This window comes from Apium graveolens, chromosome 2 (genome assembly GCF_009905375.1).
Source record: "Apium graveolens cultivar Ventura chromosome 2, ASM990537v1, whole genome shotgun sequence".
Lineage (NCBI taxonomy): Eukaryota > Viridiplantae > Streptophyta > Magnoliopsida > Apiales > Apiaceae > Apium > Apium graveolens.
Genome location: NC_133648.1, coordinates 9,350,534 through 9,421,792, shown reverse-complemented (window position 1 = coordinate 9,421,792; position 71,259 = coordinate 9,350,534). Strand labels below are relative to the sequence as shown.

Below are 71,259 nucleotides of genomic sequence, written 5' to 3'. Positions count from 1 at the left end.
AATCGATCGGTTGACAAAGTCAGCACATTTCTTGCCGATAAACGAAAGGTTTTCATTAGAGAAGTTGGTCAAATTGTATCTGGATGAGATCGTGATGCGTCATGGAGTTCCTGTATATATCGTGTCTGATAGAGTTCCAAGGTTTAATTCAAGATTTTGGCGATAATTCCATGATCATTTGGGAACAAAATTGAAAATGAGTACGGTATATCATCCGCAGACAGACGGACAAAGTGAAAGGATAATTCAGACGATTGAAGACATGTTGCGAACTTGTGCAATAGATTTCAAAGGAAATTGGGACGATCATTTGCCCTTAATTAAGTTTTCCTACAACAACAGTTATCACGCGAGTATTGGCATGCCGTCTTATGAAGGGTTGTATGGAAGAAAGTGTAGATCCCCTACTTATTGGGATGAAGTTGGTGAGCGCAAGTTAATTGGCCCAGAGCTAGTTCAGCAAACGAAGGAAAAGGTTGAAATGATTCGAAAGAGATTAATTGCAGCTCAAGATCGACAAGCAAAGTACGAAAATCAAGAACGGAAAGATGTGCAATTCGAAACTGGAGACAAAGTCTTGTTGAAGATATCTCCTTGGAAAGGTTTAACTCGCTTCGGAAAGAAAAGAAAGCTGAGCCCAAGGTACATTGGACCATTTGAAGTATTGCGACAAGTTGGGAAAGTGGCATATGAATTGGCGCTACCGCCGCAAATGCAACATCTGCACAATGTGTTTCATGTATCTCTCCTGAAGAAGTATAATGCTGATGTGAGCCATGTGATCGAGTTGGAACCCGTGGAAATCCAACCAGATTTGTCCTATTTGGAACAGCCAGTGCGAATTTTGGATCGAAAAGAAATGAAAGAAAAGTATCCCCATCTATTTGCTTAGATTAGATTCTGGGAACAGAATCCTTTTAAGGAGGGTAGATTGTGACGACTGAGAATTTTGCGTCGTAATTAAGTCAATAAAGTATGAGTTATGAGATGTGATTATAATTATATGACTAAGTGATGATTAATTGTCTTATCTGTATACTATAGTTTAGGAGCGTGAATAAAAACGTTCCAGTTTAAAGAGTCGGCTTAGAAGTTAAGCTATGGTGTCGGGCCGTCAGGTAGAACGGAACCCGTCCTAATATGGAATTAAAGAATATAAAATGTGAATTATGTGTGATTGAATGAAATGAATGTGTAAATAAAGTATTTTGTCCTAAGTGACGCGTTGATTGGTAAAAATAATGAGAAGCGTAATCGAAATGCTGAGCGTCGAGCCGTCAGGCTAAACGTGACCCGGTACGCGTAAAAGAGGATAAAGAATAAAGAGGGATAGATTCCATGATCAGATCTGAGTCGTTATGTGACTGTATATGTGTGATTGCTTGACTATGTGCATGACTATGTGTTCTGTGTCAATTTTGTGAATTTTAAAGGAATTACGTGATTAAAATAAAGGTTTAATTAACCTTCGCGCATTTTTATAAAATCATTCGAGTAAGATAAAAACATGGGATTTGTTCTGTTATCTTCGTAATGGTCCTAGGGACTTTTTAAAAATGATGAGTGAATTTAATTGTTGATCTTCGCATTTTTAAATTGATTTTATGTGCAAAATGTTATGATTAAAGCAAGTTTGTGAAATTCATATAAAATCAACCGTTCGCTCAAATTCTTATTATGAGTAATGGATAAAAAGCTAATTTCGAGGCCTACGTGTTAAAAATGTCATTTTCAATAACTCTTGACTTCCCGAGAGAGATATATTTTATATTTAGTCTTTGTTTTATTTTAGTAAAAAGATGGGACAAGTAAGAGTGAAAAAGGAATTAGAAGATTACCAAATTGCCCTTATTTTTGAGTGCTATATAACCTCACTCTCTTCTTTTTCTTTCTTCTTCTTGCTCCCGTGACTTCATTTTTCTCTCTTCTCTCTTTTCTCTCCTTCTCTCACTCGAACACTCTCTCTCTCTCTCTCTCTCTCTCTCTCTCTCTCGGCTTTCTTCAATCTCTCTCGATATACCTCCCTTTTCTTTGATCAAACTCACCAATCATCCCTAAATCTTCTTGCTAAACACTTATGTGTAGGTAGAAGTGTGTGCATGTGTGTATACCCACTTCCATGTCGATGTGTGTGTGTGTTGTGTGTGTTCGGTGTGTGTGTTCACCCGAGAACCACATGGTTCTTGTTATTGTTGTTGATGTCATCTTGTTTAAGCTGGATTCTTTGTAAACAAATGATAGAGAAGATTTGCATGTTAGTTTTAAAAGAAGATCAAGATATGCATGTCATCGATTTGTCCTTGAGATGTAAATTTGAGATTTTGCCAAATGGGAATTGAGTTAAAAAGGGATTAATTTGATGAATAAATGGATGCATGTTGTGATTTAGGTGAAATTCGAATTCTTGGATTGTGTTAAGAAATATAGTTGGTTTAATTGTTAAGAATGAAGTGTTTGATATAATGATGAGTTGAAATTGAATTGCATGCGAGCATGTATGTATGATTTGGTTCGAATTATTGTTGATAAAAAAGAGATGTTAGTTTAATTGTTGGATTATGCTATGATTAAGGATGCATGGTGTAATTTTGAGAAATTTGATTGTATATATATAATTATGGTTCGAATTTTGATGATTAAAAGAAAGGAGAATGAATCTTTAATGGTTTTGAATGAGTTATGTGTTTATGTGAATTAAAGTGAGTATTTGGTTGATTTTGTGTGATAAGGCCGAATAGGCCATAGGGATTAAAAGTCAAAAACTTGGTTTTTATGATCAAAAGGATGATTGAAGGTGTATAAGTGAATATCTATGAATTTGTTTGCTTGATTATAGTATGTGGTCCGAATTAAGGAACAAAAGAAAAAGGGAACTAAGTTGATTGATTTTAAAAGATATAAGTGATAGTTATGAACGTAAATGTTTGGTTGTGAATAAATCTTGTACTCGTACGAGTTATAATAGTGTGGTTTGAGAAATAGCTAAGAATAAGCAAGTGTGCTTCGATTATTAGGTATATAAGGATATAAAGTTACGAAAAAGAGATATGCTATGTGCTATGTGCTTATATGTATAAGCTATATTCGTATGCTCGAGTCAAAGATATAATCGAGTTATCGTATAGAGTGATCGTTCCGGGAACGAGAGTTGAGAATCTGATTAAGATTTTTGTTTTATTGTAGATTCGGAGCGTGAGGGCATTCAGACTAGGAAATGAAAGGATTTACTAGGTGGCAGTAGTTCAACCTTCAGGAAAGCAAATTCAGACAAGTAACTCTGATTACTTGTGTAAATGGTTATAAAGAGAATGTTGTTCATACCATGTAGAGTATTGAACTGTTTAAATATGAAACCCTTGTTTTATGAAACCCTGATATTGATTTGAAGTACCCTTGTCTTGATAACCTGTTATTGATAAGCCTGTTGATTTCACCCTTTGATAATCTGTCTTTTCTATTCAAGTTACCTATTAAGCCATGAATCATATTGAACCTTTTGATTATTCTTGTCACCCCTGCTTAATGATACCCTGTTTCTCTTGATCACCCTATTGATCCCTAAATCAATGTTGATCCTTCTAATTTAGCGCCTTGTTATCCTTGATACAGAATTCTTGTGAATTGTTCCTTGCGTATCTTTGAATCACTCCCTGAACTTTGTTTCCTTAAAAATCTGATTTAAGAATGAGTTTCGACTTGAAAAAGTCCGAATGATTTCAAATGCTTGGTAATGATAAAATGGATTTTAGAAAACCTATTTGTTTTTCCAACTCAAGGTTTTCCAAATGAATTCCTGATGGATTGGATTGGGACGTAAGAGGCTAGTGGGACTAGTCCAGTTATGGTAAGAGGCTAGCGGGGCTAGTCCAACTTAAGGCTGAAATTATGTCGATTGGTACCTTAAAGACCGGAATGGAGGTCGATATGGGCTGATCACCCGTATATAATGAAATGGAAAGATGAAGTGATCCAGTCAAGGGTTCTAAGTGATTTTTTAAAAAGGGAACTGAAACTTTTGTTCAGTAAATTGATTTTGAAAATGAAAATGGTTTATATTGCTTTGAAAAGAGTTGATTATGTCATTGTGGAGCCTAAAGCTCGAGAACCCTGATTCTTGAAATTGTTGATCATATGATTGATTCTATATCTTGAATTACTGTTGTTTTCCTCTATCGAAAGATCTATTTTGATCCTATAATGATTTGTGATGAATGGCGGCTTTCGTCCTGCTTTGAGCCTTGTTCCTTGAAAGCCCCATACTATTCTTCAGAAACCTTTCCTTAACCCAAAAAGATGGAAATCTGCCACCTAGGTTAAATAAAGTAGAATGCCATAGTTTGATAAAGCATATTATGATTTGATATTGTAGAACTGCTATATAGTTACTTGCTGAGTTTTATACTCATTTGTTTTGTCTTAATCTAACCATGGCAGTTAAGCAAGAAGATGGCCAGGCTTAGACGCACTGCTCGTAAGAGCGTACCTGGTGGTCTCTACCGTGTTGAGGGCTTCCGGTTGCCAGAGCAGGTAGTGGTATTTATGAGTGAGCTCGCGCCTAGAAAGAAGTGTATAAAGATACAATGGGTTATCTGTCGGTTCCCAGCCAGAATCGATATTGGTTATTTAATAATATTTTGGGCTTGTAAGTTATATTTTATGATTGGTAGTTGTAATCTTGTCTCATACTTTATCCTGTTGATCCTGTTAGTAGTTAATTGGGGTTTATGCATATTTAATTACTAGATTAGAGGTGTGTGAGTCCTCATTTCCTAACCCCGAGATTAAGGGCGTCACATTGGTGGTGTTCGAAAAGGATTCGTCATCATGTCTGCACCTTCTTGTCACGGCTTTATTGCAGTTCCTCGTGGATGGAAGCCTCTTTATAGGTTCTAAACCTTTTGTGATTCTAAGACCCGTTATGGGTTCATTATTCCCTTTTATGGGTTTTTCTCTCCTTGTGGGTTTGTTTCTTGCCGCATTTAGATGCATAATGTATTGTTGCATTTTCTTGATCATTGTTGCTATTATAGACATGATTTATGCCCTTTGTGGGTTTGATGCTCCTTAGTGAGTTTGTTGCCCTTTGTGGGTCTGTTCCCCTTTGTGTAGTTATTGCCTTCGGGAGTGAGTTGGTTATATGCTCCTACTAGTGATAGTTGCACATTATTGCTTTGTCATTTATTATTATTGTCTTCCCTGTTTCTTTCATCATGACTTGCAGTTACCTCCAAAGTTATCCAACCTAAATCTTTTCCATCTCTTATTGCAAAGATCTTTTATTCCAAGTGGTCAGGAAGAGTGAGCAAGAATTTGAGGTTAACTTCTTCATCTTCATAATACTTGTCATGAAACTGCAAATCATTTATCAGTTTGTTGAATCTCTCAAAGACCTCAATAATGCCTTCTTTGGTTTATCCATGAAACCCTCATACTGTGAAATCAGAATCCTTCTTTGGTTAGATCTCACCTCTTTTGTTCCTTCACACAAGATCTTTATCTTTTGCCATATTTTCTTAACTGACTCACAATTGATAATATTGTTGTACATTACATTATCAAGAGACTCAATTAATATGAGTTGTAAGCCACTGTCAAGTGCAACCTTTTCTTTCTCCAGTTCAGTGTAAGTAAAATGATCTTTAGGTGCAAAGTGTGCAGGAATGACCATGTCTCCGTCTGTTGACACAGGTTTTCTTTTCATAGGAATAAATGGTCAATGCCTAAGAATTTCAACATACACTGGATTGGCCATCCTAATGAACATCGTCATCTTCTTTTTTTATAGGGTGTAGTTTATCTTGTCAAAAATAGGAATCTTGATACTGTTGATTTTATGTGCACTTATACTTCCAATATCTTTATCTATTTACTTTCATATTTTGCTCTGATACCACTTGTTAGGTATGAAATACAACACAGGGGGTGAATGTGTTTTCTTGGTTTTTAATTAACTGTGAGAGTGTTTGGTCGTTTGGAACAAAACAGATGTATGAACTTGCAGTGATAAAATACTTAAATGTAGACACACAAGCATATTACCAAAAACTCACTTAATTTATATTAAATTAAATTTGTTTCGTTACAAATCTGTGTTCTCAAAGATAAGAATTCGGCGACAATTCTTGAGAGAGAATACAAGATATTTTCTAGATTTGTTTGTTACATCTAAACAAATGACCCGTGACATACTTTATAGATCAACATGCACGGGTTTACAAAACTTGCACTAAAATGGACTAACAGAGTTTCTAAAGCAATTTTGTACATTTTCATTTCCATTGTTAGTAAATCTATGCAGAATCTATTAGGTCTATGACCCTCCTTTGTCTAGTAAATATTGGCCCTTGATCTTGTATTCTTCAAGCTGCATTTGTAGGTTTTTCATTTCAGTGATATAATTGTTTGTTGACTGATAATATTGAATTTTCAAGTTGTCTATATTCTGAATTATGAAATAGTTTGTCGAGATCTTTTTTGTTCAGTAGAGATGTCACATATATATAAGTAAAATGACTTATCGATATCTTGAGTTCTCTACATGTGTTTTTGACTTGTCGAGGTCTCTAGTTCTCTACAAGTAGAATGACTTGTCGATATCTCCAGTTATCTACATAAGCTTTTGACTTATCTATATCTCTAGTTCTCTATATGAAGAATTGACTTATCGATATATCAGTTCTCTACATGAAGAATTGACTTGCCGATATCTCAGCTCTCTACATGAAGACTTGACTCGTCAATATCTTAATTCCCTACATGAAGAATTGACTTGTCAATATCTCAGTTCTCTACATGAATACTTGACTTGTCGCTATCTCGGTTTTCTACATGAAGAATTGACTTGTCGATATCTCGGTTCTTTACGTGAAGACTTGACTTGTCGATATCTCATGAGACTTCTCTATAAGTCATTTTATGACTTCTCGACATACTTTTTGATATCCCTTGATATGTGACTTATCGATATCTGACTTATAACATTTTTCCTAGAACAAACTTATTAAACTCCAAACTTCTATACTTTTATTTAAGGCATGATCATGATTGATCTTTTTCAAGAGTTTATTCCTTAGCTTGATGGTTGTTCACAGAAAAATCATTCAGTCTAATCTTTTTAACATTTTTACAGACTCAAAAAATACAATTACAGAATACAAAATTAGATTATCAAACAACTTATAGTTAGGGTTGTCAAGATGACTTAGTTTTGTTATGTACAGAAATGTCTTGCATAACAAATTTGATTTTAAGTTTTATTTTCGGTGAAGAACTTGCGGATTATAAAATTTGTACATCTGTTTGATAATTGTTATAGAAAATATTCTATGCATCTTTTTCCTTAATTGGTATTGAGTATACGTGTGATGGTATGTGATGGATATTATGTGTTGCGTCTATATTTCATTTTTGAAAATAAAATAATACATAACATTGAGCGCTCGTAGGGTAGTTATTTACAGTACTTTGCAACTCATTCTTTTAATATTCCAAGTTCGATGCAAGATCAAGTTGGATATCAGGTTCGAGGATCTTAAATTTAGAGTAAGTTGTGTTTTTTTATAACAGTTGTGTTGGTAAATGACTTTTGAATTTAAAAAAATTATAATTTAATTTTGGTTTGACTTAGAGTTAATAGTCCAAAAATTTGGATTATTGCAATATTTTTACTGAATAAATTAGATTATTCAACGTCGTGGTCACGGACCTAAGAGCATCCACAACGGAAGTAACCCACTTTCATTTTTAACGACCCCACTTAATGCCACCTAGTTAATAATGGGTTTTGCAAAAAAATGGTCAGCAACGTCCAATGCATTGAGCCCTTTTCCATGTTTTAGGGACACATTTATTAGATAGTGTATTAGTAAAACAGGTGAATAGCTAAATAATGTAAGAACATAAAATATAAAGAAATCAAGTTAGGACTACCCAATTCATACAGGGTATCTCCAGCGGAAAAACAAAGAATTTGATGAGTCCGATTCCATTTCACGTGTCTCTAGGCAGGAGTTGGGCTCCCGGTGTGGATGCTCTTAGGTAAGAGCAACTCGGAATACTTGTGACGTTATCAAACGTTATTAATAAATCAGATATGAATTGAATTGCTCTTAATTCATACCAAATTCACGTAATTTAATCAGATTTAAATCCGATGATAGATAAAAAATTTAGAACATGGTCTATATTCGTATCTATTAAGATCACCCATTATCGGTTCAAATTTTCGATCCTATTATATTAAAAAATAACTATTGTCAAATGTAAGATAAAATAGAATACATAGTCTTTCCACAAGCAAAGAATGTGTATACCATTCGAAAGAGTTTATATTTTTCTTCTCTACCTTCCCGGATCTGAAGTCAAATAATGCATGTGATAAAAAATTACATTACATATAAATAATCGTTAAAAGATGGTATCTAGTACTTATCATCGTAAATGTGATTTTATAAGAGGATTTGTGAACTGTCTGATTAATCGAGAAAGATAAATTTTTATATTAGCTTTCAAATAAGGCTGTATATCTGATTAATTGAGAAACATAAATTTTTATTTTACTTTTTGTAAATACCGGAAGAGACCCTCTTTAAATAACATGATGAAGAAAGTGTTAGTAAAGCAGAATCATTGAATTCAACTGAAAACAGTACTACCAAGAAAACACTTCACTTTCTTCAATTCATGTCATTTATTACACTCTCAACTTCCCCCTCTATTTTTCTATTCCCAACATACCCCTTCCTTCCTCCCTCCTCATTCCTCTGCAACTCTCATATAAAAAACCAAACACACAACTCATATATAAAAGCTTAAAGCCCTGATCTTTATGTTTTTCACACTTTACACTTGACTTGTTCCACATTTTCTTGGACTTAACAAAACCAAACAACAGTCTTTTCTACACTTCTTTATAAGCCAGAAACACATATGAAGTTTGTTTTGCTAGCACTTAAAAACTGAGCCTTTTGGGTCATTTTTATTATTTTTTAGCTCTTTTTCTCAAATGGGTAGTGTCTTTTTGTGCTTCATTTTGGTTGTAACATTGTTCTTTAAGCCATTGTTTTGTCAACAAGAACCCAATACAGATGGGTACTTTGTGTTTGATTTTTTTAGTAAAATGGGTGTGAAAACATCTAAAGATCACAACTTTTCCACTTCTGTGTGTTTCTGGAAAGGTGTTGTTTGTGATGATAATCAAGAAAATGTGTATAAGTTAACAGCTTCTGAGTTGGGCTTATTTGGTTCTATTCCTGAAAATACTATTGGGAAGCTTAAAAAGATTGAATCTTTGGATCTTAGCAATAATAAGATCACTGCTTTGCCTTCTGATTTTTGGAGCTTTGGTTCACTCAAGATTTTGAATCTTTCTTTCAATCAGATATCTGGGTATCTCCCAAACAATGTGGGTAATTTTGGTGGTCTTGAAAAATTGGACCTTTCTTTTAATAAATTTTCTGGGAATTTACCTGAAGCTGTTGGTTCTTTAGTTAGTTTGCAAGTTTTTAATGTTAATGACAATGGGTTTGAGTCCAGCATTCCACAGGGGATTGTAAAGTGTCAGTCTTTGATTTCAATGGATTTTTCGAGAAATCGGCTGAATGGTACTCTTCCTAATGGTTTTGCTGATGCATTTCCAATGCTAAAAGTCTTGAATTTGGCTGGGAATCAGATTCTTGGAGAAGGTTCTGATTTGTCAGGGATGGCATCTATCACTTTTGTCAACATTTCGAATAATCTTTTTCAGGGTTCTTTGGTTGATGTTTTTCAGGGGCCACTTGAGGTGATTGATTTGAGCAATAATCAATTGCAAGGTCATGTTTCTCAGGTAAATTTCAGTTCAAGCTTTAATTGGACTCATTTGGTTTATCTGGACTTATCTATGAATCAGCTTAGTGGAGTGTTTTTTGAAAATTTGAAAAATGCGCATAATCTTAAACATCTTAATCTTGCCTACAATAGATTCTCAAAACAGGAGTTTCTGCAAACTGATATTCTACCCAATATAGAGTATTTGAACTTGTCTGCGACTAATTTAATAGGCCACATTCCCAGTAATATCTTACGGTCGAGTAGTTTGAGAGCTCTTGATATTTCCCAAAACCATCTCAGTGGTAAGATTCCATATTTTAGTACCCAAAGTCTCCAAATGCTTGATGTTTCAAATAACAATTTGAGTGGAGAAATTCCTTTATCTATTATAAAGAAGCTTCGTTGGATGGAGAGATACAACTTTTCTTACAACAATTTAACCCTTTGTGCTTCTCAATTTTCTGCTGAAACCCTCCAATCAGCTTTCATTGGGTCACTTAACAGTTGTCCCATTGCCGCAAATCCAAGTCTTTTTAAAAGGAAAGTTCCAAGTCATAAAGGTCTCAAGCTTGCTCTTGTACTAGCACTATCAATGGTCTGTTTGTTAGCGGGCCTTCTGTTTTTGGCTTTTGGCTGCAGAAGAAAAACTAAGATGTGGACGGTGAAACAATCTTCTCACAAAGAAGATCTAAATCTCTCAGGCCCATTTTCATTCCAGACCGATTCCACCACTTGGGTAGCTGATGTTAAGCATGCAACATCAGTCGCAGTAGTGATATTTGAGAAGCCACTGTTAAATTTTACATTCGCAGACCTCTTGTCTGCAACTTCAAACTTTGACAGAGGTACATTGTTGGCTGATGGGAGGTTTGGACCTGTTTATAGAGGATTCTTACAGGGTGGGATTCATGTAGCTTTAAAAGTTTTAGTCCATGGATCCACCATGACAGACCATGAAGCTGCGAGAGAGCTCGAGTATCTTGGTAGAATCAAACACCCTAACCTTGTTCCATTGACTGGATACTGCTTGGCTGGGGAACAAAGGATTGCTATTTATGATTATATGGAGAATGGAAATTTGCAGAATTTCCTATATGATTTGCCACTTGGAGTTCCGACTACAGATGACTGGAGTACGGACACTTGGGATGAAGATGATAACCATGGGATTCAAAATGTTGGGCCTGCAGGTATGTTGCTAACATGGAGGTTTAGGCACAAAATTGCAGTTGGGACTGCAAGAGCACTGGCATTCCTCCACCATGGCTGCTCTCCTCCTATAATTCACAGAGATGTTAAAGCAAGTAGTGTTTATCTTGATTTCAACTTGGAACCAAGATTGTCTGATTTTGGATTAGCAAAGATTTTTGGAAATGGTCTGGAGGATGAGATTACTCTTGGGTCACCAGGATATGTACCACCAGAGTTTCTTCAATCAGAAACTGGCTCTTCAAAAACAGCAACACCAAAATCTGATGTTTATAGTTTTGGAATTGTTCTCTTTGAGCTAATTACTGGGAAAAAACCTGTTGAAGATGATTATCCAGATAAAGAAAAGAATTTGGTTACTTGGGTCAGAGGATTAGTAAAGAAAAACCAAGCTTCAAGAGTGATCGATCCAAAAATCCGTGAAACAGGGCTGGAATCTCAAATGGAGGAGGCTCTAAAAATTGGTTACCTATGCACGGCTGACATTCCTGCTAAGCGACCTAGTATGCAACAAGTTGTGGGACTCCTAAAGGATATCGAGCCTATTACAAATCATTGAAAAGACCACCGACCTCACTGTTCTTTGCATTTCTCATGGTACTCTGCTCTACATTTTTTTAGTATTAGGGTTTCCTTTCTTTATATGGCTTTGAGAATAGATTAGATTGTACAGTGATTTCTAGATCCTATTATGGCATGACCAATTTTCACTTCTGGTATGATGTTTTTGGTGGTAGAAACCTTACCCTACGCACGAATCTGATCATTGTTATTTCCAGTTGTAAGCCAGAATGCCAGAAAATGAGAAAATGAAACGATCTTGTTTGCACTCATTTACGTCATGTCAAGTAAGGAAGTTGAAAACTTCCATCAAATAGTAATTACATTTGATATTCTTCAAAGTCCATCTTTGTCAAATTAATTACACGCTATGTGTTCTAAGGCTGTAACTACAGTACAACAAGAATTCATACTTCTGTTTTAACTCTAAAGCTTATTCGAAAATTTTATATTATACATAATTAGCACTATAGCAGAAGCTAAGCATGCCCTGCAGATAAGCTTCTTGACACTAGCAAGACAAACACAACAAGCATATGAGACATAGGTGAAGATCTCTCTGCATATTCTTTGTGCTGATTGTGTTTGTCTTATATATCAGTATTCTTCTAGTGTAGACTTCGAATTGTACTTGTAGTGGGGTTACAGTGTTCCTGATATACTAGGCAGTCTTCAAAAACACACATACACTACTCTTTTGTTACTATGATCATTTTTTGTATCAAATATAATGCTCCTACTATCATTAACTATCATTACTACTATGTTTGGTGGACTTTTTTATAGTTGTCCTCATGACATGCCTGGGACCCAAACTTTGCATGCTGTTATCATCATTCCTCAAATTTGGAATTGCAGAGTAGATTCATGAAATTAATGATTTTTGTTTGTAAAGCAGTGAAAGCAAGGTAAACTTGCATGATGTTAATGTAAAATATACTCATATTGCATTTTAGAAAGCACAGTATAGGAGTTAAAGGTGGACTACAACAGTAGTATTGTATGACCACTATAATTAAAGAGGTGTGTTTGTTTCATTACTGTACTATTTGACATCCTTATTCATGTGTTGTATCTTCTGTTTCATGATTAACATGCTAATATTTTTAATACTGTGTGTATAAACACACACACACCCCATGTTATCATCCTGTGTATTATAGAACTTGTCAAGTTCATGTGACTATCCAACAAAGAAAAGGTGGAAACATGGTTGAGTTGAAAAATGGAATCATGATTACCCTGGGCAACATGGGTTGTTTGTGGCTGAAGTTATGTGTATTCTACATCTTTATAAATTTATCCTCCTAGAAAAGCATTTAAAAACTAGGTATAAATTTATCACATGTTGACTGAAATCACTAATGTGCACCAAGACAGGTGCACCCACCGCCCCCAGTTCATAAAAAATGAATGGATAATAATAATAATATATACGTGTTGCTACCCCGTTTCAAAATAGTAGTTCGGTATTAAAAAATAACGCATATATAAATTGGACATTTGTGAAATAAAGTTGATTTAGAAATATAAATTATAGAATTATCTTACAAAAGTTATATCGAAGATTGAAATGAACAACTATTTCGAAATAATTTCTTTTTTCTAAAGTGGACAACCATCGGGAAACAAAGAAACGTGGCTATTAAACTCATTATAGGGATGACCATCATTTTCCACAAGTGTGTAATACCAAAATTTCTTTTTGTTTAAAATTAGATCACTAATTGCACAAACATTTGTAAATTATCAAGTTTACTTGTTAAAAGCACCAACCAAATGTAGAGTTGAACCTAGATAAATAATACCTTAGAGCAAGGGTAGCAGCTCTCTTAAAATTGCTCTTAACTTCAAATAAAAGAAATATGACAAAAAATTGCACTCCAGCAGTGTCTTAGTGATTCCTTGGAGCAAGTCCAACCGTCTCTTAATAAATATCTTATAAATATTATAAAATATTAACTTTTAGTGATTTAAGACATAATTTTGAATTTCAACTCCAACAATGTTCCTTATCTTCAATCCTTATTATTATAATAATAATAAATTTGAATGAGATATGAAAGGAAGAGAGAGAAGAGAACTAAAAAGATGAAAGAGAAATCAATTTTTTATTGATAAAAATGATATAAGGGATGACTTGTGTTTCCTTAAAGATAAGATACGAGAGAAGTGTCTTGGTGATATAAGAAACCACTAAGACACTGTTGGAGTGCAATTTTATGTCATCTTCCTTATATTTGGATTTAAGAGCATATTTAAGGGAGCTGTTGGACTTGCTCTTATATCACTAAAACACCTCTCTCCTGCCTTATCTTTAGGGAACCACAAGTCATCCCTTATTTCATTTTTATCAATAAAAAATTGATTTCTCTCTCTTCTTTTTAGTTTTTTTCTTTCTCTTCCTTTCATATCTCATTCAAATTTATTATTATTATAATAATTAGGAATAAAGATAAGGATCATTGTTGGAATTTAAATTCAAAATCATGTCTTAAATCACTAAGAATTAATATTTTATAATATTTATAAGGAACCGATTAAAAGACTGTTGAACTTGCTCTTAGAACTAAAAAATTTATTCATTTATTGAGAAAACAAACTATCTTTATTATATTGGGATCACATACGATTATTCGTTTAGTCCGCTAAATTAGGTTGGGTTATTTGCAGAGAAGAATCCATTCTCCAACTGTCCAACATACTATATTTGAAGAAATTATTCGTTTAGTCAGCTAAAATATCCCAACGGCCCATTTTACAATACATCAAACTTCACTTCATAACACCAATCAGGAGAGGGCAACAATATTTAATCGCACACTCTACAAACATGACTAATACGGTTAAAGATTGTCACATTTTTACATACAATCTTTAATATGAAACAAGGGCTAATTTATGTATACCTAAACCTCGTGCTTTCTACTGAATAGAAATAGAGAATGGTGAACAAATTTGCTCACACAATTATGCTGTCCTTAGTGACAGGGCGGTTTCCGTAAATGTAAGAAGCAAATCCCCAGAAGGTTATGATCAAGGACAAAATCTTGAAACCACTCATGGGATCCTTTAACAATATCACAGCTGCGATACTCGTGAGAGGTACCCTTACTGCATTCAGCACGCCAGCTAAAACTGTAGAAGACAAGAAAAGCACTGAAGTTGCCCCTAAAACCCCCAACTGGAATGTAATGATACTCCAAATGATAACCATGTAGTATGCAGTTTTCCCACCCTTGAAAGTTTTTGCCTCTGAACTCATACCATGAAAGTCATTATTTAAAACGAGCCCTATTGTGGTGAAGAGAAAACCGAAAAAGGAAACCATAATTTGTTGCTCCAAAACAACATGAAAAGATACTCGACCGAGTAATGAGACGAAGACTCGTTCAGAAAGAGCAAATATGAGCCCGTGGAGAGCAGATCCCAGGATATCCCATATGTAACCCAAGATGTATTGCTTTTTGCTGACATTTCCATATATGTCTGAATCTGAGTCCAATGCGATGATGACCATAGCAGCAGTAATGACCACAAGTGCGTTCATTATTGAAGCATTAATTTTATTTTTCACTATAAAATACCCAAAAAGAGCAGAAAATACTAGAGATGTCGATGCCACAAGGGAAGCAGTTGATGCTGGCAGGTAAGCGTATGCATATGCATACATGAGATTATCGGCAGCACTCAAGAAACCCAAACCAACATAAGAAATAGTGAGTTTTAAGGTCAGAGGAGTAGCAGAGGTTCCAGAAAAGAGGTACATTGGAATTAAAAACAACACAGAAATAGGCCACCCTGCCACAGCAACCCATGAAATAATCCATTTGCTAGTGCCCCCGTTTGAAAAATAGAGACGAGAAAGGAGGCTAGAAGCAGGGAATGCCACAAGCATTGCTAGGCTGCTTAGAAGTAGAAGAATCCAATATGAAGTTGGCTTGCTTTTATATGCTTCTCTAGCCAGGGTTTTGTAGGCGGCAACCTTGTCCCACAATTTTTTTGGTGGATCTGAATCCACTGTTGACATGCACTCCTCCATGTATGCCCCTGATATGAAGAAAGGACCATCAAAGAACAGTCAAACCAATAATACTACATGCAGAATTTTGTCGCGGTTTCAGTTTTCACAGTTCTAATTCAGTGTAACCCAAACCAAACTGAACATATCCGACATGTCTCAGAAATAAAGTTTGGAGACGATAAGATGTACAGAGGCCTTAACCTTACTCCTAAAGTCCTAGAAGTAGATATAAGGTTTTCATTAGGGATTCACTTTTAAAATATATTTATATAATAGTAAGAAAAAGAACAGAAAAATGTAAGCTATATATGCTTAAGCACACAGTAACACAAAACAAAAAGGTAATGCTGTGACAACTCACAGTACTAAGTATTCTTCTATGACAAACAGGTTCCTAACTATTTGACAACTAGTGGCTTAGATTTCGTAAATTCTTCATAAACCTCCCAGAATAGGAACACCAAAGAAATAAGAGTCTTATATGAGAACTTTTCAAAGTTATCTACTTATAACTGTGAAATTTATGCTACATAGTCCAAGCATACATCCTTGACCAACTACTCAGTAGCAGTATGCGATACATTCATCGTCACTGGTCATATTTATTTTTATAATACTTTTCCTTTTCCTTCCTCACTTTTATGTAATTGTGCAAAGCTAGTTCAAGAAATTAGTTTACAGCAAGGAGACTTCGATAAAAGGCAAGAAGCACAAGATGGTATGTAATTGTGAAGATCGTCCGTTCCAATACACTTGAGTGGCATCAATACAATTGTTGAAGGAAACATGTTTAGCTCAGATGACAACTTAAAGTAACATTGCGCAAAGTTCCGTGAATATATGGTTTACACCTATGCTACTCGGACTCCTCATTTTACCCTTAAGTACCCGTGTCGCCTGGTCGGACACTCAACACCCGGACAAGGGCTCTCGGACTTGGACACTTATTTTCGGTCAAAAACATGTACATTTGTTAAAATGTTATTGAGTCTGATAATTAGACACATATCCATTTTGTATTATTCTCACCGAGTCCCAGTAACATAGATTAATACTGACTATTCAAACTGCTGGGAAACTACTTGTCTAATTCTTTCATCGATTATCAAGTAGTTATCATCGCAAGAAACTTATGTATTGCAATTAAATGTTACAAAAAGGTACCTCAACCCATAAAGAATTAGCTACATTGAACTGGTTTAGAACATTTCAGCCATGCTAAAGAAGAAACTACTTATTTCACTACCGAATTGAAAACACTAGGCTCACACATTCCCCTCAGCAATTAAATCCATCATTAAATCAGCATAATTCAAGAACTCTCATACAATCAATACCTTAACTAAATCAGTGATGACTCCAATACATAAGATAATATCATCCCAAAACACAACACTTAATAATTCATACAATTCACAAATTGTAAACAACTCTCATTTATTCAAATTACACACACATAGTAACAAAATTATCTCCAAAAAGAATGTTATTTATCAAAAAAAAAATATCTCCATGAAACAAACACATGTACAAAATATAAACTGTACATAATAAATACATAGTATCATCTTAGTTCATTCACTACACTATTCATTCAGATCATACAGTAAAAACAAATATGAAATTTAAAGAACTGTGTGTGTATTAGTGTGTGTGATTAACAGATAAAAAAACCCAGTGGGCAAGATGATATAAAGAAGAGAAATAGAGAAGAAAATCAAGAATCGAGTGATACCTGTTTGAAGCAACGGCTGAGTCATGAAATGGGGATTGCAGATATTACACAAGTGTTTGAATCGTGTACAAGACAACAGGTGAGTTATAAGTACTTTTACATAGGAGTAATTGCTTAGATGTGTGTTTGTTCTCGAACAATGTGCGGAGGAGAAGCGGACACACAATAAGACGGCTTGTCAGCCAGAAATACCTTAACAATCTTGTTGTTATATAGCATAGGTTGTGTTTGGTATTGATGTTGCATAGCATAGGGTGTGTTTGGTATTGATGTTGCAGACACAACTGCAGCTTTTTCCTGAAAAGGTTAAAAAACTGTTTGGTAAAATTTAAAAGCTGTTAAAAGCTATGTTAGAGAAAGCAAGTCCCCATGTTTTTAGAAAAAACTGATTTTCAGCAATTGCGGGAAGCAGATGTTGATTTCACCATCAAATCTTACCAAAAGCATCATTATTTTTAATTTTTTGCATCAAAACATATACGAATCAAAAAATTACCAAACAGTCATCTGATTTTACAACATCACTTTTTCCAGCAGCACTTTTTGTAACAGCACAACAATTTTTAACAGCAATCCTAAACAGAGCCATAATCTTGTTAAGTACCCTTGATAATTACTCTTTTGTCTCGGAAAATGTTTTTTATAGAGAATACACACTTTTAATTATTAATATATCTTTTATTATAATTCAGGCCAAGCAAATTTCTAAAATAAGTTTGAATTCCATTTTCTTATTAATATTAAATATAAAAAATTTATTGTATCAAAATACTCATGAATATGAATTCAACAAAACCACTCATGGCTATATTTAATTTTATAGATTAAACATAAATTAGTAGTCAATCGCTTACCATGAATAATGTAAAAAGTCAAAATAGGAAATGTTTTTTGAGACGGAGGGAGTACTTCTCATCCCAAATTAATTGTACATTTGACTTTTATTTGTAATTTAAGGTGCCTTAATCCTATATTTTTTTTTATTAATTTTTTATGTATAAAAATTTAAGATTTAGATTTTTCTTCACAAAAATTAAATTTTAAAAATAATCAAAAAAGATATACGTTCACTTAAAATGTGCATAAAAGTCAAGGGGCAACTAATTTGGGATGGAGGGAATAATAATTAATGAATCATAGCTAATTTACGATTTCTCAGATCATTTAATAAATCAGTTAAATATTTTTAACTCATTTATTAATAATTTTGTGGCCATTTTAATTTTTGAAAACTTAATCATTTTTTGCAAAAATACTTACATTTTATTATAGTCTTCCCAACAAAATTGTCCTAAACATATAAACATAAATTTTCAAAAACTTTTATATGTATATACTAAGTTTTCTGAAAAATATGTATATACTATTATTAATATCTAACATTTTCAAATTTAATTATATTCTTATTTTATTAATGCATTGGGCAAGTGTAGTTTTTTATTAATAATCATTGTGGTTCTCGAGGATCTAGTTACATGAGAACCGGGAACAGAGAGGGATTTTATATGATTTCGTATTGATATGATGTTAAGAGCAACTCCAACTATAATATTTAAAATGATTAGTTAAATGATGGTTATCTAATATTTTGTTGAATGGCTAGCTATATTTATTCATATTATTTTTTTATTATTTTAAGATGTTAAAATAAATTTAGTTTATATTTAATTAAATATAAGTTAAAATAAAAATATCTACAATATATTAAAATAAATGAGAGCTAACATCATCATAACATATATGTCAAACTCTCATTTAACAGCTTACATCATCAAATAATATCTGTCAAACTCTTATCTATTAATTTGATGATGTCAACATCCACTAACAATCATCTCCTCATATAATTTACTTTCATTCAAATCTCTTTTTTTTTCTCTCTCTCTTTATTTATTATCTCCACTAATTCTTTCTCTTACTCATTTCTCATTCCCTTTCTTCATTATTTTTATATTCTTCAATTAATAATTTTCAATAATTCCCTCTACATCACTAATTTTATATTATTCAAAATTAATTTTATTTACACGAATATTCATTATTATATTTTCATATTTAATAAAAAGTTGATAAACAATTTTGGTAGTTTGAGTAATATTATTTTTGTAATTTCTATATTTGTAATATTATTTTATTCTCATAATTATGTTTTAAAAATATTGTATTAATATATATTCAAATTAAGTTATTTTAAAATAATTTTTTAGAAAATAATTAAAATATAACCGGCCATCTGTCCAAAAACTAATCTAGTATTTAATAAAATAGTAATTTTAGGAGTTTTTTTTCCAAAAATACCCTATTTTGATTTTTTTTTTGCAAAAATGCATTTTTTTAATTTTAATCTGTAAAAATACGGTTTTTTAATTTTTTTACAAAATTACGACTTTGCAACCAGATGCCACCTTAAATGCAACCCGATGCAAAGTCAACCGCAACAAAAAAAATAGTATTTTTCAGAGAAGTTGCAATGCGGTTGTTTTTTGTGGCAAATCGTATTTTTGCAAATTTTTTTCAAAAAATCATAAAATTGCAAAAAAGACTTAGAAAGATAATATTTTTTATAATTTCTATAATTTTAATATATTTATATATGAGCAAACACAATTAATAAACATTACTTATATATCTATTATAAAATATATAATTGTATTAAATAATATTTTTATAAATTTGTATTGTATATTAAAATAAGTATTACAAATATTAAAATATAAAATAAGAGTTTTGAAACACATGTTTTAAATAATATAAATATATGTATGTATAAATGTGTAACACGGGATAGAGTATTTGTAAAAATATTGTTAACATGAGTTTGGAGTGTTATTTTTTTAGCTAACATATATATATGATATTGTCACATAAACTTTTTAGCTAATAAATGCATCCCTATGGAGATGCTCTAATGATGTAAAACTTTAATTTAATAATTTTTTTTATTATATATTTATTGACACATAATAAATACAAAAAAATATAATTTTATATTAATTTAATTGATAAAATTTATACAAATATAAAACATCTATCATTATTATAGAAAATAAATTTAAATAAGATATACTAAAATTATAAACTACACCGCGCTTATCATGTGCCAAGATGATATAATAACATGACACATGTTAGAAAAATTGTTAATTAAAAAGTAGATTGAGACCAAAATACCCGGGGGAATAAATTTGGGTCGGATGTTTTGATGTTAAGGCGCGTACGTATCACTTACCGCGATTCTTACCTCAACTGAGTCGACCGACACTCACAGAGTCACAGTCAAGGACACCACCTTAAAGTTGTAAAGTACATATTATTATGTTCCTACATTAATTAACTCAATGGAATTTATTGATGTCAAATCAATCCGTGGGCCCCTTTTTTAAATTAAAATCTTTTCGACTTGTTTTAAAAAAATTAATTGCAAAGGGCAAGGGCTCATCTATTAATATTAGAGAAATTATTAAAAATATTTTATAAATTATTTTTTGTGATTTTTTAAAAATTCTGAAAATATTTATAAAAATACATCATATTTAAAATTTAAAATTTTTTCAAAAAGTTGTCTCCGGTATTTTGCTTACGTTCAAGAATGTATTTAGTTACAAAAATATAAAAATCCGTTAAGATTGTATCGAGTTGCAGAAAAATTATATTTTCACAAAAAGGAAGTATTTTTTTTTGCAAATGATAGTTAAAAGATGTATTTTTACAATTTTTTTAAAAATGGCAATATTTTTTTAAATTTTTTTTGAACTTGGATAATTTTACACAAAATGGTCTTTTCATAATTGTCAACATTTTAGAAACTAAACTATTATTTATTGCTATATTTTTTTTGCTTTGTTTGACTTTTCATGATCAAATAAATTCCTTTTTGCACGAATTATTAAATAAAAACAATGATAATTTTACACAAAATGGTCTTTCCATAATTGTCGACATTTTAGAAGCTAAACTATTATCTCTTCCTATTTTTTTTGCTTTCTTTGACTTTTCGTCATCATTGTAAAAATCGGTAATCGGTACTAATCGGTTTGGGTACCGATTAGGGATTAATCGGCAAATCGGGGATTAATCGGAGGGATTAATCAGATATATTTAAATATTTTAATAATATTTAATATATTTACCTTATTTATTATGAAATATATAATTCAAAAATAATTTATAAATATTAATCAGATTTCAAAAAATAGATCGGCCAAATATTTTTTAAAGATTAATCGGTGATTAATCGGGGATTTTTTAAAAAATCGGGGATTTTTAGAACAGTGATTTTCGTGATCAAATAGATCCTTTCTTGCATGAATTATTAAATAAAAACAATGATTTATCTATTTGATGACCCAATCCACGCAGCTTTGAGTTGGACTGGTTTCACGTTTGGGCTGGGCCTTGTTTTAATGTCCAAGAAACACCAGATTCTCTCTCATTTTCAGACAACATAGTCTCTCTCACACATACAGACACACACACACTTGTACATTTGTTTTGTGTTTTGTGCTTGTTCTTGTACCCAAAAATTTCAAAAAGAGAATCACTAGAAACCTTGACTTGTATTTTATCTGTACTATGTTGGCTCAATCATGTGTACTACTACTGCTTCTGCAATAGCTACTTTTGTTGTTTTGTTTATTTACTTAATTGCCATTCTTCATCTATGAATATGATTATGTAGCTTAATTATACAAACTCATACACACATATACTTATATTTATTGAATAAAAAATGAATTTATCTCTTACTGTAATGACCTTTAATCTACTTGAAGATCAACCAGAAGACAGTCAAAATTCTTGGACAAAGAGGAGAGATTTGTGTATAAGTGTTATTACAAGCTATTCTCCAATGATTATATGTACTCAACAAGGTTTAATCTTTCTTCTCTTTATGGTCTTTATGTTGAATTTGCTTATCTGGGTCAGCTTTTATTTGTGTTTTTGTTTCGATTTTTGTCATCTTTTTGAATATTCTATTGAAAATGCTGTTTTTTATGTTGTAAATCTTGTGTTTTTTATTTAGCTCTGTGTTATATATAGTCTTTATTGATTTTTGTTGTGTTTTGTTCATTTTTAGGGGTGAAATCGCAATTGGAGTATCTTCAACAATGTTTGCCAGGTATATATGCTTTTTGGTGTTTTGGGTTGAAATGTATATTGAAAATGGAGTTTGTAGATTTGAATTTGTGGTGATCGACTAATCAACATTTTAACTTTAACAAGAAATAAATTTAGTGGATGTCGTTTACTTTTCTTTTGTTTAGAAGCTTTAAACGACTATTGAACTCCCTGTTCTTTTGTAGCAAGAGTGAAATGGGAGATTCTGTTTGAGATTGATGTTGGTGCAATATCAGAATAGCTAGTAATTAAATTACTTATTGAATATAAGTAGCTATTTGGGGATGATAGTGTAGAGATTTCCTTAAAGAAAAGGTTGGTCCTGCCAAAAAAATCGTGGAAGTTTATAGTTGCCACCTGCTTATAGATTAGATAAAAACGTCAATAATTATGTTTAATGTGGTGAAAGGTTGGTTCATGAGTGAAACTCTTACTGAACCACATTCTTGAAGAGTTCCTCTTTTCCTAAGCTGAATTATTGAGTAATCGTAGATCTGCTTTGCTTCTTGAGGTTACGATCAATTCGGAATTTCAAGGAAAGGAACTGAAGACACCTCAGATGAGCACTGCACCATATTTTATGACAATGAAAAGGTAAAACTTTAATTCCTTCCAGGCATGACTTAAAACAGAACTTCATTATGTGGAATCTTGCGAGTTAGTTACTGTCTACGTATGATGTTACTAAATGAAGGTGGAGTTTTTAGAAGGTGGAACTTTCTGGTTGTCGGAGTCACCGTCAGTACCTGGAAGCATGTCATGGGGATGTGAAGTTCCATGCGTTGCAACCTGGGCGATATCCTTTTGAACTTTACTATGCATGCCAGATAGTTTTTTGTCCTAAGTAGTTTTTTTGAAGTCTTTTTGCACCAAATTTCACGTGAATGGAAGAGATTTTATAATGTTTCTTTGACAACTGACGTACACGTTTCAACTAAAAGGAGTTGAATCACCCGGCTTTTCGTTTCAAGTTGTGAATACAAACATGGATGAGCTTAGTCCACGTGCTCGCAGGCGAAGTGCTTTGCTCACATGGCAGCATATTGCATCATTACCTCCTAGCCTTCCTGTTGTATATTGTGGAGGATTCAACACACAGAAGGAATCAACTACAGGACGTTTTCTTCTTGGGAGATCAAGGTATTCTGATGTACTGAAATATATTAGAGTTTCATTCTTGTCTTAGTAGATGGAAATAATCTTTTGAGATAAAAATTTCATGAATATGATATGCATTACAAATCAGTTTTACATTACTGCAGCTGATTTTAGATCAGAATAATTTCAAAGTAATTAAGCAAAACTATAAAGGAAAATTCAGAGCAAGTTTCTGTGAGATGTTTTATCCTGTGAGCTCAGTACAGGGTGGTATACCTTGCGCGGCTGTCATCATACATCTGAATGGTGAAGTAGTATCTTACTGAAGGTTTATAAAAAGTCTTATTATCATTTTCCCAAAGCTGTTAGGGTTCAAAATGACTTGAAAAGCACCGGCTGGCTGCAGGCAGGATTGCACTTTTTTTAATGTTTTTTTAGCCTGTTAGTGTTCAAAGGGATTTAATAATGTCCCTAACATAAAATATAATTTTATAAGACTAAATCATGTATACTTAAAATATATTAACCCTACTATAAATATCCACTTCTCTGCTTTCATTATCCTCATAATATTCCCTGTGTTTCTGACATATTGAATTTGTATCCATATTGTATGCTTTTTATATCTACTCTTTGGCTTAATTATAACTTAAACCCCGAAGTATGATCTGATGTACACATACACCCTTAAAGAAAAAAGTCATACACATCAACCCCTAATGTATCAAATGTATACATCGTGACCCTTACTTCAGCCAAAGTATTAGTATTGGATTCTGAAATGTCACATTTTCAGGCAAATTTCGGGGGTAGAAAATTGTTTTCTGTCTCCAAAGTCCTAAGTCAATTTCTCGTCCAACACATTAACCTCTCTCCTATATTACATGATATGTATTTTTCTAATTTATTTCCTGAGATAACCCTCACAAGATACCTATCATTTAACGATTTAGGAGTGTTTGTTGGAGTAAGGGTCAAGCTATACAAATTCGATACATAAGGGGTAGATGTGTACAACTTTTATCTTCAAAGGTTTATGTGCACACATCATCATACTTCAAGGTTCAAGTTGTAATTAAGCCCTACTCTTTAGAAGCAGTAACATCATCACTCTCGTGTCTTTATCAGTGTATCGTACACTGGTGCACCAGCCGCCATTGTCAAATTTCAGCTACCATATTAATAAAAATTCACCTACTTTAGGCCTCGAGGTTCATTGTAAACCCCGGCAAGTCGCAACCCGCCCCCCCCCCCCCCAATCTGTAGCATGCTCTCTTTGCTTCTTTTAAAAATCGATCCAACTTACCATCAGCATAAGAAGGTAGCCGTTCTTTTGATGACTTAAAGTTTTTCAATCTCCATATAATTCTCTGAGATTTGCCTATAGGATTGAACAAATCCACTCCAAGCCTTTAAAGAAATTTGGAACTGTCAGTGGTGCATTGATAAGACGAACAGTGTTACTCCAATTATTTTAGACACGCCTATATTAATCATACATTACATTAGTAATCGTCATTACTGGTAGATATGCAACTTGTTACTAAATACTTCCCATTACTAATTAATAGCTTCAAAATTTGACATAATTTGAAACCTGTCAATCATATACTCTACTCATTTTAGAGAGATGCGTACAGCTTCTTTAACTGACCCTTATGATTTCACTCTGCTCCTGCAGAGAGCATGGTGTTGTAGGTGATATGAAAGATGCATGGTCCAATGCTCGGGTAAGGAAGAATGTTTCTCTTATACGCACTTATCATGGATTTAAAGGTAATCATTGAACTCAAACTCAGAATCTAGTCCTGGTGTAGTTTTTGATGAAAAATGTGGCATTGATTTATATCTGTTTCTGTCAGGTGACAAGCAAGGAGCTCTCGAATTCCTCAAGTTAGTATTTAGAGCATTTTGCTTATGTTGGGATCGCCAAACTCAGGACTTGCATGTGGACTGGATTCTTTTCAGAGGCAGAGCTCTCATTCCAGTATCATCTGAAGTGGTTAGTGATAACATAGATGGGTTTTATCCTTCTTCTCACTATCCCGTTTATGCTGAATTCATGCTTCCTCGGAATGTCAGATTACTTGAGGTTCCTGCTCAAAATGGAAACTAAAGTGCCTTCATTTTTGGAACCTTTTCCTCCTAGGCTTTAGTATGCCAAATTTTTACCTTGAAGTGTTTGTTACCACTTTCATAATGGTCTAGAGTGAATACTAACATTTTTTCCCCTTGTTTCTTTATTTTCTGATCTCCTTGGCTTCATTTAAGTGTACTTAATAGTTTAGAAGAAATAAACACCAAATACTGTTTTGGAATGATAAATAAACTTCAAATTTTACTAGCTCCAATGTACAACATTATATGCAAATTTGTGCTAAACATGCAATGAAGCTTAACAAAAAAAACTTAATTCAAAATTTGAATAGTAAAACTGTACATTAAAATATTTAACAGTGCATGGTTTCTGGAAATCATAATAGGTACTTACAAAGTGAAATGAACAAGTACAGAGTAAAGTAGTTATTAAACATGGATTAACAAAAGATTAATGCTTAAAATGAAAACAAAAGCTAAAGGTTAAAAACTTGTAAGCCCACTGGATTTTCAATATTGTTTTCCTAATCCTTGGAGTTTAGGCAAAGGTTGTAAGAAAGATTCAGCTTTCTTGTTACACTTTGTGTTGAGTTAAAATTACGCAAAATATACATTGTACACACAGTTGTTGCAGGTGGTTGGATCATGGATGTGGCAACAAACTTGCCTTTAGTAATGCACACATGTACTTGGAAATTGGAATATATGATCATTTCAACAGTGTATAAAAAGTAGCAGCTAGTATTATGGCCGAGTATTCATTTTTAACTCTTTGTTTAATCCGAGTTTCCAATATTCGAGTTCAAAAATAATTTTATAAAATGGTCAAAACTTGGTTTGACTTCTAGTAGTTGAGGTCAAATTGGAATTTAACTTTCTCAATTTTTTATTATTTATGTTAAAACTATCCCGAAAAATGACCAAACGTGAAATTATATATGTTTTAATTTTTTTAGAAAATATTGGCATTTATTATAAATGATATGTGGTTTATTATTAAAATTTATATTTAATTTTTCAGTAAAAATTTATCAAACAAGCAATATATATTTTAACTTTATTATTTCGAGTGAATTGTCAAATCTAAATTTTTGAGATTATTACAAGAATCAAGTTTTTCTAGTAAAACTATTTCATAATAATACATTCCTACTGCTCGCAGGAGACCACCGACAACTCCTTTTTCAACTGGACAACTCATTATCTCATCTTCTATGGTAAAAAAGGACAGAGCAATTCTAGAGTTTCCAAAAAAAATTTCAAAATTGATTAAAAAAGAAAAGTTTTTCAAAATATAAGGTGTCAATTTGTGATTGGTTGTTTTAACATAAATATAAAGAACCCCATATTGCCATATGTTTTTTGAAACTATTTTGGTAGTTATTTTGGTAACTCAAACACTACTGAAAAGGATTTATGAAAACAAAAAGTTCAAAATTTAAACTATTATTAAAAATAGTTTACGTTGTTATAGTATCCAAGTGTGGTGATTTATGATAAATGAATTAAAAATTTATGGATTGTCTGAATTAATCGAGGTATGTGAAAGATGATCCCGATACCGGATTAACAATAAAGAAATTAAGAATTTAAACAGCACTAATAAATTTAGAAGTTGTGACTTGTGTAAGTCCAAAATTATTAATACGTACAACATTTTTTTTATCGAGCTTCAGTTGGACAAGATGGCAATCAAACAAAGAATTCTTAGTTCTGAATTATGATTAATAACATCATTACTGAAAATACTCAAATACATCACAAATATAAACCTTTGCGTACAACTATAAAATAATTACTTACTATCAAAGTTTAATCAAAGACTTTGAATTCTATTATCTTATTTTATAATTATTTCTAAATTATTTTCTTATTAAAAAAATATAAATATGTGTTTGACCAACAATTAAATTTACTAAAATAAAAGAGATCAAAGTAAAATCCAACGGCCGAGATGAACCGACAGTAGATCCGTACATGTTTATTATCTCACACAATCTTATTTTCCAACTCTGTGATCCCCAATTTGGATCCAGAGAGAGAGAGAGAAATAGCTGGTAGAGAGAGAGTGTATTTGTTTCTTTGTTGAGACAGAGAGAGAGGAGAGAGAGAGAGAGAGAGAGAGAGGAGAGAGATTGAAGGCATAGATCCAGATCTTTACTAGGTGTTTGGAGTGAACAATACAACCCAAATGGCGAAGGATCGAATCTCAACAGCAGCAGCATTTTATCTGTTAATATGGTGTGTTTTCTTTGTTCAAGCTCACGCCTTTTACTTACCTGGCGTTGCTCCCGAGGATTTCGACAAGGTCTCTGCAATCTTTTTACATTTTTAATCTTGTTTACATGTTTAATTTCACCTACATTATGTTTATAATGCTTATATATTGTCTATATGTTTGTATGGATCTTGAAAATGTTGTATGTGATTGGTTATATATAATTAGACTGGTTAGTCACATTGGTGACTAATGATTATTCTTGTTTGTTGTACTTATTGTTTACCCTTTTGGATTCATGGGTTTTTATGGAAAATGGGATTTTTATAGTGTTTTGGTCTAAAGATCGAAACTTTCATATTTTTAGACTTGTTTGTTGGCATTTTTAATTTAGTTCTTGTTATGTACATTTATTTATGGTGACTGCGATTTGTTGGTATTGGAGTATTGTTTTGTTGGTCATGTAATTAGTGCAGTTGTTTTCCATGAACTACCGATCTGAGTCGATTTGTTGGTGGAGCTTAATCGTAAGAGGGGTGCTGGGGGTAGTTTGTATCTTGAGCCGAGTATATGACTTCTTTAGACAAATATAAACCTTCTTAATAGCTTAGATATATATGTTTTTATTCTTTATGTTTTATTATAGTTTTAGTCTTTTAATATTATAGATTAACAATTAATATCAAAAATATTTATCGTGTACAGTTAATTTTTGTATTAATCATTGGTGTTTACTCGTTGTAGTTATTTTCCATTTTATTATGGGTAAATTTTTTCACTAGGCTGAAATTATTCCCAACTGCTTAAAGCTGGCAAATTAAATTTGTAGAAATTCAGTGCCTTTCCGTGAATAGAAGTGAATCAAATCCAGGGAATTCTGTATGTTCAGTTTGGTTATCACTCCCCTGATGAAAAATAATAGAATAACTTTATTTGTGCCTTTGGCTGACATTTAAGAAAAATGATCACTTAAAACACATTTCACCAATTGTTTATTGGCTCTAAAAATGATCACTTAAAACACATTTCACCAATTGTTTATTGGCGCAATTATATGTTGCCTCACGGGTTTGCTCATTTATATGGATGTTTTTTTGCTCTCATTCAAATAGTAGACAGGAGAAAGGATACAATTTACATGTTACAACCAGAAAAATGTAACATATGATACACTTGTTTCTGTTGGGACATCCATTACTAGTATTCCAGATAATTTTACTACACTGAGGTTACGTTCATATGATAAGGATCATTAGTATGAACTATGAACATAATGTACGCTGTTGTGGCTTTGTGAAGTGTCCTAAGCTCGTCTATTTCTCTTTATATGCATTGTATTTTGGGGGGGGGGGGATGTACCTTCTATTTTCATTTTTTTGTTTTTGGTTAAAATATGGATGTGCATTTTTGTGCTATGCGGTCTTGTTTGGAGTTTGATTCATACTGCCACAAGTCCTTGACGTTTCTTTAGAAAACTAACACTTCCGTCGTTTTATGCTGCGCAGGGGGACCCTTTGAATGTAAAAGTGAACAAATTGACTTCCACCAAAACACAGCTTCCTTACTCCTACTACACTCTCCCATTCTGTCGGCCCAAGACCATAGTAGACAGTGCAGAAAATCTTGGAGAAGTTCTTCGCGGTGATCGTATTGAGAACTCCCCTTATCAGGTAAACTATATATATGATGATTCCATGTTCATTTTTACTCTGTAATATGTTGGGACGTTGTTACTTAGAGATATCCCATTGCAGTTTAAGATGCGGGAACCACAGATGTGCAATGTTTTGTGTCGTATTACACTTAATGGGAAAACAGCCAAGAAGCTGAAGGAAAAGATTGATGATGAGTACCGTGTGAACATGTGAGAAACCTTCGGAGAAGTTTATATATGGTTCACATAGTATTTTACTGCAAAGGGCTTTCTTTTTCTTGGTACCAGTATGTTTACCTTCTACATTTTTGCAATGATAGGATATTGGATAATCTTCCCCTGGTTGTACCAGTTCAAAGGCCAGATCGGGAAACTTCTTCCTTTGTATATCAACATGGTTATCATGTTGGGTTTAAAGGGCAGTATGCAGGAGTAAGTATTAAGGCATAGACTATGTGCTTTATAATGAACTATTGGACAACTAATTTTCTTTTATGTGCAGAGCAAGGAAGAGAAATACTTTATCAATAATCACTTGACCTTCACAGTTAAGTATCACAAGGATGTACAAACAGACACCGCAAGAATTGTAGGATTTGAAGTAAAACCTTTCAGGTGATAAATATGTTCTTTTGTTTCGACATTGTATGCATCTTCCTGTTTAATACTCCCTCCGTCCCTCCAGGTTCTTTACATTGGGGGACGGGGGCTCGACACGCATTTTAAGGCTCTTATAAAGCATAAGTCCTTTAAATTTTTTTTTCTTCTAAATAAAAATATATTGTACAATTTTTTTTTATAAAATATTATGAAACTATACTTTATAGCAGCCTTAAAATACGTGTCAAGCATGAGAAAAAACTGTAAAAAAATGAAAGGGACGGAGGGAGTAGAAGTTAATGACAAGTGAATATTGTACAACTTTTGTGATGGGTCCAGTGCTAAGCATGACTACGAAGGTCAATGGACTGAGAAAACACGCTTGACAACTTGTGATCCTCATGCTAAACGCACAATTATTAGTTCTGAATCTCCTCAAGAAGTTGAAGATAAGAAAGAAATCATCTTCACGTATGATGTTGATTATGAGGTGAGGCCCATAGATCTGTCTTCCATTTATATTTAAAATTTTAAAATCATGACACATGTACTATTATCTCTTAACTCTTGTACCATTCTGCAGGCGAGTGATGTTAAGTGGGCATCTAGATGGGATACCTATCTTATGATGGCTGATGATCAAATACACTGGTTTTCAATTGTCAATTCCTTGATGATTGTTCTTTTTCTATCGGGGATGGTGGCTATGATAATGTTAAGGACTCTCTATCGTGACATTTCCAAGTACAACCAATTAGAAACCCAGGAAGAAGCTCAAGAAGAAACTGGATGGAAGCTGGTTCATGGGGATGTTTTCAGGCCGCCAGTGAACTCAGATTTGCTTTGCGTTTATGTTGGGACCGGTGTTCAGTTTTTTGGAATGATACTATTAACTATGATATTTGCGGTACTTGGGTTCTTATCCCCTTCAAACCGAGGTGGGCTGATGACTGCTCTACTTATGCTTTTTGTCTTCATGGGTCTTTTTGGTGGATATGCTGCTGCCCGTCTCTACAAGATGTTTAAAGGGACAAATTGGAAAAAGATCACACTCCAAACAGCTTTCACGTTTCCTGGAATTGCATTTAGTGTATTCTTTGTATTAAATGCTTTAATTTGGGGTCAAAAATCTTCAGGGGCGGTGCCATTTGGTACCATGTTTGCCTTGGTCTTCTTGTGGTTCGGCATCTCAGTACCACTAGTTTTCGTCGGTAGTTATGTGGGTTTCAGGAAGCCTGCACCTGAGGATCCAGTTAAAACTAATAAGATTCCAAGGCAGATACCCGAGCAGGCTTGGTACATGCATCCAATCTTTTCTATCCTGATTGGGGGAATACTTCCCTTTGGAGCTGTATTTATTGAGCTCTTTTTCATCCTCACCTCTATTTGGTTGCAACAGTTCTATTACATCTTTGGATTTCTCTTCCTTGTGTTCCTCATCCTGATTGTCACTTGTGCTGAGATAACAATAGTGTTATGCTATTTCCAGCTATGCAGTGAGGATTACCTCTGGTGGTGGAGGTCATACCTAACTTCAGGTTCTTCAGCTCTATATCTGTTTCTCTATGCATCATTTTACTTCTTCACAAAGCTCGAGATCACTAAGCCAGTGTCTGGCATGTTATACTTTGGTTACATGCTCATTGCTTCATATGCTTTCTTCGTGGTCACTGGTACAATTGGGTTTTATGCATGTCTTTGGTTCACAAGGCTTGTCTACTCATCGGTGAAGATTGATTAAAGTGATTAACGTGTAGGTAAATGTTGTCTATTTGATCTTGAGAAATCACTGCCATACTCCTGATTGATCATCAAACATGTAGCCACTGTCAGTTTTTCAAAATTGCCCCTTGGGGTAATTTGATATATAGATATTTTGTAAACTTCTCAGTGGATGTCGGAAATACGAAGTTTTCAATTATTGTTCTTATTTTTTCTGTTTAATCTTAGATCCCCACAAATATGTACTGAGACACTTGATCAAAATTTTTCAAGAGATTCTTTTATGATTAAAGTTTGGAAGAATATGACAAAGGCTAGCATATATCTCATGGAGCTGCATAAATATATGGTATAGGTTGCTTGTTCACGTGGACCGGTAGATTGTTAGTAGCAGCAAATCCTCTTTCATTTTCTGCACAATGTGGCATTGTTTTAAGTATTATCTCCAGTTTGCTAATTTTTGGTTGTTTAATAGCATTATTTCATAGTAAAATGTCTAGATTTGCAAGCATATCATGTACTTAAAGAGTGCACTATACAGCCAAGCTTTTGCCCCAAAAACAGTATATTTATATATATTTTTTTAATTCTAGTAATATATTCTCAAAATGAATCCCAAATATATTCTCAAATCACAGGTTACATCCCAAATATATCCTCAAATCACAGGTTACATGTTTTTATTTGTGAAATTAATACCCATCTCATTTATGAGAAAATAACAAATAATACAATAACTGTCATTTGGGAATATTTTTGAAAATGCTATTAAAAATACTAGCAATTCTCCTCTTCTTTCCCCAGCTCTTTCCAGTTCATGAACCTTATTAAACTTGTCTTGAACCATATTCATTGTGGAAAAGCTCTTGCCTATTCAACTTTGGCATCTTCATGATAGGCCAAATTTCATAAGACCTTGTCATGGCAGCCAGAATTAAAACACCTTAAACCACCAGGAACTTATGATACATATATAACAAAGATTCAAATCCAGGAGCATATATTTTTACAACTATAGATTCTTACACTCAAACTAAAAGCCTCACACCTACACAATACCTAATTTACATTTGATCCTATATTAAACATAAGTATAAGAAATCTTACGTCAACCATATTAAGTTTTTATCAAATATACAAATTAATCTGCATCAGCAGTGAAATCAGGTTCCGGAGGCTTTTGAAGTTTCACCAGTTCTCTAGCACTCTTGAGATTCCTATTGCGATGGACCCCGCGGAGAGCATTTGCTGCAAATCTGGAAGCTAGGAAGGTGGCACCAAGGCTATAAGAACCTCCGCCAGCATTCCTGTTGGCTCCAGCCAACCCTTCTGCTGCTTCTTCTTCCTTCCGTCTAAGCTCTAGAATTTTTCTTTTGGAATAACGCCGCCAGGCTGCTTGGATGAAGCAAGCAGCCCAGGTTCTCCACTGTTGTGAGTAGAAGCGGAAAGTGTGCTGAACCTGCCTGCTGTGAAGACGCCTGAACTGACTGGCAACAAATTTTAACTCGTCAGCTGTTAAAGCAAAAGCTTCCACCTCTGTCAACGCCCTTACTGTACGAGTAGATGAGGGCAAGTTAACACCAGATTTTGGATCAAGTGCCCACGTTAGGAGCTCTTCTCCGCAGAAGTCCCCTTCTTTCAGCAAACTCTGGTTGAAAAAACCACTTCTTCCACCATCAGTGGTTGCACTTTCAAGGCGGCCACGTATGATGAAGAGCATCTCATCAACTGGATCTCCTTCTCGAACTATGTAAGTGTGTTCTGTATACAGACATGGTTTCAGCCGCTCACAAATTGCATCAAGTAACCTCTCATCCATCTTCTCAAATAGAGGAACCTAAAAAAGGGTTGACAAAAATTTTGATCAGTTAAGGAATGTCAGAAGTAATATGCTAATTATATTAATGGATGGTTGAAGAATACGAGAGAATGAACGTGTTGTTACAAGGGAATGGATGACTTTTTTTAACTAGTAAGAGCACTGAATACAAAAAATTCAGATACCCAACCATTATTCAAGTTTCAAGATTTAAGGCTCAGTTTCGGGTATGTATAATATGTATATGTAGAAGGTATGTGGCTCAAAAGTTGGATAGAGTTGGAAATATATCTCGTTAGCCCATTTTGTACATAGGAAAACCTGACAAGGTGATCACCGCGAAATTTTAAAATGAAAGGCTCATTGACATATTATTATGACACACACACACACATGAATATATGATAATCGAAGTGGTATACATGTGGAGAACCGAGAAAGTCACAAAAGCACTCAAGAACCATGCATTAGGTTGAACAAATAAAAGAGATTTTTTCAAGGTTTTTAAGAGATACCCTCTTCACCAAAGCTAGACAAAGATGCCTTTTTATGTCTCTTCTGAGATCCTTTGGAAGACCATGAACTATATTCTCTTCATCAACTCCACGTGTTTCTAACCACTTGTAATGGTCATAGCTTCTAACACGTTCCCGAAGATCTGGCGGAAGCAAACGGTGATGCATCCATTGTTCTGAGTCACGCCTTTTAACCCTCATCTCTTCCAACCGAATCGTGAGAGACTGAAGGTATGTCTGTTATAACAACAAAACCAAAAAGATGTGATCACTAACAATGAAACTCAGCTTTGCAAACTAGGTCTACGTCCTGCCAAATAGATGTGACAACAAGCTCCCATGAGGAACAAATATAATCACACTAAAAGTACATGAACCCTAAAATTCTAACCTGAACTAATAATAATCCTAAAAAGTACATGAAAAATATTAACCTGAACTTGTTTCATTCCGCAAGTTTCAAGAAAAATCATCTTTGGAGTGAATATAGAAATTAAGTGTATGTGTGCATATACACATGATATAAGAGATTTAATATACTACAAAATTTCCAATCAACTTAAATGTAATTTGTGCTAGCTTCCGAGCTCAGTCATCTAAAACCATTTCTAGATATATCATAATGTAAGTTTCATGGAAGCATAAAGAAGAAGTTAGCCTTTAAAAACACAAAATAAGATGATTAAACTGAAATATTAGGAAATTGCATCATAAGATAATGCTCGCCTACTTATAATATAGCTGAGGTATAAATGGGAATCATAATAGCAGGACAAATTGCATTATAGAATTATAATAAGTTAGCGCACCGAGGCAGGGAACTTTAGAACCGATTGGTCAAAATACAGAGTGACAGCAAAGAGTAAATGCTATTCTAGATATGAAAAGCCCCTTCTTTACTACAAGTATCCTAATTCAAAGTATTTCTGTCTGGATTGATGAATTATAAAGATTACAATATTATATAAATGCTCTGAGGTTTAAGGAATTTTTGACCAGTCCCTCGCCTCGCCTTATTCAGAACTTACGAGTATCTTTTATAATTCAAATTACAACCTCGGATACTCTAAAGTTTAAATTTGCAGTGAAACCGCACATAATTTTCAGTTTTTCTCTTTTAACTTATAAAATGGGGGAAGGAATGACCAACTGAAGAGGGTTAGCAATATATGCAGCGGCACATTGATCTGGAAAAAGAGTAAATTAAAATCCATGTAATGATTTCAATGCTGTACTAGCTCCAAGACAAAATTCAAAATGAACTATGTGTCCAGTCAACAGAGTCGGCTTTGCACTTATGCAATGACCTAGGGCCTCATAAATACACATTAATGGCTACAAAATTCTATCATAACCGAGATTAGAATTTGTACAAAATGCTATCATAACCGAGATTAGAATTTAAAAAATTGGTGAATAGAAGGCAAGTTAAGAAATGTTTCTTTATGTCTCAGTCTTGCTAAAATTGAAAAAAAAGGAAAGTTCTTATCTTCTTTACTACTGCTACGAGAGACCCTTAATTTCTTTACTCTATTAAATTTAAGCACTACAAACTATTTTATATTTTCTTTTCTTAAATATTTTACATCTTAATTCTCTATCTAGTAAAAAAAATACGAGCTTTTTCTTTTATTTTTTCCAGTCTAACTTCACTTTTTTTAACAAAATAAAATCTCATAAAATTGAAAATGAAAATTTAAGATACTTCTTTTTAATGAGTAGGGGCCTACTTTTGAAAGTAAGTTTGGAGTGAAGGTAGGGCCTAAAAGATATTTGAGACGGTCCTTCCAGTCGATAGCACTGGGAGTCTGGGACAATGTCTCGATATAAGGACAATGTCTCGATATAAGTATAAGATACAAGATATGACAACCTGAGAGCAGGGGGCCGGTGCTATCCATTGAGGGGCCTAAAGCGAAAATTGAAATATGAGGCCTTTCACCGTTTAATAATTTTTACTCTTCCCTCTATTTTTTAAAAATTTCGAATAAATCCTTTTTGGGTGAGATTTTTTTTGTACCTTGTTATCAAAGTTGTCCCAAATCTATCTTTTTGGGTGTGAGTATATTTTGTTTAAAGTATTTGTGTCTTTTGGTGTTGGTTTCGTTGGAAAGGATTTATATGGTTTTTTAAAAGATCTGGATTTCTTGCATTGAAACTAAGACAATGGTGAATAGGGATGGCAAAACAATCCGATCCTACGGATACCCGATCCGAAACCGGAAATTTTGGATTTACCGAACCCGATTTTTTGGATATGGATTTAATTTTTAAACCCGAAAATTTTTGGATTTGGATTTGGATATTAGGTACCGATCCGAAACCCGATCCGAAATCCGAAACTCTATCCGAACCCGAAATCGGAAAAAAACCCGAATTATTATATATATATAATATTAGAATTTTATATTTTGCACATTATAATATTATATATATATTATTTTATATAATAATCATTATACATATTATTCTATAATTTTTAGAATATATATTTATATATTTATGTTAAAAATTAACTAATTATAAAGTTCAATGAAATATAATTATTCAATCATTTAAACGGGTGATAAGGTTTATAAAAAGTTAACAAAACATCTTTTAATGATAAATCTAAATAACTGGGTATTAATTGAGTTGATTTTTTTAATATTAGCTATACATATAATAACACAGCGTGTTCGATCCCAAGCACTTGCAATATCAATAATTATACAAATTTTCAGATTTCAGGTTCGGATTCGGGTTTCGGGTATGAATATCCAATTTAAAAAAATTTCAGGTTTCGGGTATACCCGAATCCGATCCGAAATCTGATGGATCGGGTTCAGGTATTCATTTTCGGGTATTCAAATTGTGATGCTGCTATTCAAGATTGGTGTTAGGATTATTGGAAAAGATATCATAACCCTTTTTATTTCAAAGAATATATTCTATTTGTTAAGCAATCTGAAAACAAGACGACTATTTATTTAATTCGTTTATTTGTTTGCCAATCAGGTTGTATGGTTTGTTCTGACTGTTTTCCACTATTTTAATGAATGCATTCTATTTGTTTGTCAAAAAATATTTTTTTAAGACAATTTATATCAATTAAATGATATTTACTTTTTTCGTGAAGAAATTTTTAGAATTCTTTTTTATATTGTTAATAAATTTTTTATTGTTATAGAGTTTAATATTATATAGATATAAGTAAGAACATTTTGTTCAAATAATTTAATATTATTATAATTTTAAATTAGAAAATATTCTTTAAAAAAAATGCTAAATACATATTTATTTAAAAATATTTATCAATTGAAACTAGGGCTGTCAATGGATGAGAAATCCGTTCCGATCCGATCCGAAGGCTAATGGAGCGGATATGGATCATTAAAAAATAAATTCGATCCGAAAAAAATCCGATCCGGTAATTATCCGATCCAATAAGTAGCGGATATGGATTTAGACCGATCTGATCCGTTAATGATCCGATCCGACTATATTATATGTATATATATAATATTATATAAATTACATAATAAGTTACATATAAAAGTATATATGATACATATATAAAAATTTTCGTTAAACCTCTGGCTTGAGGAAGCCCACTGCTGTTCCTTCGAGTTGACTGTGGTTGCATTCTCAAATTGGCCTTACAAAATTAGCATTGTTATAAATTGTGTAAATAAAATTAGAATTTAAAAAGTATATATCACTAACTCACCAAACTTTCAAATTGATATGGTAAACAAACGAGGCTACTTAAGACTTAGATACTCCCTTGTTAGACAATTCTAGTTAGCGTCTTTTGGAGTAGCGTCTTTTGGTCCTGCCAAGTTTTTTAAATTGATCCTATGGTACATGAAATTATTTGTTACTGTATAAAATTTGGTTTCAGTATTTTTTGAGAAAATATTAACGGATCGGAACTTCGATCCGTTATCCGTGATCCTAACGGATCCGGATATGAATCGGGATGTTAAAAATCCGATCCGGTAAAATTAAATGGATCGGGATAAGGATCAAGGCCGATCCGATCCAAATCCGGTCCATTTGACAGCCCTTATTGAAACTATAACATTAACATAAAATTAAATAAACTTAAGAAAAACAAATTTTAAATTATTTACATTTATAATAATAAAATTTTATACTTTTATAAAAAGGTTGATATAAAAAAAATTATAATAGATAGAATTAAATTTTTGGGGCCTTCAAACATAAGCATCAACATAATTTTATTAATTTTCAAATTTTTAATTAAAAAATATGTATAAATACATAAATTTTGGGGCCTTAGAAAGTTAGAGGCCTCAGGCTCCCGCCTAATTCGCCTATACAGAGCACCGGCACTGCTCTGAGAGGACAGTTTACCTTTATACAAGTGGATTTACATCTTTTTTAGTAGATTGTGGCATAGCTAAACTGGGATTATACTTTCTAAAAAACTATGGCAAAATAACTGAGACAAATTGCTTAATTTAGAAGCCTTTTGATGAATCAGGTCAAAATATTACCTGCATGTTACCAATCAACAGTGCAAAGAGAATTAGACCAAAAATGGCTAGCGCAATGGAAAATATAGATTCCCCGGGAAAAGTGCTTGTTTGAAGTCCCTGTCCAAGTGTACTGCGGAAATAGCAAACAAAAATGTTATATTGTAATCTATTTGGTTCAACACTCAAGCATTGGTCTCATGTCAATTTAAGTTTCATAAGCTTTCCTATGGAAAGCAACTCCCCCGTAATTACTTTCTAGGCCAAGTTGTATTAAGAATTTCAAGATGAGATTTGACACACAAATTTTTACCAAGGGCTAGAATAATAGAGGTTGGCTGATGACAGTTAAATTTTATAACAGATTCTACTCGAGGGAAGAAAGTTATTAGATGTCTTATTATGTCCTGCGGTGTTGGTAAAGAACACAGAACCCTGGTCTTCGACTTCTATTATAATATATAGAGAAATTTATAACATATGAGAGATTAATAATACGTGGAACATTGTCTCAATAAAAGAGTATGAGTTATGAGGTGAGGTGAAGAACGTCTAAACATCAGTTAGGCTGATGCTTACCCAACACAACATTATTGACATGTGTAGTATATTACACTGTAAAGTATATACCTTTATAGTAAGTGGGATACTTCATCGAAAATGACAACAAATAAAAAAACAGAGATAATGTCTTATACAAGATACAAGACATATCTAACCCAACACTGATGTGTTGTAAAACCTTCCTTGGTATCCAATCAAAGAATGCAATAAGCAAAAAATGCTTGCAGTTATAAATGTCGTATAGAAAATGAAAACATAGACTGAATTCAATAAGGAATTTTTAAAAAAAATAGTGATTGCAGATACAAAATTTCACCTTAAATTTTGCAACCCCCACCACAAACAATAACAGTACTTGGATACGAACTTCCTGGAATAAACGATGCCGGATGATAAAGCCTGCTTGAATATCCCAAAATCAAATGGGGTTTTTTCACCATCCACTGCACACTTTTTATCTAGAACAGAATCACTGACACTTCCCCAGTTATCATAACCGGTCAAATTTTGATTGCCACAATACAAGAAATCTGTTATGCAGTCTTCAGTACTTTTACAAGCATTCTCCCAGCATGTATTATAACGGTCTACTGATAACCAGTACCAAAAAGCTCCAACAATCTGCACAGAACTTGCCCAGTTGAGAAATTTTTATTTTTATAAAAATAGGCTGAGCATCTGATTTTTTTTTAAAAATTATTGGCATTATAAAGTATCAGAAAACAAATACATAATCAAAAACCCATTTTGTAAAGTATAAGAGCATTAGGACTGCCTACAACATCATCTCATCTGAAGATAGAAGGTAATCTAATACCTGATATCTCTATATCTTACAAATCAATTTTGTTTTCAGCTTAAGCCACTAAATATAGAGAAGACCAGTGTATATCCTGTATATTTAAAGTTTTATTTGTGTTCTTTTTTCCTTTCCTATCTTGACATCTATTGGTTTTTTTTCCACACTTAATGGAGTTTTAAATATTAAGAACGATCTCTTAATTTTTTTTAAGATGACAATGACGTTTTCAGCACAAGATAGATTGTAGCTTGCCTCATTTTCGCGAGACAGAAGTCAATTTAATAAGTGTCACATAAGTCAAATAAAACATAAATCAGCTTGTAAGATGTCACTATGATCTGAAATTCTGAATCCAATATAGAAAACAAGTTTGAGTGTCCCGGATATGACTCTGACCAGAACACAGTATGTAGCATGGTCATGGCACAACACACATGAAAGAAGAAAAATGTATTTTACATACTTTAAGTCTCTTAAAGTCGAAGTTGGTTAGTTGTATGAATAAGATATTTGTCTCACATGATTTGGATGCAAAGTATGGGTGTGTGTATGACTTCATGTAGTTATGAATCACACATGACATATAATTCGATGCAGTAACGTTTGTACATATTTAAGTATATTCATTAGTAAATTGCTCAAAAAATCAGGTAGAAATTTCTGCATAAATTAATCTTGCTAAGCTACAATCGGCTTTAAATTGGTTTTAAAAAAACAGCAGAAAATAATCATTACGACAAGTGGCATACCAACTTGGATTGTACTTACATGACTAGCAAGCATGTACAGTAGCAGATAGTATACAGCACCAGCCCATGCTGTTTCAGCAAAAACCCCCTCAGTCCTTTTAAGTTCTGAAGTCAGCGGTATGAAGCGCAACAACCTAGGGATATACTGGAGCAAGACGATAGCTAGTAAGGCTTGCTTTGTAGCCAATACATCAGAACCTTTTGAATTCTGCAGAAATCTCCAGACAACTATCTGCACTTAATTAATACATATATCATGCACTTTCCTCTATTACAAGGAATATGCCACAGGATATGAATGTCGACTGACAATAAATAATGATGCTTCGGGACTGAAACATGGTGCTACATGTATATGTGTATGTTTATGAAATTATTGAAAACTTTGGATTTTAGATACAAAGTTATAACTTGATAATGTTCTTACATGACTTGTGGAAAAGGTTTAAAGTATATCATGTTTGGCAAGGTGCCCAAGTACAGCTTGTCATATTCACACATGTCTGGGCCCTCTATGCTTTTAAAGAACTTATGTTGTGTTCATTACTTCATTTCGATGGAAGAAGCTAGGAATAAAGTAATGATTCGATTCATGTTTAGACTGCCTAGTTATTGACTATTTGTCTTAAAATTTTGATATTAATATATATATATATATAGTAATCAAATGTAATCCTAACACAAATTAATCGATGTGCTTTACAACCTTGCTATGTTGTTTTTGTATTTCTGGGCCGACATTTTGTGTATCTAGTTGTATGATATGTTTTAAATTTTAACAAACAAAAAAATATCAATTAGTTCCCCCCCCCCCCTTATAATTAGCATGATAGACTCTGAATTTTGATGAAACTTTAAATAATTAAAAAGGTTTGCGGAAGAAATTTACTCATAATATAGTGGATTTTGTGAATTTGGATCCTAAACACACTAGTTCAATATTTCTATGCTTATGCTATACATTCTCATGGTTTCAAAAAAATGCTATATTTTCTCATTTTTTTAAAAGTTCACAATATTCTACCTCTAATTTACAAAAACTGGTAAAATCTGTACATTAGCTTTTGACATAATTAAGTACTAAAAAATATTCAAAAATTAGTATGTGATTTAGAAGTTTTGAATGGGTGATCAATTTTTTCTTAGAAATAATAAATAGGACAATCAAACATGTAGATAGACCAGATATTATTGTTCCACAAGTGCATTCCTGTCTTTCTTTCCTTATACTCGTTCGATTCTCCCCTAATCCCATGCCATTCTAAGTGAACATGATCTAAATCATTTTCCAGCTCGATGATATCACGTGAATTTGATCTATGATGCAAATTAGCAGCTAAATGCAATCATTATAATTAAATGTAAAACTCTGACAAGACAATATTCATTAAATAGAATCAACTTAAGAGAAGATAGGAAAAGGAAAACATATGAACCCTCCTCTAACAAAAGAAGAAACTGGAGAAGACAATACTCAAACCTGTGGTATGGGAAGCACTGCCAGAAAATCAATGATAAAATGGCTGAGCAAGTACCGCTTAGCTATTTTTGCAGGATCTATCACAAGTTCACCTCGTCCGAAGACCCTGGAAGAAGGAGCTATGTAGGCTGTTCGGAACTGAAGGGCCATGTGAATAAGATAGAAAACGTCAACAACTGTACGAAGTGTTGTAGCAACGATAGCTAGATTCCTATCAATCCCCAAACATTTTGGTACTTTTTCATAAACTGGAAGATAGAAGAACAATGGATCTATAGACACCGCTATGATGCATGAAATGACGAAGAACTTATTCATGGACAAAAGGAATTTATCTTGTGGGTCAAATATCTTCTTCTCAGAGACTTTAAGATCTTCTGGGAACACTGCTCGAGAAACTCCGAATCCAAGTGAACGACCAATAGACATCAGTCCTTGAGATCCTTTCTCCGTTCCTCTCTTATAAGATTTAGATGGGTCAGTAGTCATATGGCTGGGAAGACCCAAGCCCTCAATGCTAAACCCACATTTGTTCGTTGCAATTGCAGCAGAAGGTGATGATGATCTAGAATCCAATTCATCCAGCCTAAACACACAACAATTTTAAGAAAAAGGAACCAATTGAAACCGGATAATCAAACTATCAATAGTCTAAAGTATTTTGGTGAAACCACAGAAGCACTTGGACTTAGGCGGGTTCTAGTAGCCTAAGAAAGAGAAACGCTGTTAGAATATTTAAGCAACTAGGTATTCATGCATCACCTTGAGGCTAAATTGAGCATAATAGAGTTTGCGTCAAACTGGATTTGAGACATGAGATGGAGGGCAAAATATTATTTCAAGCAAGAACAGGTATGTTCCTGAGCTTGAAGAATGCAAAGTGTAGAAATGTGCTTACTAGAAGTATCCGGTGGATAATAGTCACCGAATATCTATTTTACACATAAAAAAATCTCCGCATCTCTTCCATTTCAGAAGAACTTATCAAATAAGAAAATTTAATAATTTTTTATATTTCGTTAAAGTGGAAGGAATATGTTTTTATAAATGAAAAGTAAACACAGCTAAACAGCAGATATGGTTTTATAAATTCCCCTAAGAAAAGATTAACACAAAATTTAAACATTCATACAGATACTATGTTCTACGAAGTACAAACCAGCTTACCTTACAAACCTCTCCCGCTGGCCACCCAGATAATTGGATTTGGACTTGGGCCCACAGTCAAACATTTGTATGTTAGGAAGAAAACATAAAACTGCATCAGATTAAAACAAATTTTAACGGTGTCAAGAGATATCATTAAGTAAAGGTCTAATTTTATACATTTTCTACAAAAGACTTCCAATGCAATAATTAGCAATTAAGGTATTACATTAAATAAGTCCCATATAGAATTAGTATTTGTTCCACAAAGAAAAACAAACAACTTATTCAAAACATAGCATTAACGACGCGACTTACTTAAGTTTCAAATCATAATTACATTTGCGACCACTTTTCAGTAAAATCGTATTATATGAAGCAAAGTACTTGAGTTCTGTATCATTATTTCATTCATGGCCACTACATCTTCACTAACAGTTCTAACGTGGATAAAACAGAATGTACATACACAGTTACAACTCACATCTGTTCCTGGACTACTTGAAATTTAACCTAGAGATTCAACAAAAATTCATTCCACAATCAAGGCTAGTAATAATTCTTTTCATTAATAAAACCACTAGGAAATTGACATGATTACTAGACCACTTAAACATGATCTACAATTATGTTTGAAATATGCAAAATTCAAAAAGTCTGCAAAATTTCTAAAATTTATAGAGCTCATTCTTATAGTAACATAAACATGAATAAACTTAAGCATCAAAAGAACACATCAAATCCAAAATCAAGACTGGAATATATACAAACGCATACAATTTTCTACGTAGCGTGTAGTTGTGTAGGTGTCTGTGTCATGACTAGTGCTGGCCAAGTGTGCGGTCCGTGCGTGCCGGGCCGGGCCGCACACGGGTTGAACACTCGGTATTTAAACACTGAACCGGACCGCTGAATTACGAACCGGGCTCGGGCCGGGTTTGAACCGTTAAAACAGGACTCGTAACCGAACCGAACGAACCGAACAAATTCGCGGGCGAGCCGTGTGTGCGGGCTGTGCGGGTTGAATTCGTGTGTGCGGGCTGTGCGGGTTGCGGGCTCGTGCGGAAACCGAAAGAATTCGTGAGTTGAATTCGTGTGCGGCTCGTGAGTTGAGTTGAATTCGTGAGTTGAGCAGAAACAGAAAGCCGAGAGGGCATCTAAAGCCGAAGAGAACAAGCATCTAGAAGCCGAAAGAAATACTAAAGCATATGCTACGGAGAAGGCTCGCTTAAAGGCACTTAAGAAGGCAGACAATGAAAAAAACATTGATGGAGTCTAAGAAAGAGGTCGAGGAAGAGAATAAAAAGGCGGTAGCCTTGAAGAAATGAGGATAGCTGAACCTGTTATTTAGATTTCTTTTTTAAAACTTATTTACTATGTTGAATTTCGTCTTTAGTAACAGATGTTTGTTTTGATTAAATGCTTTTGGGTTCTCTTGAAATATTTCAGATATATGCAATCTTTGTAAATTAAACTATGTACAATTTCAATTTGGCAAAAAAAAAACTATGTACAATTTCGCATGTTATATTTAACTCATGATAGAAATGGTATTTCGAGTTTTTAAAAAAACTAGATAAAGCTTTTTAGTCAAGCTTCGGGGAAAAGAATTATTTCAGTAATGAAAAAAATACTCGGGTCGTGCGGGCTCGTGCGGGCTGTGCGGGTTGAGTGGCTCGTGCGGCTCGTGCGGGCTTGGCTCGTGCGGGTTCGTGCGGGCTCGTGCGGTTCCGGGTTCATGATTTTACAATTCGTATTCGGTTCATGTAATTTAGCGAGTTGGGCGGGTTTACAATTACATGTAATTCATGTAATTCGGTTCATGACTCATGACAGACATTCAAAGAAAGATACATATAATTGAAGTATGAACATAAATAAACAAAAGATGAGAGAGAGAGGGAAAGGTGAGAGAGAGAGGGAGAGAGCGAGAGGGGGGGAGCGAGAGAGAGAGAGAGATGTGGGAGAGAGACAGAGAGGGAGAGAGAGAGAGGGAGAGAGAGAAGATGAGGGAGGGGGAGAGGGAGAGAGAGAGAGAGACTTACAAAGTGCTGCAACCTGCAACTTGTAACGAATTGAGGAGCAGAGTTTGTAAGAATCAGAGAGTTTGTTCAGACAACAATAGCAAAACAAGCCCAGAATGTAAGAGAAAGGGGTCCAGGTCATAAAAGCCTTGACTGTGTCCCCTTGTGTCAGTTGTTGTGTTATCTATCTTTCCTACCTTTTTTTATTATTATTATTTTTCCTATATTATTTAATGTTACAATTATTTTTACCTGTTCCATGTTTTATTTATTTGTTTATTGGAATATCAGTCGTTTGCAGAGAGTTTGATGACTCTCCCTCCCACTTAAAATAATTGCCGTCTCAGGGCAGCTGCTTAATTATGGAGCAATTAACAATAAACAAAACAGCGTGTGTCTGTCTTACCTATTTAATTGCTGTCTTAAAATCATTTGGTATTAAAATAAGTTTGAGTAATTTATTAGATTTGTGATTGAGCACACTGAAATTAATTGTAAACAATTCATTTCCAAATCACATGTTCTTGCTTGCAGTATCTGATTTTATTTATATTTTTCTCTTGCATATTTGAATATTTGATATATTAGGCCCTTGTAATTCCATTATAATGTAAAATTAAAGAAAAAACATACAAATAAATATTTCACAATTATCTTTATTGATCTATAGAATAATCAATTTCCACATTTTTTTCCCTTCAGGAAACACCCACAAAAAAAAAGGAAAAATAAAAATAAATCTGTGACCCTGTTGATGTTACATGAGATGTACAGTTACATGAGAAGTACAATTAACCGGATACTCATTACTGGCACGGCATCATGATTCCTATGACTCACCAGACAGGCTTGAGTAAGATATGTTTCTGATTTGAACATAACTGATAAGTTGAAGATGCAATAAGCAGCAGCACAGCTGGTGTATCATGCTTAAAAAGAATAATGAAACAAGAAACTAGGTCTCAGTTGCAACTCGCCAGTGCAGGAAGGATGGAGTTGATCTCAAACGACTAACGTTAAAAGCCAGGGCACGAATCCCTTTCTCTGGTTAAAATTATAATTGTAACACCACAAATCTGCAGCATAAAAAAATAATAATAATTATGATATACGAGGTAATAGCATCAATAGCCGATATGACTTGTGCATATCTCTAGGAGAGGGACGGCGGCATGAAGAGTGGAAAATTGATGAGCAAAATAACACATTGAACTAGCTTCACTAGACATTATAGCATATGCATGCAAGTGTAACTGTGTAATAATCATACAACCAAAGAACATCTGAACTCTTTAAGCTCGGATTACAACAGTCATTGATAATCTACTTTCCATCGTCTGTTAAGTCTCAAAAGATATGCAGCAACAGTTTCTTTTAACGTCTCATCTTCTGAGGATTAACTCTTTTTGCAAGTATTGGTCTTGCATACTGAAAAGCATATTACAAATTAATCAAGCTTGCCCTTCTCAGAGACCGTCAGTAGAAATGGTAAAGATGAAGTTTGGAATCATTGTGTTGAAAAAAGATATGAAATGCCAGTCTATTATTAATATATTAGTATATAATCCATGGAAGATTATTTAATTTGATCTTGACATCTGTTTCAAAAAACGGTACATTAAGTTTTAAGGAGAATATCCATAAAGATCATTTAATTTGATCTTGTCATCTGTTTTAAAATACAGTGCACTAAGTTTTAAGAAGAATATCAATGAAGATGTTTTAAAATACAGTACATCAAGTTTTAAGGAGAAAATGGGCTGATGACTGTCACAACACTCTTGCATCAGCCCCGACATCAGCAGGGTTTCCCAGTGTATGCCGTCTTACCCTTACTCTTTCATATAGAGGCAGGCTGTTAGGGTTCAAACCTATAATCTAGCTAATAGCAAGTAGATACTTGACCGTTTTCTAATTATATATTATATCACAATAATAGCAAAATAAGATTACATCTCCTCATTTCTATTCTAGATTATAAAAGTTGACAAAATATGCGTAAAAACGAAGATAAAGTTATGTTCAGGAGTATAAGTTTTCTAATATCTATTTACAGTTATTTATCTCTCACTAGGATTCAGTATTCCTCTTTAAGTCTGATATATTATAGGTTTGGTCAGTAAAACAATACAGAGAGAGTACAAAACTAGATTATTACAAACCAACTCATAGCTAATGATAAAACACACCCACAAACAGCAGAAAGATATAACAAGACAGAAATATGCATACCTTTCATCTATCTTCAAAGCTTTCAACCTACAGCAACTATTCAGCTTGGACAAAAAAAGGTCTGCATTGTAACCCTCATCCTTCATTGACGAGAGTTTCTGCAATTATATTTCTAGCCTCGTTGCACAATTCTTCGGTATTCTTTCCGTATACGGGTTTCTGAATAACAACTTTCACCGACCCGGGATATAATCTACTTTCCATTCCCGTGGGCATTATCTTTCCTGTTCCAATAAGAGTGATGGGAACAACCGGGACTCCACATTTTGAAGCAATACTGAATGCACCTTTCTAGAAATTATTTTTAAATATAATATATTTCAGATACACGAGCCTTTCCAGGAAGATATAATATGATACTAAGTGTACTGTGTATGTCCAAGTTACTCACCTTAAAAGTCCCCAATTTTCCATCTTTACTCCGAGTACCCTCTGGAAAGTAAAAAACAGATCCACCTTTTTTTACAAGATTAATGCATCGCTTGAGAGTTTGCTACATTCATAAAGTGAAAGAAAGAGAACATGATATATCAGGTAAGCGGTATTTGCAATACAGAATTTTCAAATTGTATTATTGTAATCAATTCTACGCAGCCAATTAGTACTTTGCATAAGAGTCAATAATTTTATCAACTGAGAGAGTCAAATTACCAATTGGCTTCTGCTGTCCATGCGCTTCAGAGGAATAGCACCAAGTAGAAACATGGCCCATCCGATAATAGGGAAAAGGAAAATTGAAGTTTTGCTGATGAACTTAAAGCTTCTACCAAGAGTAAGAAGAGTATATATGTCCAAAAAGCTCTGGTGGTTGGACACATACACAGCAGGAGTGTCTGATGAAGGTAAATTATCTAATCCCACCACTTCAACCTTTAAAAATGGAGCAACAGTCAAAAGGGCCCACATTTTGGCAATCTGGTGATGTGCTTTCCTACGATACCGATCAAACAAGAGCACAAAAGGATGTGCTACCAACATCAGCATGAATAGAATGATAGCAACAGAAGCAGTAACGGCATAAAAGCAAAATCCTTTAACTTTAGAGACCAACTGAAGCTCTGCATTCAAAAGTAAAAAGAAGGAAAAACACATGTAAGAACAAATTGCTTGGAAACCAAATTAAATGTCTGAAATCCCAGAAGTAAACCTGGTAATTGATGAGCAGCATCAGGATACCCAGTTCCAGCAATTTCCGATCTAGCAACAATATACCTCGGCACTCTAACCTGATTATGTCGTTTTAAGTAATCATGTGACCAATTAAACTTTCCTTTTGAATAGAAAGTGTACCAAGATGCAGAAGCATAGTTTGCCCTACTGGGAGAATGGCCAACTGGAGGACCGTCTGCCGAGAAGAAACATATTAAAGTAAGGAGAGAAGAATTACTGAAACAGATATTAGATTGACTTGAAACAATTACACTAAGAGAAACCGAACATAAATTTTTGCCTTGTGTAGTTTTTCAAAGTTTAAAAAAAGTTAAAGATATTTACTGAATAAATAGAGTGAGAGATTACATTATTTACCAGTGTCAGTGATTAGTGGATGGATTTAACAAAAAGCTCCCAATAACTAAAGAATTAGATATTCAATATACACCCTGCATAATGGAACACTGCGGAAAACCTGACCTAGGTGAAGACTCAGACTTAATTTGTGAAATTAAAAGGCAATTTACCTACAATTGGTAATAACTCAGAGATAATAGCCACAAACAAGAATACATGATAACCAAATCAACTTAATTTTCATGTTAGCCAGACACAACTGAAAATGTGGAACATGTATATGCCATGTGTCCAAGTGTCTGACTCAACAAAATTTTACATTTTGCTTGTATTGGCCATCATATTATGTCTAGCTCCATACTATGTCCGAGTTGGTGTTCACGTACTTGAAGTGAAATAAAACTCTAATCTTTGGCCGTAGAACTGCCATGACATGTGCACATGCGCTATTTATTACAAGTATCAAATGGTCAAGAATAACAAGGGTGTTCAAATCCTTTAAGACCTACATTACTCTCACAAAACAAATACATATTCAGGTAGCAGAGAATGAAATGACAACATTGCACTTTGGTGGTGATTACCGGAAACAGCGGGTCAAGTACAACAAAGGCCAGAAAAAGATGCAGAATTTTATGCTGAAAGATTATTACCCACATGTTTTTGACAGGCTCCCTTTAGCTTGGGCAGTAATCTTGGGAGTTCTTATACCAGCAGACAACTGCAAAATAAATGAAACCAGACTGATGAAATTTACACAATAGTTGTCTCAAGAAAACTGTCATTAACATTATAGTGTCATGAAAGTCTATCAAGCCAAGTATCTATAAAAACATTAAATCACTTTACTGGGGAAAAGGGTATGTTAGGAGTTGTCCCACATCGTTTATGGGAGGGGCAGTTTCCTAATATAAAATTTCCTAGTATATAAGCAGCCAGATAACTCCACTAATATGAGCCCTTTTGGGATGTGCCCAAAACAAACTCGTGCGGGCGGACAATATCATACTAATGTAGAGTTAAGGTCTGCTTAGCAAGCCCAATATGTGGTATCAGAGCTATGGTTGTAACGATCCAGAACAATCTCAGTTAGGCTTTCAGAATGGACCTAAAAGGAGGCAGATGGGCTATCCAGTATAGGCAGACGGACCTTCTAGTATGGGTCTGGGGAGTCAGAAGGATTTCAGTATGGGTTCATGGGGAGCAGATTCGGCAGGTGTCGAGCTCGATGTGTGAAGGGGGAGATTGTTAGGAGTTGTCCCACATCATTTGTGGGAGGGGTAATTTGCTAGTATATAAGCAGCCAAATAACTCCATTAATACGAGGCCTTTTGGGATGTGCCCAAAAACAAACTCGTGCGGGCTCGGCCAGAGCCGACAATATCATACTAATGTGGAGTTAATGCCTGCTTAGCAAGCCCAATAGGGTATACTATCAAAAGTTATGACAATAGCAGTACAACGCTCATGTCAAATCTACAAATTTATCCAGATCAGATCTATCCTAAAATTAGGCTTTTTAAATTAGCAACTAGCCCAACTGAGGCAGAGGCAACAGCATAGTGATCTAATAAGTCCAAACTCGGAAAGTTATTTGATCGTTATTAAGTCATCAGCCAACATAAATTAACAAAAGCGTAAGGCAAAGCTCTTGTTAGTATCAGCTAGTGTAAAAGAGGATACTCTACGATCTTGTTGTTGTTGTTTTTCCATAATATATATATATATATAGAATGTTAGGCGAGATGCAAGGTTAATATTTCAGAAGAGAAGAAACGGCCACTGCTCGTGACCAAAGGGCATTGAATATCAGGGTTTAAATAGAATTAGTTTGAAAATTACGACATTGGTTAAAAGTTAATTTGAGATCTGCATTTACTACCCAGAGCATCTTCTGGCTTTCTAGCCAAGTCATATATAAATCATACTTTGACCAAACTTAAGCATTTAAAGCTATACTTGCAAGACAAATCTTGGCTAGGACATGACCTTCAGTAGAAGTTCGTGGAATTGCCAAATTTAAGTAGATGACTTTGCTCCTGTGAAGGGAGACACTACAGTAGGGAGTATTTGGGTTAGTGAGTGAGAAGATTGGGTTTATTACTCATCTGGCTTGTTTTTTTTTTGTTATTTATGCCATGTTATTGTCAGACTGGTATCTATTTTCACCATCTTTGCTTATAATATTAATTTTGAGCCTATTTATCTCTTGGTTTGTTCACTATACTGATCTTATAACTTCTCCCGCCCACAACTTTTATCAATTATGGTATTTTACTATTTTGTATTGCTACTGCTTTGTTATAATTAAGTTGGGGGTCTCAATTGAAACACCCTCTCCACTTTAAATTCAAAGCAGAAGGTAGGGACTGTGTACATATCCCCCCCCCTCCCTCCCATCCCCAAAAAAATCCTATTAACTGAGTAAATTTGATATGGTTTGTTATTTTAAATGTTAATTAAATAAAGCATACAGTAACATATAAGAAATAACAGACACATACACATCTATATGTTTTTGTGTTGACTTTATAATATTCCCCGCATTAAATCATTATTTTCTACCAAATTTCGCTGCCTACAAATGGACACATATAGTTCATAGGTCCGCTTGACTCCTCAAAAAAGAAGATAAAAACACATTAATGGGGCTAAAAACTTAAAGTTTAACTTATCTCAACCATCCTCACCGCAGAAAAGGTGCAGGATTATGACATTTTTTAGTCTAAACATAAAATCTTGATTTCATTGTCATTTATGAGGACTATAAAGTATTAAAGAAGAAGCATAATAAATTCGACCAGCGCCACTACAAGAGTAAATATGCGGAATTTTAATGGGGAATCGCCTAGTAAAGCTAAGCTACCATGCTTGTATGGTCCACTATATAATCCTCTTAACATAACATAAAACGAGCACACATTTTTGTTTCTTTTTTAGTTTTGGCCGATAGTGGTAGTATGCTGTACAATCATGCTGTCAGATGGAAGATCCTTTCTTCGAAAACAACCATTCAATCCAATTATTTCTAGCACATTACAAAAAAAAACTCAAAGCGATACAAACACGAAAAGTGCCCAACACTTTAGGATTTTTGTCCTGAAAATCAGGAAAAGAAGTGACATAACCCTCAAGAATATCAGTCCAAGTCATCAATGTCAACTGGAAGTTCTATAGATAATAACATAACACAACCATCTACGATTTTCATAAAAAGCTACAGTCTTAGCTCAGTAAATAGTTGAAAACATACAAAAAATAATACTAAACCTAACTATCCACATTAAAATACAATCTTTATGCAATTGTAAGAAAACTAATAAGGAACTAACACAAAAAGGTGGAATCTTGAAATGAACAAACAACAATTATATAAACAAATAATTTCAACTGATTAAAAAAAACAAATTACCGGGTTAAAAATGGATGAAGTTGAAGATAAACACCTTGCTTCCATCTTGCCTGACCAACAACAAAATTACACTTAAGAGAGAGAGAGAGAGAGATAGGAGAGATGGAGAGAGAGGGAGGGAGGAGGGAGGGAGAGAGATAGGGAGGGATGGAGAGAGGGAGAGAGAGGGAGGGAGGGAGAGAGAGGGAGGGAGGGAGAGAGAGAGGGAGGGATGGAGAGAGGGAGAGAGAGGGAGGGGGAGAGAGAGAGAGAGAGAGAGAGAGAGAGAGAGAGAGAGAGAGAGAGAGAGAGAGAGAGAGAGAGAGAGAGATGAATACGAGGTGCAGGGGGAGAGGAGGGATTGAACATAAAACGACTGAACTGGGGATGATAGGATAGCTCCATGGATTATTATACCACTGTATATCATACACACACTTCTATCTATCTATCAGTTGTGTATCCAATTCTTTTATGCTCCTTCTTTAGCACACACTAAAAACACACACTAGTAGTAGTAGTATTTGGAAGTTTTCTCCGTTGGATGATTCTGTTTTTTGGTGGTGGTGTCCTTTCAGATGAATGAAGAGAAACAAAGTACCAAATTCTGACGAGGTTTATGTCTATTTTACTTTTTAGTTCATTTTAGTAGTTTGAGAAAGTCATAAGAGAATAACTTCCTTAAAAATTATTTATATCATATGATTGGTATGATTATAATATTAGATTATTAGTTAGAGAAATAATAATTAATATTAACGTAATCGTATATTTATTAATTTTGACTTAATCGATTTAGTTTGCATATCTTACCTCTTACATGAAAAAAAATTATACATAATACTTTTAATAAAAATTAATGAATTTGACAATATGTAGGTATTATTTAAATATGTAATCAAGGGTAGGTAAAATTAATTTATTTTATAAAAGGTAGGTATAATTAATAAGTATTATTTAGATTTGTAGTTGAGCATATATAAAAAAAATCCTTATGTAGTCATACAATAATAGAAAATGGAAGCAGAGATCAAAGAGAAATCTTATAAATTTTGGTTGATTACGCAATTGTAGCGAATTTAACCCGAATTTGGAGTTAAATTGTTTAATTTAATTATATATTAATATATAAAATTTGGAAGTATACTATCATTAACTAAAAAATGTATTCTCGCTTTATTAATAAGAAATACAGACTAAAAAATGATTATATACAAATAATTAATATTTTTTTAAAGTAAAAATTGATATACTTGTCTTTTTTGAGTACTATAATTTTCGTTTTTAACGCCACAAGAAACAAATGTTGATTTGAACGATATACGAAAATTAAATTCATGTGCTCCCCGATTTTGACTTGACTTGTGTAGATAATACGGTTTATAAAATCACAGCTTTGAATATTAAAATGTAAATGGCTTAGAAAATAATTCGTAATCATATTCGCATGTGATTAGAAATAATTTGTGCCAAGCTTCTTTAAACTCACAACGTTGCTAATTTACAAACAAGAAGTTTTTACAAAAATGAACCATTTCTGCTGCTTTAGCTGTTGATCAATGCTTGCATACAGGGGAGGATAGGGACACGTGTCCCCCACAAAATCAAATTTTATGTTTTTTCACTATTAAATTTTTTGAAAATATATAAAATGCCCCCGCAAAATTCGAAAATATAAAGAGGTATTCTTGAAATTTGCCCGGTGTCCCCCTAAATTAGAATTCCTGGATCCGTCCCTGCTTGCATATACTACATCCATCTACTTGCCAGGACGCGAGTTTTCTACCTTAGCAGCCTCCAAGGCCGTGGTCTCAGACTTCCTCCTGAGTGGACCGTAGGGACATAGGATCACGTAGCCAATGGTAACAAATGCAATACCACCAACAGCTATCTTCAGCGGAGAGATGGGTACTTTGCTGCGCTGGTGAAGAACGCCGCCTGCTTGTTTCCCTGAATTCGGAAGCTTTGGACTTGCCTGATTATTATCCTGCGATCCTGACATTTTCCTCTCTGTATATGGTTTGAGGTTTTGATATAATCTTATGTTCTACTTCAAAACTTTATGTGCAATTGGTAGACTTCTGGGGATGGCAGAAAATAGTAGAGGTGCACAGAAAATATAGGAATGGAGATGGGGGAGCCAAAGATTTGCACACAGAATATCCATATTTATTAGTACTAAATGGCTAGCAGCCATTAAGCTCCAACAATCAAATTCCTTTTTTCCAGGAAAACCGTGTATTATGTAGCCATATCGAGAGTGCCACACTACAAAAAAAATATATTGCAATGAACTTGCTGTATTTCAATTTCCATTGTCAAATATAATGTACAACTTCAATAGGTTACAAACTATTTTTACACTGTAAGAAATGATTGGAAAGGTTAAAAGAGAGACAATTACACTACCATTTCAGCTTCTTTTACAGTCGATGGAATCCCAACGTTTAACCTCATTGTTGGTTGGTAGCGTTCAGGTGCAGCAGCTCCACCCTGCACACAAATTTCAACCACTGCTGGAGCCTGACCGTAGAAGTTCCTCAGCTCCCTCTGTAATTTGGGTTCACTGAGATCAGGAACGTGCCAAACATATCTTGGTGGTATTAAATTATCAAGGACTGCAGACTGCCAGCCATGTTGTCCATTTCGTTGCTGGTGCTTATGTGCCCCACAAATTTGTGCCTTGTGTCCACTGCCACCAACATGCACCTCAGGACAATAGCCACAAACCCTCACCGGGTACATTTTCATCAACTTGTTGGCTCCTACTCTCATTTTTTCCCATGCTTGAAGTGTTTCCTCTGCGAGCAAGACTGTTTCTTCTGCATTTGATGGGACTACTAATTCGTCATCATTTTCCTCAGTTAATATACTTGGCTTTGGAACATCTGGATCAGGGTCCGGCAGTTCACTTTCATCAGCATCAACAAACTCACTTTTGCTAATGCGGATGATTGGCTTTCTTCTTCTTTTTGTTGGAAACTCAGGCAAATCAACACCAGCTTGAATACAGAGCTCAACGACTGCTGGAACTCGAGGGACTGAAAACCTTTCCTCGTGAGGAATACGCCTACCCAGACGGTCAAAGAGGTGGTATGCATCAACTGGAATTAGTATGTCCTCAACCACTGCCTTCGTCCACTCATGATGTCCCATGCGTATCGAAGCATTTGGGCCTCTACATGATTTAAAAGGATGTCCAACAGGTCCCACATGGATTTCGTTGCACCACCTACAAATGTTGTTGTGCATTAACAAATATTGACATCTTTGACATGACTATAGCTGCATGGTAGCAGAAAGAGCTTAACTGACTGACCACCAATAAAGGTACTAAAGAAGTTCATTGAATAACATAATATTATCAAAACACTACAGATCATATCATCTTAAACTTTATCATGTTTCAATGTTATCATGGGTTACATTTAGCAAGTTCAGATCAGCGAAAATCTGAGTCCAACACGTGACCCGCCAAAATGACAGACATTTTGCTAAATAAAATGACAAAAAACTTACTTGCAGGCAAGAACAGGCACAACCTTCAAAAGCTTCTTGAGATTGTTAATTAGTGTTATTCTTGCATTGTAAACCCTGTATGCAACAGGAATCAATCTTTTGACCAGCAATCCATTCTTTGGAGGAGGGACTAGCCCTTTAGGTTTGCCTCTACTGTCCTTCATCCTCTGTCTAGCATTTCTCCGCAATTCCACTATGGGTATGGGAAAGGGCTTCTTTTCTTTCTTAGAATAATAACGAGGAAAATCAGCATTCTGAGGAGGATCTTCACATTTGATGACAGAGGACTGTCTATGGCATAATTTGCGAGATCGGGTTTCAACAATTGTTTGAAGTCTAAAGTTGTTGCCACCATACTGCAAAAGGAATATACCTATAATTATAATATACTAAAGCAAAAGTTGAATGTTACATAAATACAGTCATTGAACTAATATGAAAATCCATACCACTGAATTTTAGCACCGGAAGTGCAATAACAAAAAAATTCAGCTGCACGGTGCTTATTATTAATCTGATATTCATGATCATTGTAGAAATAGGTTCTAAGCTGAAGCATGAGCTAGCTAGCACCAGAACTATCGTGGAGCAGAATATACGTTCTATTATACTTTTTACGAGAGAACATGTTTTATATAAAGCAGTCAGTAAGACTACAAACTCTAGTTTACACATTCTACAGGTATGATGAACATATTCCATGAATCTATTTACTTTGACAGAGAAAAAAAATAGAGCCGCACAATTTCCTTAAATTCAGTTAGCATAGTTAGTCTGAATTACATTGCCACCATAATACAAGTGATTTTTACATAAGATAGGGTCCAAGACAACCTATAGCAAGTCCTGGAAGCTATCCAGTCGTGTTTCAAGTTGCATCTCTTTCAAGAAGGGCATACAGTACCTTAAACAAGGAAATTCAAATCTAGAACTAAACTATCGTAACTGATAAACTGAACCTATACCGGAGAATACATCTATCTAGCTTAACCTGATCACTCACTAATTACATTCCAGCATTTAATAGCGGAAGTAGGCTCTCGTATAAGCCGGGCCTAAAATAATTTAAAATTCAAAACAATTATCAATACTAACACATTACTTTGTAATTTTACGCATTCTAATATTCAAAGGCTAACTGAGTTTTAGCCTAGTTTGCTCCCTCTCCTCCTAGTTCCGTAAATATCTCTCTCGGAATTTTTTCACCGGAAACTACAAAGTCACAGCACTCACTAACAAGAATCCTCAACAGATATAAACACAGGCATTGAAATGAGGTGATGTAATCTTATCTATAAGCAAAACAAACGAATGCAAAACATATTGTTGAGTTGGGGATTGTAATTGTATTCCAAATTGAGCCAACAATTATTTTCAAAACTTTAATAATAAACAAAATTGAGAAAAAACAGTTAAAATTAAAGCAAGAGAAGCAACAATTAGTTAGTATATGTACCTTAAAACCGAAAAGCAAGAGTGGATTATTGGTGTTGTTGTTGTGTATGAAAGTGTTGGATTTAATAGAAACGCAGGCACAGTTCATTTTGGAGACTCGGGTGATGTGACTCAGTAACTCGGTCGCTGACTCAACCACTCCCTACCTACATAATATCCTATTGGCTATCGCTGCCGAGTTAAATTGTAGTGGGGGTTAGCCGTGACTCGTGAGTGGTGTGGTGGTGGTTCAGGTTACTGGGTAAGATATTATGACGACGCGGGGAAATTACACAGCCACGTTTTATTTTTACCTTCCTTAATACAAATCTCATTTTTTAAATGTAATTTTAGGTGTTTAAAAATCATACCTCCGCGTATTCTTTTTTAAAATTTATTTTCTTAAATTAAAATTTAGTATATATACTTTTATTTTAAAAAAATTGAATAATGATTTGTGAATCTATCTGTTTTATTCAACTTAAAATACGCGTAGAAAGTTAAGAAAATTTATATTTTGGGAGGAAGGTAGTATAAATTAAATGGAATTTTCTAGTATGTGTCCATAAGCACATGCTAAAAGTTAGTATTTGATGAGTTGCGCGCAAAATATTGATAGAGAGCACATTAATAATGATGATGGAGTCCGTGCATACACAAAAATCTCCACCAATAAAATTTTTACAACTCATCAATCACACTTTCTTAGGATGTGCCCATGGGCACACTCTAGACAAACCGAAATTAAATTTACTTATTTATGCGGTGTTCTAAAATACGGGAATCGGTATTATTTGGTATAGATATTTTAGAAAAAATGATAAAAATAACCAATTTTTTTAAAAAAATTTAACCAAAATAAACATTTTGAAAAAAAATAGCTAATTTTAGCCGACTGGATACTCCCAGGATATAATCATAAATTCTGCTCCCGTGAGATTCGAACCGATCAAGATGATAGTTTTTCTCTCTTTAACCAACTGAGACAGTCCTTGCGAAGTTCCTTTACCCAATATTTTAATTGAAATACTGATCAGATATATTAAAAATTAAATATTAATATTTAATTTATTAAGCATTATATGTTAATTTAAGAAAATTAGGCACCGATTAATCATATTCTAAAATCGAATCGTTTGAGCATCTTGTAACGAATAATCGGGTGATTAATCGATAAAATCAATGATTTTTAGAAACATGATTTTACATCATTATATATATAATCATTAAAATTTATATTAGGATTTAATTTACCTCATTTTTTATATATGTAAATATTTCTAGAAATCTATTAGTATTCAAATAAAAATATTTTTTAAGATTTGAAAACGGCATTGGACCTCCGGTTTCTTATCTCATTTGATCAGCCCGTCTCCCTGCAAAATGATTGGGAAAATTGGCCGGAGTCCGGAGATCACCTAGATATTCAGTGTTAAAATTTCGGAAATCGGAATTATTCGGTTTACGTATCTATTGACAATTTTAAAAAAATTGAATAATTTATCGACAATTTATCAGGAATCGTTTAAATCAGAACAATATTTTTGAACGATTTCTAAGCGATTTTTTGACAAATTTTAAAAAACCGGTCGATTTATATAATCGGAATATATGTACTGGATAGCAAATCGCTGTTAACAAACGACTCACAAACGCGCTTTACGGTAACGGAAAGTCAAATATAATCTTAAATTAGTTCAAATATTGTTACACATCAACTAAAAATTTGACAGAATCAGAAACCAAATAAATACTCTACTGTAATCCAAACATTCCAAATCAAGCAACCCAACCATTAAAATTAATATCATCTTAATAATATTCAACAACCATATTTATTTGCATGTGATCTAAAGCAAGAACCCTAGCCCCAAGCCAAACACAACAGCAACAGAGCCCAGAACACCATTCTTCAAACTACTGCCTCCACTAGCTGGCGCTGGTGCAGGGGCTTGGTTTGGAGTTGTTGTCGTCGTCGTCGTCGATGGAGTTGGAGCCGGAGCAGGAGATATGTGATGATGACGTTCCTTGACCAACATTACCTCTAGCTTCTCTCCCTTCTCACAGTTATCTGTATTGCCACTTATGAAATAATAGGGTCCTGGTCCGTTTAGTTTGATTTTTGTGTCTCCGTCGTTGAATGATTTCAGTGCGTATGGCTTCTGTGCGTTACAGTTTTTGTAGCCATCGTAATTCACTTCCACTACAGAATCAGCCTTTCCATCGTACTTGAATACTGCTCACAAATTTGCATGTAATAAACAACATTAAATCATAGAAACCAAAAAAAGTATTAATAATCAGGACCGAACCAAAGGGGCAATTTGAATTCCTGATTCCACCACTGTTTATAATTATCGATGTGAGCACAATATTTAACATAGTAATTCTCAAACTCTTCTTTTGAGTATGATTTTGCACTACCTTGGGAAAATAAGAACGTAAGCCCTATTAAGTCACGAAAACTGATTTTGACTATTATCTCGTAAACAGCAGTACAATAAAAAACCTAAAATAAGAGAAGATTGAAAGATTAGTACGTACCAAGATGATCACCTTTAACAAAGCGTTGGCTAGAAGCCCAATCATTGTAAGAGCTTTGTGAATCACTAGGGATTTTCCATGATTTCTCTTTCCCAACCACAAACTCTCTGGCTTCACAAGCTGAAAGCAAGACTAATACAACAGCCAAGCATGAGAAAAAAGTCTTGAGAAGAGCCATGACAATGTAAGCAAATTTTCAATGACAGATAGTGAGGCAAATGGTTAAATGAATGTTTGTGGGGGGTGTATATATAGGCACATATAGAAATAGGGTTAAGCAAAGGGTTCGGAAAATATTCAAAAGAGTGTAGAGTCAAGTCTTTGATATGGTCATTGGAAATGGAGAAAACTTAGGGGTTCAATTTATTTTGTTTTCCTTTATTAGCGAACCATAAACGTTTCATTGCTCTATCTAGTTCCGTTGTGACATTAATATGTTTCCTTCTTTCTTGAAAAACATTCCATTTAAATTTATATACCTATTTAATCTCACACGGTTAACTTTAATACATTGCGTTTTTTAGCTATTCTTATCGCACACGCTTAAGTTTTACTATTGTATGCCAGCCAAGGAAGATAGGGATACCAAGTGATCCATGTATGATGTACCGTATTGTATCATGCACTAATAACATCTACTATATCTATTCACATTCTCATGTACATTTATTGATATTGATTACGAATGTTATTTAAAAAAAATCAAATTTGTGAAATTTAGAAAATTAGAACTTATAAGAATAAACGCATTCTTAATATGTTGTTGCATATGTAAGTTATACAAATTTATGGAACTGAGCATACCATTTTGAAAAGCCGAAATCCCTAACGCCGGCCCCTGTACATACTAGGATCCTTTGCCCCGCGATAATATAATTTTGCGCTAAATAAATTAGTTTATCATTTTTTTTATGATTTTGAATATTTTTTTCTTCTATAAAAATTAAGGTGACAGAGTTTAGATAAATATCCATCAAATAATATTGCCACGAATAATTGCAATTGATGTTAGTTAAATTTTTTGTTGCAAATATATAATAAAAAAACAAATATTTCAACTTAAACAATACTATGAATTAATTAATGTGGTTTATAAATTAAATTATTAAAAAAATGTATTGATCCCAAATTGTGTCCAAATTAAAATATAATTGACATATCTCCAATTCTTTTATCAGGATTCAGCACCAAAAAGTTTCGGTTATCATTTTGCAGTAAAACTACAAAATAACCATCACTTTAATACAAAATAGAGGCAATTATATTGTTAGTCAGACGCTCATTCTATTACTTGTTATTCTATATGTTTCATTGCATCATTGACTTTTATTCATATATGGTATTGCATATGATAATTTTGTGTATATCTTTAAATTTGTTGAATAGTAGTAATGAGTTTGATTAAATAATTATTCTAATATGATTTCATTCATTCATGCATTTTTTTCATAACATAAAATTAAATTGCTATTAAGTAAATATATATTGAGTTAATATTTAACGATGAAAATGAAACATTCTAGATTAGAATTGAAAATTGGGGATTGAGTCTAAGTTGAGATGTATTTAGCATCAAATGTTACAATCATGCGTTTGATAAATCCATATAATACTTAAACGCACAACAAACATTCTGTCATCCGACCTGTATTTATACTTATTCTATTTCTTCGTCATAATATGATCAGATGATATATTTGCTTTTATTTCTTTTTCAATATTTTTGAAATTAAAATAAAATCAAAATAAAATTTTTATTGACGGCTTCTCGCCGTCGCCTTCGACGACGCCTTGTGTTTTACAACTGAAATGGTATAATAGAGAATATACGATAAATTTAAAATTGGAATTAAATCAAAAAAATATGTATTGACAGTTTCTCGGTGTCTTCTTCAATGAAGTATCGTGTTCTGCACTTAAAATATATAATAAAGGATATACAATAATTTTTAAAAATGTATGTATAATTTTGATATAAAGTATATGTATAAAATATGTATATTTCATTAACACGTCTGAATTAAAAAAGAATGTGACATTAGTAGTGCACAATTTTCATTATTAAATTTTATAAAAATCTGATCAAATTAAATTTTTACTTAGATTTCGTTCTCAATAATTTTGAAATTGGAATAAAATCAAAAAAAGATTTTTATTAACGGTTTCTTGGCGTCGTCGATTTTGCAACTAAAAATATATAATAGAGGATATACAATAATTTTGAAATTGAAATAAATTATTATAAGATATTTATTGACAGTTTGTTCGACGCCTTGCATTATGCAATTAAAAAGATAAAAAGAATCTATATACAATAATTTAAAAATTGGAATGAAATCAAAATAAGATATTAATTAACTGTTTTTCAGCTTCGTTTTCGACGACGCCTTGTGTTCTATAACTAAAAATTATAATAGCAGATGTATAATAATTTTAAAATTGCAATATAGTTAATATAAGATATTTATTGGCAGTTTTTTGGTGTCGTCGTCGATGACGGCTCGTATTCTGCAACTAAAATGGTATGAAAGATGACATAAAATAATTTTGAAATTGAATTGAATTCAAAAGAAGATTTTTATTAATGATTTCTCGGCGTCGTCGATTTTACAACTAAAAATGTATAATAGAGGATATACAATAATTTTCAAATTGGAATAAAATCAATATAAGATATTTATTGACAATTTGGTCGACGCCTTGCATTCTGGCAACTAAAAAGGTATATAAGTATATATACAATAATTTTAAAATTGGAATGAAATTGAAATAAGATATAAATTGACTGTTTCTCGGTTTCATTTTCGACGACGCCTCGTATTTTATAACTAAAACGTAGAATAGAGTATATACAATATCTTTGAAATTGGAATAATATCAAAATAAAATATTTAGTGGAAGTTCGACGCCTCGTATTCTGTAACTAAAGGTATAAAAATGATATACAATAATTTTGAAATTAGAATAAAATCAAAATAAGATATTAATTGACTATTTCTCGTCTGCATTTTCGACAATCTCTCATATTTAATAACCAAAAAGTATAATAGAGATAATGTATGATATGTTTTATAGAATAGAAAATAACAGAAAATATATATGGTTCATCTATACTATGTTGATACCATGCTATACATAATATGTGTAATATACATAGTTCACTAAAAATCATAACTTTCATATATAACATTTATCTTAGAATTTTTCACTGCAGTTTTGATTGTATTTGAAATAACTACTATTCATAAATATCATATTTTTGAATTCTAAATTTTTTACTTCTTCTAATAATACATTATAATTTTATCTTTGAGTTAAAATCAAAATAAGATATTAATTTATAGTGTCTAACATTATTTTTTATGATACCTTATATTCTATTACTAAAAAGGTATATTATATACTTAACATATACATACCATATTTAAGATTACATAGATGTAAAATATATATATGATTACATTTTCAAAATCGTGAAATTTCATGCTGTTATTTTTTAGATTAGATAGATATATTATATATAGATGTAAAATATATGTGATTTACGTTGTTTTAAAAATATGCCATGACATTTTGTAACTAAAAGTAAAAGTAATGTTATTATTCAAACAAAATGATTATAAAAAATTCATTTTAGCGGTTGTCTTTAGATAAAAAAAAATATTTTCTATGACTTTCAAAATATAAGTACAAAGTTACTCACATTACTAGTAACTAACAAAATCACTGCGTGCTTGTTAATTTTTCTTAGTAATCTTGAATATAATACTTAAAAGATTATATAAATTACCATTTTCAAACTTTCTTATTATTTTGCTAAAATTTTAAGTTTTATGAATTAATTTATATTAAAAATAATAATTTCTTTATTTTATGTAATTTGGTTTAAAAGGTATTGCAAAATAATACGGATATGAAAAAACAGAAACAAAATTATATATGTTTCATAATTGAAAAACTATTTAATTTTTCAATATGATATTTTATAAAATAAATATGATATTTAAATATATAACAAATTTAATGTTACGTTCAAGTTATCTCGAAACTCAACCATTTATATAAAAAAAATTTAAAGTACATAATATATTTTGATGTGATTAGATTGTCATGCTTTAGTTTAATTCATATAAATAACTTCGAATAAATAAATAAAATATTCTCAATATTAAATTTTCTTTTTTAAAATGAAGAAAGATAGCAAATGATAACATTTAAAACACTCCACCTTATCTTATTTTAAAAACTAAATGTACATTTTCATTTTATATAAAAAAAATATTAAAATTATACAGCAATAAGAAGTAAACATAAGAAATATACATGAACACAACATCTAAATATTAATTGGTAAAATATTTGCTAATGATAGGGTTATATTTGGTTTATATTTTTCAATTTAATTTTTTAATACAACTTTTCTATAATTATTGGTTTGTAGTTCATATATAAATCTTTCTTAAAATTTATTTTTATGGTTAATATGATCCCATTGAAAATTTAATTAATTTTTCTATAAACTTGAAAAATGAATAATCAAATTTAATTTTAATTTTAATTAAGTTTTCAACTTCTTTTTATACTTCTTTTTAGTTTTAGCAATATAATTTTTAATTTCATTGAGAATAAAAATATACTATTTAATTAAATAAAAATAATATAAAATTAAAATATTTCATTGACTTAATAACTTCAAAAAGTTTAAATAGTATTGGAAGTAATTATATATAAAAGTATAATTTTTTGAATAATAAACACCCTGATAAAATTATTATTCTTAAAACTCCGTCATCGGCCCTAAATCGCGTTTTTAGGATAAATATCAAATTTAAATATTAATTAGCTATTTTAAAAATGTAAATATAATTCTATTTACACTTTTATGCATTTAATTTAAAAAAACAAAATTATTGTATTAAATTGTATCAACATTAAAGTATAGTAAATTCCCGATGAAATATATACATATATACTAAGTTTATGATATTTAAAAATGTTATAATTATATCTCATACTATACTTGGGAATATTGTAATATTCATGAGTTAATTATTTTCCGGTTTTGGAGTATAAGAAAAGTATTTCATTAATTTTATTTAGCTCTTTTATTTATTTTTCAATTACATGATAAGTTGGGGTTTACCCTCTTTTAAATTATAAATGAAATATGATTTAAACTTGACAAAAAAAATTACATAAGATTAAAAGACTGAAACTATGAAACTAATTCCCAGAAATAATTTGAATTATTCAAAATTGACGCGACACAATCAACAAAATTTAATACACATTGTAATTTTTACTTAAGAATAATCTAGAAATATATCATAATTAAAATAATTTATTTATATATTTTCTACATTAAAGATGTTAAACTTAATAAAAAAATTCACATTTCATTTTAAAATTTTATTATGTTTACTTGAAAACTATATTTTATTATATTAAAATTTAACGTAGTAAGCCCCTATTTAGAAAAAAATAAATATTTGTTAGCAATATAGAAATAAATACAATCATATTTTTCCAACTAAGCTAAATACATCCACTAACTTGTATAGTTACACTTTTCTCCCATTTAGATTTATGTGTATGTGTCTTTAATCTCAGTATTATAAGTGTTTATATTTCAAACCTCTTAGAACCATTTGTGTTACTCTTCTATCAATGAAAAAGCTTTTTGAAAAAGATATATGTAAGATTGTAAGAATGCTACTAAATATTTTTTGAATATACAGTTTACTAAAAGAAAAAAAGGAACATACTAAAAAAAGAATAGGAGAAACAATTGTTAAATTTTACATATAGGATCCACAGATTTCTATTATTCAATGCTTAAAACTAGTGTTCTAAAAATCGTTCTAGGCGGCCGAGGCGGCGTGTAGGCGCTAGACGGTGATAAATGCCCCGACTCGGACCTAGGCGCTGATTTAGGTGTTTTTTCAAAAAATCGGGTCAAAATCGGGATTTGTTAGGTCACACATTGTAGAAGGGGGGTTGAATACACTGTACAATCAAATCGAATTAAGAACACAAGTATGAAACACAGAATAATCTTATTAATAAAACAGTATTACAATGGAACCGTTCTCTCTCAGGGATGAACAAATATCACGAGAGCTGTTAGGGTTACAATGAATAATATTCTCGATTATGATAACACTTATAGTGTAAACCCTATGCTGTGTTTATATAGACACACATTTACAAGATAATCTTCTAATTGATATCGAACATAAGTCCGCATCCTAAAATATATCAACTAGTTATCTTTTCCTCCAAGTATTCTATTCTTCATAGAATTCTTCTCCATGCATATCTCTTCTTGTGTTTGTCTTAATCTTCTTTCCTTTAATCAGTCGCCTTTCTTATCTAAATGTCTTCTTAAGTCCTGATATTATCTCCTGATAAATATCTTCTGATATCATAAGTTCTGATAACTTAAGTTCTGATATCTTAAGTTCTGACTTCAGTATAAGTACTGATTTTCAGTTAAGTCCTGATTTGTCCTGTTAGTTAAGATCTGAAAACTAAACACAAATCATTATTAGACATGACATCACAAATATATCTAACAATCTCCCCCAACTTGTAAATTAACATAATATACAAGTTCAATAGATATTTGATGATGTCAAAAACATTAAGTGCTAATGCATATGAGAATTTGATTAAATAACTACAACTCACAGTCTTTAGAGCTTTTACCATCCTTAAAGTCTGATATCAACTTTAACCTGTATATCCTTCAGAATTTAACAGCTGTAGTTCTTGACTTGGATTCAGTGTGTGATCTCTTTAATGTCAGGAGTTGTTCTGAGATAGTTCCTTTACAAACTCCTTTCAGCATATTCAAGTTCATTCTGCATCCTCCTTTTTGCATCTTTAAGTTCAACTGTATCTTCACCTGTTTGAAAGATAACAGCCCTGAGATCATTTATTTTTGCTTTCCTTATATCCTGATCCACTCTGATGACATAGGCTTTATCAAACTCTAGATTGAATTCAAGACCTTTAATACCGAGAAATGTAGTGATGATTTTGGCGGTATTAGGCTTCATCTCAACTATATCACCATTGTGAGCTCTGTACTTAGGATAGTAAGGTCTGTCAGACTTTACAGAGTAAAGTTTCTTCTGCCTTTGAATATCAGATTTTAAGTAACTGGCAGCACCATCTGTTGACCTGTTTTTCACTTGAAGTAGAAATAACACATGTTGCAATTCTTCAAAGTACGTCAAACGAATAACATTCTTTCTAATAATACCCTCCCATCTGTCATGAAGTATAACATGATATCTTCTTTTAATACAGAGTGGTAAACTATTTGTACAGACTCCAGTTGATTCAATCTTTCAAGAGTTGTTCCTACTCCTGGTTCACTCAAAGAAGTTGGATCAGAGGTAGTATTATTTACTCTCTTTTCTTTAGAACTACCCAATCCTGATTTGTCTCTAGCTTCCTTTACTCTAATAACTCTTGCTTTAAAACCACTTGATGTAGTCTTCAAAAGTTGTGTAGATTATTGAGCTTTAGTAAACCCATGTAGTAGAATTTTTGAAGGTTTAACATGAGAAATGTCAGAGATTTCCTTTTTTTTTTATCTTCTGATATCAAGCCAACTTGAGCTCTATCAGAGGTTGCTTGATTCATTGTAATATCATAATTTACAAAGTCTTGTTCATCCATGGTTTGCACTTTAGCTTTGCCCTTGAACCTTGGATCTACCTCTACTTGTGATTCAACTTTGGATTCAAATTTGGTTACCTCAGAGTTTGTCTTCTCTTTAATCATAATGCCCTTAGGCTTTTGAGGTTTCTTTGCAGTAATAGAAGCTTTAGACTTGAATTTGTCATTCTCTGCTTTAAGTCTGGCTCCTTCTTTCTTCAGACTTTCAAAGTCTATTCCTGGATTGTCTTTGAGAAATAGTCTTTTAGAAATTTCTTCATCCAGCTTCTGTAACTTGGGGTCTTGATAGTAGACTGATATTTCCTTCCCCTTTGCTTCAGTGTCTGCATAAACTTCTGTGATTCTTGACTTTCACCATGTATCAAAACATCAGGCTTAGTCAGAACTTGCTTATCAAAACTTTTTCTTCTATCAACATCAGAGCTTGATCTCTGTGTAGAAGTTCCTGCTTTCCTGAATGAAGAACCTCTGCCTTGACCATGACCTCTACCCCTTTCAGAGTTTCCCTGGTCATCATTATCATCATCCTTACCCTTCAGTGGTTGATCAGTTTTGCATTTAGACTTAATCACTTTCTCCCCCTTTTTGACATCATCAGGTAATAGGAGAGAGACAAGCAATTCCACAGAGTTTTGGATTTCATTGAGTTGATCTTGTTGAGCAGCTTGATTCTTTAAAATATCAGATATTTGAGCTTGCTGCTTTTCTTGAGTCTTTTCTATATACCCAATGCGGTCAAAGGCTGTCTTAAAAAACCTGTTCTTTTCCAATTTGACATTCATGTCTTGCTGAATCAGGGTTTCTTGAATTTTGTTCACCTTGGCTTGAGTTACTGAGTGTTGGCCTTGAAGGTGCCTTGTACTCAATGCAGTAACTCTGAGTTGTGCTTTGAAATCATCATTCATTAGCATCTCATCAGCTTTAGCCAGGTGCTTAGCAAGAATATTTACAGTAGGAACAAAATCAACTTTATTCCACTCCTTGATCCATTCTTGTCCTCTTGGAGTTTCACTCCAAGGTACTGGTGCATCCCCTCTCACAAACTTCTTAATCAAATCAGCTTTATTAACTGCTGGTAGAGGTGCATGTCCTGAAGGACCAGCTGCATCAGCATTTTCATTTATAGCAGCTTCACCAATAGTTTCAATATTTGCAGCATCAGAACTTACAGAGCCTGCAGAATCAGCTTCCTCTGATAAAATAATTGTGTGTGAAGCTATAGAGGTTTCAAAATCATCCTCTAAGTTCTGATCAACATCCAAATTCTGATGCTCACCTAATATCTGATCTTCAACATCTAGATTTAGAAGAGGTGTTGTTGGAATTTCTGCATTGAAATTAGCATCTAAAATTGGTGTTGTTGGTGGAGTTTGTTGAAGAATGGTTGGAGCTTCTAAGTACAAAACTTCAGGCACATTCAAGTTGTGAATGTCTATTTCAACACTTGTACCTGTAGTTTCAGCATGTACTTGATCAATGATAGGTGACACATGAGGTGTAGGCACTCTGTCTTGAGCAGTTTCTTCATCTTGAATTGGTGACAGTGGAGGTGTAGATGTAATGGCTTCAGCAAATTCTGGTTGTGTAGATGGAAGGGATTCAATCATAATTGGCTCCTTTGGGATCAGAGATTCCTGATCCCCTTCCTTATCTGCTGCTTCCACATCCTCTGAATCTGACTCAGTTGTGTCCCTGTTAGCTCTTTGTTTCTTCCATATCTTCAAGGATGGAGAGACGGTGGGAGCTTTATCATCAAAATTTATCTTTCTAAGCCTTTTGAGTGGCCTAGAACTCCCAGTTTCTTGAACTTTCTGAGAAGAGACCTTCTCAACTACTTTTGCAACAGGTTCTGATGTTTGAACCTGTACCTCAATTGTTTCCTCAAATCATCAAAACTTATTATTGACCATTATTAAATCAAAACATTCATCACATGATAAAGTTTAGAAACGATGAAGTAAAGATTAACAAATTGCAATTAAAACATGCACAGTCACATAATTTGAGAACCAAAAACCAAATCTTGCAATTTTAAAGGAAATTTCATTAATATATCAGATGAGTACATTTCATGAAATTTATCAATTACATGCAAAAATTACAAGATAGTCCTATTCTTAGAATTCTTAACATCAACAGCCTTAGTCCTAGTCTAAGAAGACCTAACGACTAGCTTCTTCTGCTGCTGACGAAGAGCACTGCAAGACGAATGATCCGTTCTTGCTGACGGAAAGCTTCTCTCCTTTCCTCTTCCAGACGATCACAATGGAGATGATAGTCCATATAAAAGAATAAGAGCTCTGTGTGAACCTCTTGTAGAACTGAGTTCCAGATCTCTTCAGGAATGACAGTTACATGCCACTCCTGTCGCCAATCATCACAACTCAACTCAATATTGAAAGTATCATAGTTCAGGAGCAAGTTGAAACGAACCATGTTTTTGATGAGTATATAAAAAGAGTGAGTTTGTGAGAAAATGGAAGATGTATTGGCTGGAATGAATAGTTGGTTTAAATAGCCAATAGAATACCAAGAGACGCGAGGAGTATTCAATAATTACAGGTAAAAATAATGATACCTCGTCTCCCTAGACCAATGTGTAATAATAATAGTCAGTAAAAGATCTAAAGCCAGAGTTAATGGGCACGGGAAATAAGTAATGATTACTATGCACATGCAGTTTTTTAAAAAAAAAACTGATAAAATATAACCATTGAAATAATGACCAAAAATAAATCAAGGAAGTAAAATATTGCCACGTCAGCATCCGAACTTGATTATTATCAGAATTTAAAAGTCATCAGAATATGGCTTCTTTACTCAAAAAGAGAATATTTATTTTTGTAATTCTTCACACAATTACTGATATGATTTCAACAGAACTTAATCATCAAAACTTTCATCAGATTTTGTCCTCATAATTTATGCAACTGACACTTAAACTGTTCATCTAAAATAACATTGATCACCCCAGTAATTTTTATCATTCATATGGAGTTTACGTGTGTGCATTAAGCTAAATATCAGACAAAGAGTAAAGTCTGATTCACTTCAGTTATCTTAGAAATAAGGCATAACTAAGAACTTTGCTCAAAATATGTCATTAGTCTGAAGTCTACTATAGAATGAGTTCATGCATGAGTCCACCTTAACTATTTTGTGCTCATTTTATGCATCTTTTGAAATTCTTTTTTACATTGGCTTCTCAGTGTAAGTGAGTCACGACTGCTTATCAGAATTTATGCTATTATCAGAGTATTTCTCCAGTAATTAGAGAATGTGAAAAGTCACCAAGAAAATTTTATTTTGCTTTTCTAATGTATATTACTTAATACCAGCAATGCACTTGGGTCTTCCCTTCCACATATATTTTTCTCTAGATCTCAAAGGAGTACTTGATATTTATTTCTTTTCTTTACTTTTTCTTTTGATAAGTGAGGCTTATCAGCACTTAGTACATTCATAAAATTTACTAACATCAGAACTTAACAGATAAGAAGCATTATTCTAGTTTT

General features: G+C 33.1%; 8 protein-coding genes across 10 annotated transcripts; 3 read left to right on the top strand and 5 right to left on the bottom strand.

The window, feature by feature from the left end:
- Positions 1 to 8,642: 8,642 nt before the first annotated feature.
- On the top strand, positions 8,643 to 11,914 carry LOC141706897 (putative LRR receptor-like serine/threonine-protein kinase At2g24230). Its single transcript, XM_074509779.1, has one exon. The coding sequence runs from the start codon at positions 9,005 to 9,007 to the stop codon at positions 11,576 to 11,578; it is 2,574 nt and encodes an 857-aa protein (XP_074365880.1). The 5' UTR covers positions 8,643 to 9,004; the 3' UTR covers positions 11,579 to 11,914.
- A 2,375-nt stretch (positions 11,915 to 14,289) lies between these two features.
- On the bottom strand, positions 14,290 to 17,519 carry LOC141706896 (putative purine permease 5). Its single transcript, XM_074509778.1, has 2 exons — positions 17,340 to 17,519; positions 14,290 to 15,630 (listed from the first exon to the last, which is right to left on the bottom strand). Exons 1-2 carry the CDS (start codon positions 17,362 to 17,364, stop codon positions 14,543 to 14,545), a joined length of 1,113 nt encoding a protein of 370 aa, XP_074365879.1. The 5' UTR covers positions 17,365 to 17,519; the 3' UTR covers positions 14,290 to 14,542.
- Positions 17,520 to 21,787: 4,268 nt separating this feature from the next.
- LOC141706895 (uncharacterized) lies at positions 21,788 to 25,899 on the top strand. Its single transcript, XM_074509777.1, has 7 exons — positions 21,788 to 22,210; positions 22,417 to 22,458; positions 22,969 to 23,051; positions 23,152 to 23,254; positions 23,384 to 23,597; positions 25,237 to 25,331; positions 25,418 to 25,899. Exons 1-7 carry the CDS (start codon positions 22,069 to 22,071, stop codon positions 25,669 to 25,671), a joined length of 933 nt encoding a protein of 310 aa, XP_074365878.1. The 5' UTR covers positions 21,788 to 22,068; the 3' UTR covers positions 25,672 to 25,899.
- A 1,770-nt stretch (positions 25,900 to 27,669) lies between these two features.
- LOC141706894 (transmembrane 9 superfamily member 8-like) lies at positions 27,670 to 32,054 on the top strand. The gene is made up of 7 exons (XM_074509776.1): positions 27,670 to 27,960; positions 29,376 to 29,540; positions 29,625 to 29,734; positions 29,845 to 29,956; positions 30,027 to 30,139; positions 30,464 to 30,614; positions 30,708 to 32,054. The coding sequence occupies exons 1-7, from the start codon at positions 27,844 to 27,846 to the stop codon at positions 31,863 to 31,865; spliced, it is 1,926 nt and encodes a 641-aa protein (XP_074365877.1). The 5' UTR covers positions 27,670 to 27,843; the 3' UTR covers positions 31,866 to 32,054.
- Positions 32,055 to 32,796: 742 nt separating this feature from the next.
- LOC141706893 (putative cyclic nucleotide-gated ion channel 5) lies at positions 32,797 to 45,603 on the bottom strand. The gene is made up of 8 exons (XM_074509775.1): positions 45,448 to 45,603; positions 43,424 to 43,514; positions 42,257 to 42,842; positions 40,796 to 41,008; positions 39,542 to 39,846; positions 38,683 to 38,794; positions 34,181 to 34,417; positions 32,797 to 33,683 (listed from the first exon to the last, which is right to left on the bottom strand). Exons 1-8 carry the CDS (start codon positions 45,566 to 45,568, stop codon positions 32,988 to 32,990), a joined length of 2,361 nt encoding a protein of 786 aa, XP_074365876.1. The 5' UTR covers positions 45,569 to 45,603; the 3' UTR covers positions 32,797 to 32,987.
- Positions 45,604 to 46,056: 453 nt separating this feature from the next.
- LOC141706892 (1-acyl-sn-glycerol-3-phosphate acyltransferase BAT2, chloroplastic) lies at positions 46,057 to 53,204 on the bottom strand. Of its 3 annotated transcripts, none has more exons than XM_074509772.1 (8): positions 52,897 to 53,199; positions 52,580 to 52,629; positions 49,825 to 49,888; positions 48,806 to 49,003; positions 48,310 to 48,716; positions 48,050 to 48,151; positions 47,659 to 47,949; positions 46,057 to 46,502 (listed from the first exon to the last, which is right to left on the bottom strand). In XM_074509772.1, exons 1-7 carry the CDS (start codon positions 52,961 to 52,963, stop codon positions 47,734 to 47,736), a joined length of 1,104 nt encoding a protein of 367 aa, XP_074365873.1. In that variant the 5' UTR covers positions 52,964 to 53,199; the 3' UTR covers positions 46,057 to 46,502; positions 47,659 to 47,733. The 3 variants fall into 3 exon arrangements, with proteins under 3 accessions (XP_074365873.1, XP_074365874.1, XP_074365875.1); XM_074509773.1 differs by having other exon boundaries at positions 46,404 to 46,854; positions 52,897 to 53,201; XM_074509774.1 differs by lacking the exon at positions 46,057 to 46,502 and having other exon boundaries at positions 47,740 to 47,882; positions 52,897 to 53,204.
- Positions 53,205 to 54,840: 1,636 nt separating this feature from the next.
- On the bottom strand, positions 54,841 to 57,819 carry LOC141706891 (APO protein 2, chloroplastic). Its single transcript, XM_074509771.1, has 3 exons — positions 57,534 to 57,819; positions 56,078 to 56,433; positions 54,841 to 55,790 (listed from the first exon to the last, which is right to left on the bottom strand). Exons 1-3 carry the CDS (start codon positions 57,618 to 57,620, stop codon positions 54,959 to 54,961), a joined length of 1,275 nt encoding a protein of 424 aa, XP_074365872.1. The 5' UTR covers positions 57,621 to 57,819; the 3' UTR covers positions 54,841 to 54,958.
- Positions 57,820 to 59,181: 1,362 nt separating this feature from the next.
- On the bottom strand, positions 59,182 to 60,289 carry LOC141705805 (early nodulin-like protein 15). The gene is made up of 2 exons (XM_074508695.1): positions 60,056 to 60,289; positions 59,182 to 59,747 (listed from the first exon to the last, which is right to left on the bottom strand). The coding sequence occupies exons 1-2, from the start codon at positions 60,231 to 60,233 to the stop codon at positions 59,362 to 59,364; spliced, it is 564 nt and encodes a 187-aa protein (XP_074364796.1). The 5' UTR covers positions 60,234 to 60,289; the 3' UTR covers positions 59,182 to 59,361.
- Positions 60,290 to 71,259: the final 10,970 nt, after the last annotated feature.

Coding starts and splice junctions, on each gene's coding strand:
- LOC141706892 (XM_074509773.1), bottom strand. CDS start 52,963: ATGGAGCTATCCTATCATCCCCAGTTCAGTCGTTTTATGTTCAATCCC. Junction 52,630..52,896: donor CTCCTCTCCCCCTGCACCTC/GTATTCATCTCT, acceptor GTTGTTGGTCAG/GCAAGATGGAAGCAAGGTGT. Junction 48,152..48,309: donor TGGACAGCAGAAGCCAATTG/GTAATTTGACTC, acceptor TTATGAATGTAG/CAAACTCTCAAGCGATGCAT.
- LOC141706894 (XM_074509776.1), top strand. CDS start 27,844: ATGGCGAAGGATCGAATCTCAACAGCAGCAGCATTTTATCTGTTAATA. Junction 29,735..29,844: donor GATGAGTACCGTGTGAACAT/GTGAGAAACCTT, acceptor TTGCAATGATAG/GATATTGGATAATCTTCCCC. Junction 30,615..30,707: donor CGTATGATGTTGATTATGAG/GTGAGGCCCATA, acceptor ACCATTCTGCAG/GCGAGTGATGTTAAGTGGGC.
- LOC141705805 (XM_074508695.1), bottom strand. CDS start 60,233: ATGGCTCTTCTCAAGACTTTTTTCTCATGCTTGGCTGTTGTATTAGTC. Junction 59,748..60,055: donor TGTTAAAGGTGATCATCTTG/GTACGTACTAAT, acceptor ATTTGTGAGCAG/TATTCAAGTACGATGGAAAG.
- LOC141706896 (XM_074509778.1), bottom strand. CDS start 17,364: ATGACTCAGCCGTTGCTTCAAACAG. Junction 15,631..17,339: donor TCAGCCGTTGCTTCAAACAG/GTATCACTCGAT, acceptor TCTTCATATCAG/GGGCATACATGGAGGAGTGC.
- LOC141706897 (XM_074509779.1), top strand. CDS start 9,005: ATGGGTAGTGTCTTTTTGTGCTTCATTTTGGTTGTAACATTGTTCTTT.
- LOC141706893 (XM_074509775.1), bottom strand. CDS start 45,568: ATGACCTGGACCCCTTTCTCTTACATTCTGGGCTTGTTTTGCTATTGT. Junction 43,515..45,447: donor GTTGCAGGTTGCAGCACTTT/GTAAGTCTCTCT, acceptor AATCTGATGCAG/TTTTATGTTTTCTTCCTAAC. Junction 41,009..42,256: donor CAGTGCTTCCCATACCACAG/GTTTGAGTATTG, acceptor AATTAAGTGCAG/ATAGTTGTCTGGAGATTTCT.
- LOC141706895 (XM_074509777.1), top strand. CDS start 22,069: ATGAATTTATCTCTTACTGTAATGACCTTTAATCTACTTGAAGATCAA. Junction 22,459..22,968: donor TCTTCAACAATGTTTGCCAG/GTATATATGCTT, acceptor TTGCTTCTTGAG/GTTACGATCAATTCGGAATT. Junction 23,052..23,151: donor TATTTTATGACAATGAAAAG/GTAAAACTTTAA, acceptor TACTAAATGAAG/GTGGAGTTTTTAGAAGGTGG.
- LOC141706891 (XM_074509771.1), bottom strand. CDS start 57,620: ATGAACTGTGCCTGCGTTTCTATTAAATCCAACACTTTCATACACAAC. Junction 56,434..57,533: donor TCTTGCTTTTCGGTTTTAAG/GTACATATACTA, acceptor TTCCTTTTGCAG/TATGGTGGCAACAACTTTAG. Junction 55,791..56,077: donor GTGCCTGTTCTTGCCTGCAA/GTAAGTTTTTTG, acceptor CAACATTTGTAG/GTGGTGCAACGAAATCCATG.